Below are 71,692 nucleotides of genomic sequence, written 5' to 3'. Positions count from 1 at the left end.
ATTCAATGCAGGTCTGAGTGTGGGGGAGGGGCTGCTCTTAAAGCCAGCATGCTCCCAGCTTCCCCAAGTCTCACTGAGGGCACGTGCTCCTTAAGTTGAGTCTCTGCTCTTCTGTCTGCTGCTGTAGTTTCGTCATTTTTAGGGAGCACTGGGAGCCAGGCATGGTGGGGTCTCATCCATCATTCTTTCCAACATCAGCCTTCAAAAGCTGCTGTAAAAATGAATTTGAGATTTGAAACTTACCATGTAGGCTACAAACAGACGATTAATTTAAACTAGTGTTGATTTTTTATAGGCTATTAAGAGTGAAATGAGTTTCATATTTACTAACTTAAAAGAACATGAAGTTTGTGGTTTTTAAATCACTGTAAAAAATGATTAGTAGGATTTTCCCCTTATATAAAGCTGAAATGAATAGCACCTTTGACAAGGTAAGCATTCTCAAGCAGGGGTCCACTAGGCCTTCAGATCTCTAAAGCAAGGTGAAAAATGACACATTGAAAGGAGACAGAGTAGGGGCTAATTGCATGTCTTGTCAATCAGCCCAGACACTGACACCACTGGAGGTGTCTGTGTGCCCAGCACTTTCTAGGAGTTTCCAATATGGTCAGATTTGTTAAACCTAGTATGTGGAGTGAGTATTCGTCCATTAAACACCTCTATGTGCCAGAGGCCATGGCAAGTACTGAGTACGCACAGTTCCTCCAAGACCTCTAAGTTTGATGAAGGGAAGCAAAGCAAGGAAAGCCAGGCAGAGGTCACACTGGCACCACGGGGGCAGCCTCAGGCAGCCAGCAGAGCAGTTCTCTGGAGGAACTGTTGTCTGAGCTGGTAAGTAAAGGTTGAGGTGGAACCCCTGGGGAGTGTCAGCCTTCCTCCACAGGCTAGGCAAAGGGCTTAGTGTTCTCACAAAGGAGTACCTGTGGAACTGGGGCTGAAGTACACAGGCAGAGTATGCGAAGGCTCAAGGCACTGTGTAAGCAAAGGCAACCAGGGAAGAAGTCAGACTCAAGGGCCATGTTGGATAGAGGATCCCATACTAAAGGAAGTGATGTGCCCAGGACAGAAGTACGGCTGTCCTCACTGTGGCTGACACACAGAAGGCCCTGTAGTGCCTCAGGCCTTGCTGGGAGGCAGATCTCTACACAGTGTCTCTACAGTGTTCCGATTCTGTGTGTTTTGTGAGCAGAGCACCAACTGTTCCAGGGCAGAGGTGGACGTCTCCCTCTAAAGTAGAAGGTAGGTTTACCTACAGCCTGTTTAAAAATGCAGGCTCCTTAGCTTTGGGATCCTCTCGATAGTTGCCAGAACTCTTCAGAGTTGACTGGATCTATATAATCTTCAGAGGGCTTCTGTTGGGAAGGATCGTGTGGCCTGAGGGAAAAGAGCCCCATGCCGACTGTGCCCACAGGCTGGAAAGTCAGGGAAACCGGTAACTGCCTCGTCTTAAGCTGGAAGCCTCAGGATGAGACAGATACTAATGATGCAGTTCCAGGCTGAAGCTGAGAACCCACGCAACCTAGGGAGCTCCCGGTGCACGACTGCACCCAGAGACTGCAGAAGCTGAGTGTGGTGTGCCCAGGCCACAGCTGAAGAGAACACAGAAGGATGATGGGCAACCAGCAAGAGCTACCTCCCTCCCCTCTACTACTCTGTCCTGTCCAAGTCTCCAGCCTATTGGATGGTGCCACTCACAGTCAGGGTGCCTCCTCCTCAATGACTCACCCAGACATGTGCTCCAACCAATTGTGCAGGCATCTGTGTTGGTCAGCTTTCTGTCACTATAACAAATTCCCTGAGGCAATCAACGTATAAAGCTTATTTGTTTGGGCTCTTGGTCAGTAGTCAGGGATACCCAGCTTTTAGAGCTGCTACTATGTAGCAGCAAGGGATGAGTGGTGGAACAAAACCTCTCACCTCATAGCTAATAAAAGAAAAGAGAAAAAAGAAAGAAAGAAAGAAGAGGCTTAGGGAGTTCCATAGTTACTTTTCAGAACATGCCCCCAACAACCTAAAGACTTACATTAGGACTCATGGCACAGCAGTGACCAGAATATCAGGGACTGTTTCCTGAGCTCCAGCCCCATGACAAGGACTGGCCGAGAGTGTGACAGTTGGCTGTCAACATCACTAGATTGAGGAATACTGTTGAAGCTCAAGTATTGAACGGTCCTCACATACAGACATGCTCACAGTCTGGTCTACAGGGTGGCGGTAGGGAGAGGTGGCTGTGACAGACTGGCCGTGGACTAAGCCATCTGCAAGGGGTCTAGTCGAAGATTGCAGACCCCGAGGAGTTCCTGAAGGTCATGTGCTAAATGCGTTTCTGTTTGAACTCAGTTGATCCTTTCAGAAATCATGAATGTGTTTACTAGCGGCACGTGGTCCCAAGAAAGAAAACAAAGCAGCCTGAAGGCTCACTGTCGGCTTTTGAAACATCACGGGTGTTGGCCATGCAGTCTGAAATTCATCTGCTCAAACAGTCAGGGGAGCATTCTGAACAGGAAAAGAACACAAGGAAAAAAGGCCTTTTCAGAAAAACGTCTCTAGCTCTGGAGTGTTCCGTGGGTTGAGCTGGGAGGAAATCCTGTTAGGAAACAGGCTGGTAAATATTAGGAGGCAGAAGCAAGGTTCAGGGTGGCATTGAAAGATGGGTTAAATGTACCCACAGTGGAATTTCACAAGCTCAAATGTCAGGCCCTGGACAAGACTCCACCACACTGAGGACTCCAGGAAATGGCTTTGATACATGACTTAGCAGTACAGCCCTTGAGAAGGAAGCCAAAGAGCTTTGAGGAGGAGGCAGCTAGGGCAGGGATGGGGGTGGGTGAACAGGGGTGGGGGTGGAGGGTGAGTCAACAGAGGGTGTGTCTACCAAAAGGATCCTTGCTCCTCAGCTTTATAGAATGTGAGTGTTGGGGACTGAGGGGAACAGTGGGGCTCTGGCTAGACTTCCCCAAGCCAACTGTGCTCACATAGCTATTTACTGATCTCTGTCTCCCCCCCCACCCCCGTCTCTGTCTGTCTGTCTGTTTGTCTCTGTCTCCCCCCTCCACCTCCGTCTCTGTCTGTCTGTCTGTCTGTCTCTGTCTCCCCCCCCCCCCCCCCGGCTCTGTCTGTCTGTCTGTCTCTGTCTCGCCCCCCCCGCCCCGTCTCTGTCTGTCTGTTTGTTTGTCTCTGTCTCTCTCTCTGTGTCTTTGTCTCTGTCTCTGTCTCTCTGTCTGTCTCTCTCTCTCTCTCTCTCTCTCTCTCTCTCTCTCTCTCTCTCTCTCTCTCTCTCTCTCTCGTGTGCCAGCCTCTGTGTCACCACTGTATATGCACACTTTGCTGTGAAGCCCACAGCAAACCTGTGGGGCTACACAGGCCTCTTGTTTTACAAGCAAGAAAAGCAAGGCTCAGAGAATCTTGCCTAAGCTCCTCTAGGTAGCAAGACGCAAAGCTGGGATACAAACCCAGTCTCCCATCACTGGGAAGGTCATGTCCCTAAGCAATATGCTAGCCTCTGTGTCCTGGAGGAAGCTGATAAAAATGAAACAAGTTTAGGGGAAACATACAAAGTAGCCAGGAGGCAAGACAGGTGTGTGTGTGTGTGTGTGTGTGTGTGTGTGTGTGTGTGTGTGTGTGTGTGTGTGTGTGTGTGTACGCGCGCGCGCGCGCGCGTGTGCGTGTATAGGTAGGGGTGTTGAGATCCTAAGCATGCAAGCTGTCCACACAAAACCCACAAACACAACTGTGTGGCTCTTTGAGGACCAAAAAAGTAGTTAGAATCTCTGTCAGTAGGACAGCTCCCATTTGTTTGCATGGAAAACCCCAGTTGTCCTTTGGCAACAAGCCCATAGCCCTCCCCAACAATTCTTTTCTGACTGTATGGGTGCACCTCCTCTGTGCACCTACACTGCCTGGCTGTTTCATCCATCCCCTGAGTCTACCCACAAGGGCTAAGGCTATACTCAACACCTCAGAGACCCATGTGGATAAAAAAAACACCACTAAATAAGAAAGTAAGTCATGTTCCTCAAAGACATGGCCGTGATGAAAACCCAGAAGAGATCTATGAGGATGCTGGGGGGAAAAAAGAATATGAAAGAAAGGTTTGCACAGGTACATTCTGGGCCACAGAGCTCCTCTGGTTGATTGGGCAGCTGCTGCAGTGACAGGCCTGGGCAGACAAGGGACAGGAGGAAACAACCTACCTTGGGCAGTTAATTGTTTGATGTCTTAACATGCTGCTTTTCCCAGAGTCACTCTGATGAGAAATACAAAACAGGTGTCCAAGGAAAAATCCACTGTTTCTCAGATTCTCTCTCTCTCTCTCTCTCTCTCTCTCTCTCTCTCTCTCTCTCTCTCTCTCTCTCTCTCTCTCCCTCCCTCCCTCTCTCCCTCCCTCCCTTCCCCCCTCACTCTGCCCCCCTCCCTCCCTCTCTCCCTCCCTCCCTCCCCCCTCTCTCTTTCTCTCCCTCCCCTCTCTCCCTCCCTCCTTCCCTCCCTCCCTCCCCCCTCTCTCTATGGTAACTCCAAGAACACAAAGGTAAGGAGGATTTGGGGATACCTTCTAGAGGGCTAAGGAGCTACCTGAGCTCTTCCTGATGGTCCAGTTCTCTGGAAGATAAGCCTTTTCTGACTCCCCGTACTCCGCATTTCAGCCTCTTTTCACTCCTGCATCCTTGACTGCCTGTGCCAAGCTTGCTGCATTTCCAGCCTGCACCCGTGTTTGGGGACACCTCTTAAGGTATAACATTTTATGTTGAGGATGACATGGAACTCGCTTGCAACCTGCACCTCTGCCCACCTGAAGCAGGAATATGAGAGGAAGTGCGGACAGGAACAGTGGTCTGTACCCAGACTAGCCCATAGGCTCTCAGCTTCCTGAGTTGGGAACGTGTTAGGCCGTTGAGCTCTCTGCAAACCTCAGGAATGCAACGCTTCTTAATAATTCTGCCATTCTGAGCAGAAAACTTTATACCTAAAGACATGTTCCCAAACCCAAAAGTGGGCTGGACATGCTACAAGCTTGGCACAGGCTCTCAGGGACATGGGATTAAGCAGAGGCTGAGTCTATGGCTTCCAGGGTGTTTCTTTCTTTCTTTCCTTCCTTCTTTCTTTCTTTCTTCCTTCTTTTCTTTTTCTTCCTTCCTTCCCTCCTTCCTTCCTTCATTTTCTTTCTTTCTTTCCATTAATTCATTTATTCATTCATTTTCCATTCTGATCACAGCCTCCCTCCCTTCTCTCCTCCCAGTCCCACCCTCATTCCCTCTCCCCCCATTTCCCACTCCTCCTCAGAGAAGGGAGCCATGGCCCTTCCCCCCCACACCCCCCACCCCGCTGTGGCTACCAACCCACCCTGGCACATCAAGCTGCAGCAGGACTAAGTGCATCCTCTCCCACTGAGGCCAGACAAGGCAGCCTAGCTAGGGGAAAGGGATCCAAAGTCAGGCAACAGAGTGAGAGAGAACCCCCACTCCAATTGTTAGGGGACCCACATGATGACAAATCTGCACATCTGCTACATGTGTGTAGGCCCAGCTCATGTATGCTCTTTGGTTGGTGGTTCAGTTTCTGTGAGCCACCATGGGCCCATGTTAGTTGACTACGTAGGTCTTTTTGTGGTGTCTGGCTCCCTCAATCCTTCCCACTTTTCTACAAGACTCCTCAAGCTCAGCTTATTGTTTGGGTGCGGGCCTCTGCATCAGTTTCCATCAGCTGCTGGATGAAGCCTCTCAGAAGACAGCTATGCTAGGCTCCTACTTGCGAGCATGGCAGAGCATCACCGATAGTGTCAAGGGTTGGGTCTCTCCCTTGAGGTGAGTTGGGCCAGTCATTGGTTGGCCATTCCCTCAATCTCTATTCCATCTTTATCCCTCCACACCTTGTAGGCAGAACAAGGGGGTTTCTTTTCTAGAGAACTGGGCTACCAGGAAGAGCTCAGTGAGGCTTCCTTAGCCCTCTAGGAGGCATAATGGAATCCTTCATGCGAAGGATCAGGAAGAGAGTACATTTCCCTGGGGTCCTTCAGACTCTTAAGTTTCCCTCTCTCAAAACACTCCAACTGATATCTGCCTACTTGGGCTTTTGTTTGCCTGCAAACTAAAAAGTTGGAGGCCCAAATTCCTCCACTGCTTACTCAAAACTGCCTTGCTATCCAGTGAATGCTGAATGAGTGCATCTGAGGAAAAGATACTGCCAAGGGCACAAGGTCAAGCTAAAAATCCCTACCAGACCTAAGCAAATAGTCCGAGCCCTTGGAGGTTCCCAGTCCCAGGGAGCTAAGTGGGGAATGAAGGTCTGGATTGGCCCTCAGTTTCTCCCTAACACCAAGCATGAGAAAGGGAACAGTCTAGGTCAGTCAGCCACCCCTGAGGAGAGCAAGTGAGGGATCACAGCACTGTGTACTGTCACTGAGGGGCTTGAGGGAGGGAAGGGAGGATCTCAGACACTTATTCCTCATGAAAGTGAACCTTGAACCTTCTAATTAAAATTCTCTGTGACCTCAGAGGCCATGGTCACTGCCTTGTCCAGCCACCCCCCCCATCCTGCTGTCTGCCTCTCCCTTTGACAGTGGGAACTAGATGGGCCTTTCATGGAAGACCTGGCTTTTTCTGCTAAGGGTGCAGGTGGGGGCGATCTGGTTTCCTGGACTTTATAGCTCCACACCCTGTAACTCAGACCCCAATTTATGGCTTGCATAGGGGAGCCAGGAGGGGTAATTACTGTTCTTGGAGCTTTGAAGGTCAGTTTGCTCTGTGGCAATAGAGGTGTCAGGTGTGGTGGTTACCATTAATAAATAATTCTTATTAGCAGCAGGGCTTTGCTCTTTTGAAAGCAAAGCAGCCCTGCAGTGATTTCCCAACTGCCAAGGTTCCCTCCAATGTTCGGTTTTATTCTTAAAAAGGGCAACACCATGGCGGGATGCAGTGACACTGGGAGTGGAGCCATGAGTCTCCTATAAAGATCATAGGTCACTCCTGGTCACAGACGAAGGAAAGGCACTGGCAATGCTCACTGGGAATAAGACACTTGAAAATTCCTCCAGGAATCTGGTCCTGCCTCTTTTCCCTGAGCTTTCCTCCCCCTAATCCTCTGCACCAGGGCACACTGGGCCTCATGTGCTCCTTTCAGGGTGCTTTTTCCAACCCTGGGCATGTAGAGTTGACATCAGACTCTAGAGGGCTTCTCTACCCCAGCTAGTTCCCAAGTAATCGAGACAGAGACCTTTAGAATTATAAACGCTTTCAGGTACCATAACTGGGCAGGTATCAACTCTCTAAGCTATTTTGCTATTTCCCAGCTAGTTGCCATAGCTGTTCCTGACTGGGCTGCTTCTGTTCCATCACGCCAGCCCTCATGGCCACATGTTCATGGTCCATACTGCCCCAGGGTGACTTCCTTCTCTCCAGCTTCCTCTCTATCTGCTACATCTTCTGCTTCCTCTCTCATGCCTCATGGTCTCCACCTGACCCCAAGCCTGGAAACCTAAGCTCCACCTAGCTCTCTCTTTTTCCCAGCTATAGGCTGTCAGGCACTTTATTTAATCAGTCAGAGAATATTGGTGAGCCAAGTTTACATAACATCACTTAGTATACATGAAGAATACATTCCTCTGGGCAGCAACCAGACCGTGGGGGAGCCAGCAATTAGCATTAGAATACATAGCACCAGGCCAACCCCTACCAGTACTCTATCCACCCAGAAGGCTTTCTTCCACTGATATTTCCTCCAGTCAGGCATCAGGCATCATCACATTGGTCTCATATGTGCTGCTGGGTGCTCCAGACTTGCTGTGCAGTGCAGATATTTGTCCACCCTCTGCTGTGCTGGGAAGTTGCTGGGCATTGTTGAAAGTTTATACACTCCCTTCTCCAACTTCATTTGATGGGATGAATAAGTGACCAGACTTAAATTGAAGAACAGATGGACAAGATTCCCCACTGGTACAACCTTCCTCTGGAGACCTGCCTGCAGGCCCGGTTGCATCTCCAGAATTAGAACTGGTTGGGGATCTGAATTATTCTGGCTCTTTTATTGTTTAAAGTCCTTTGTGGGAACATCCATGACTCTGAGTGTTTTCTCCTCCTTTTAGACACAGTTAGACATCGGAGATCCAAGGCAAGCCAGTAGGTAATTCCCATCCCTGGCGCACAGGGATTCATCCAAAGCATGCATGTGACCCCCAGGCCAAGTACAGAGTAGCCTTGGGCCTTTGCTACCTGATCTGTAGGAATAGAGTCCTCCTTCACTCATCACAGGTGGTGACAATGGGAAGCTATAATGTATGTACATTACATCGACTCTTCTATTACATGTACCCCAGCCTACAGACTTGAAGAAGGGCCACAGAGCATCGGGAGGCAAGCCTGGGGCACTGACAACCAATCGTACTGCATGCCCTGGGCAGGCAGCTCATGAGCAGTGTGCGGACTTAAATGAAAAGGGTCCCCACAGGCTCTGATGGTTGTATGTTTGATTTTACAGTTAATGGAACTGAGTAGGAAGGATCAGGAGGATTTGTTTCAGAACTCCATGCCAGGCCAGTCTCACTCTCTCTGCCAACTGCCTGAAGGTCAGGATGTGGGTTCTGGTACTGTTCTTGTACCAGGCCTGTCTGGCCTGCCATGCTACCCACCCACCATGATGGTCATGGACAGACCCTCTGAAACTCTGAGCAAGCCCCAGACTCAATGCTTTCTTTTGTAAGTTTCCGTGGTCACGGTATCTCATCACAGCAATAAAATAACAATGACGGGGACATCAGAGAAGAATCTAAATAGACAAGAAGTAAAAGTGACCAGAGGTACAGTGGTGACAGTGTTGGACACATGGAGCGAGCCACCTGTGAGGCGGGGTCCATTCGAGCCCTTCTTACCATGTATTTGAGCTTAAGCTAGATTGTCTTTGCATTTCTTTGACTTGAACTTACGGATCACCAAGAAATAACAATATCACTTATTTCATTCATGCCACCAGGACCCACAAAGGATTTAATGTAAATACTTTTCAATGATCTTACTCTCTGATATATTACAAGGTAATCTTCCAACATAGTACCTTCAGTGAGGCAAAGTAAGTAAAATTCACCCATTTTAGAGACAGTAAAACTGAGGCTCCAAGAAACACTGAGACTTGGGTCCCACAGCTATCACAGAGTAGCAGATCTTAAGCTAGAGTCCCCATGCCATTGTCTTTCTTCATGCTAACAAGTCATGGCTACGTTAGCTGAAAACAAGACACTTGGTCTAGTTGGCTGCCTGAGATTTCCTCCACTTCTTGCTGTGGGTCACAAAGCCCTTCTAAGAAGCACATCATGTCACTTTTCCCACTGCTGTGACAAAATGCCTGATAAGAACAAACTTAAAAGAGGAAGGGTTTATCTTGGCCCACAGTTGGAGGGCATAGTCCATCACATTAGGTAGGAGAGTATGGTGGCAGGAGCACCGGGCAACTGGCAACACTACACCTGCAGTACGGACGCAGAGAAACGCTGGTGCTCAGCTGCTTTCTCCCGAGTCCAGGCTGTGGTGCTGCCACCTTAGCTAACCCAGCCTAGAACACCAGGAACATGACCAGAGGTCTGTCTCCTAGTTGATCCTGTAAAAATCAGACCGTCATGTACATCCCAGATCCCGACTTGCTTCTAGGGAAGGTAGAGTGTGTTACCTTTCCAGTTACACACAGTGGTCTCTCTGGATCTCCTTGAAGAAAATCTAACCCTGCCGCACACTGCTTGGCCTCAGCAGCTTCCAGGAACCTTGGTGTGAGTGTCTTTACTACTGGGACACTTAGTGTGGTGGCTTAAGTATGAACGGCCCTGTGGGCTCATATATGTGAATGCTTGGTCATCAGGGAGTGGCACTGCTTGACAGGGATTAGGAGGTGTGGCCTTGTTGGAGTGGGTGTGGCTTCACTGGAGGAAGTGCATCACTGGGGGTGAGCTCTGAGGCTTCAAAAGCCCAAGCCAGGCCCAGTGTCTGTCTCTTCCTGCTGCTTGTGGGTCTGGATGTAGAACTCTCAGCTACTTTCCAGCACGATGCCTGCCTGTGTGCCACCATGCTCCCTGCCATGATGGCAACAGACTAAGCCTCTGAAATCGTAAGCCAGGCCCAATTAAACACTTTCTCAGAGTTGCCATAGTCAGGGTGTTTCTTCACAGCAACAGAACACTTCCTGAGACACTTGGGAAAGAAGAGGCATAAGCAGAGAGAGAGGAAGCTGCAAAAAGGTTCTGCCTTCATTGGCACAGATGTAGATGGAAAATGCCAAGTTAGATAAGCCATTCAAACCAGTCTTAAGTGGGATCTGGAGGTGATGAGGGAGGGGGCTGCAATCGGGATGTAAAGATTTCAAACTGCAGGATAAGCAGGTAACTTATATTGCTATTCCCATTACATGGGAACAGCGCTGAGACCGAGACATGAGTGTCTAGGCATAGACAAGGCTTCATGTTGGCCACAGAATCCCTGTGACTTATTATTAGATACCATTCTTCATATGGCATGAATGAAGGTTTACAGATGTCTTTTTTCTGCTCATACAAAGAGCAGATAACCAGCCTCAATTGTTCTGTGCATCCCGCACACCTCATACATTTATAACTTTAGGACTGTATAATGCTTCTGAGAAATTATATTTTCAGAACAAAAGAACCGGACACTGATGTCGGCGCCGCACCGTCCAGCGGAAATAAGACACCGACAACCAGACTTCTTCTCTAGATCTTTACCCAGGATTTTGCTAAGCAGGAATGGCCCCGAAGAAGGGAAGGACAGAGCTTAAGTAACAACCAAGTACCAATCAGCTTTTGCCAGGTGCTAACTCCTCATAGGTCAAAGTCAGAGCAAGGCCGCTCGTCACAAGATCATCCGTTACCCCTGCACAGCCCTTCACCATATGAGGACTTGTTTATCCTGGAGAGCACTCGCCAGCGGGAAGGCGGAAGGCAGAAACTGACGCCATGTCAGGGCACGGCACTTCGCAGCTCTCCACAGCTCCCCTTGTTTTAATTTATAAGAAATGAGCAAAGGGAAAGGAAGTCAGTCCGATCAAGGCTGGATCATTTATTATGGCCCATCCGATCGAGGACCAATATGGGGTTAACACTCAATGCCATCCCGCGTGCAATGGGTTGAGTCCCTGCGGAGTGCAATGGCCATTGAGCGTTTTGGGTGAAGCGTGCCTTCCGACGTGCAATGGCAACAAGGCTCAGTTGGGTGCAAAGGCCAAGCAAGGGAAGGGTAGAGGGAAGCTCATTATCTTAGGTTTCTTCATCAGGACTTAAAGGCTGCCAGCCAAGCCTGAGGGGACTGTCCGGCCTCTATGGCATAAAAGGCTTGTGCAATAAGGGCACGGTCTCTATTATGGGATATGACCAAGCATCGGAGGAACACAAGGCAGAGAAAGCTGACAATCAAAAGGGCCATAGCAAGGGCTCCGATGCCAGCCCATTCTTTAAGGTGGTGCACGGCCTGTTGAATCCAGGAAGCGAGGCCCTCTGCGGTGGAAATGTCCACTCGAGTGGAGTTCACAGTAACAATAGCAGTACGCAGCTCTGTCATCAACGAATCAAAGGTCCGGGACCAATTTCCTGTAAGATAGCTAGACAACTGTAGAGATAACTTTGTCGCTTTGGTGAAATTATAATATTGCACAGAAGTTATGCATAGCCCAGAAACTTCCATTCACAGCCCAGTTGAGCTAATTGCCACAGGGTATCATTCTGTTCTTGGATCAGGTCCACTCTCTGATTAAGGATCATGATACCCCCTCTTAGATTATTGTTAATGCTGGACTGAGTATCCAAAGCCGTGGCTACAGCGGCTGACAGATTGTTCAGCGTTTGGGCAGTCTGGATTGAGGTGGTCAAAGAGACAGCTGCGGCCGTGGCTTCGACTGCCGCCAGGGAAGTGGCCGCAATTATGGCAGCGGTAATACCAAAATCACGCCTGGGGCGATACAAGGAGAGGGAGGAGGGAGCCTCTACAGGGACCGGAATCTATCGCGGCAATCGAGTGACCACGGCTAAAGGGAAGCGAGCCCCATCCCAACATTGACTATGATAGCAGGATTGATTGGAACAAGACAAGAAGGAGGAATTGTAAGAGGAGCCATTATACACAAGCCAAACAAAAGGTGGCCACAGGCATACAGGTGTGGGAGCAAAACTAATATTTCGGCCGTGTGCAACAATTTTGGTGACATTTTCAAAAGTCTCTCCTTCCAATTTAAAGATGCATTACATGCCATGCCCCCTCCAAGCATCACAAATGGAGAAAGATCAGAGCAACTTCCATTGATGCCACAAAGTAACCAGACATCAAACGGTCGAGCTTGGTTAGGACTCTGCCAGGTAAAATTGTATCCTGCCCACGTAGTGTTGTAAATGGCTGAAATGCGAGAAGAAAAGGTAAAAAAGGACTTTACGGCCCAACCAGCTCTATGGTTTTGGCACCCTGTCCAAGGGAAGAAGTATCTTTTTGTATCAATGCCTCTGCAAAAAGGGGGCCCACCGAGGCTGAGGTGGAATGGTGGCATTATCATCTTCCATACTAGGCCACCGTCCCCCTATCCAAGTGGCATTACTACTATTGAAGTTAAAGGATTTTCTATCAAAACCAACCGGCTGTCTGATCGTTAATTTTGATACAGCCAGGAGAAAGGGAAATATTAGAAACCTTGAAAAAGCAGAGGGTACCAATTAGAGGAATAAGCAACTTCTCATCAGCAATAGCTGTCTCCAAATCTTGGGGGAGGTAAGGGAGTTCCAGACTCTTATTGGTACTAAAAAAATCTGAGAAAAACTTGTGCGTCATGACGCACTGGCATCGGTTTCGGGAACACCGACAGGATCCCCCATCTTGGTTCCGTCATCGCAGGATTCATCATCAGGAGGAGGAGCAGGAGGATCACTGGAGTTACACTTCCATACCAGCCATTCCGGGACCCAGATCGGTTCATTCTGGTTCTGTGGGAAAACACAAACAGATCCTCTTGCCCAGGCCAGCACAGGGTCAGGGCCAACCCATTCTCCTGTAAGGATATTCTTCCATTTTACTTGACCTTTAGAGGTTGGACTCCAATTTGTATGGTGCTCCGCCGCAGAGCGACCATCATTGTCTAGTGTCAAAAAATTTAGGGTAAATAGGGCAAGAGAGATACGATCCTTGAGGGTGCGGCCAGACCCAAGTCCCCCTTTTTGTTTTAAAAGACATTCCTTAAGGGTGTGGTGAGCTCTTTCTACTATGCCTTGTCCCTGAGGATTATAGGGCAAGCCATGTTTTAAGGCCACTTGCATTTGGGCACAAAATGCATTGAAGGATGCAGCGGTGTAACCTGGGCCATTATCTGTTTTTAACAGGACGGGCTTTCCCCAGGTTGCCCATGCATCTAGGCAATGGGTGATAACATTACGAGCTTTCTCACCAGAAAGGGGAGAGGCAAAGATTATACCAGAACAGGTATCCACAGAAACATGTACATATTTTAGTTTTCCAAATTCTGGAATATGAGTTACATCCATTTGCCATATTTTTAGTGGTAGCAAATCTTTAGGATTCACTCCCACACTCATTGGGTGAAGGTGAATGCTGCAATCTGGACAGTGAGTAACAATATGTCGTGCGGCCTCTCTAGAGATGCCGAATTTAAGTTGTAAGGTTCTAGAATTAACATGGTACAAGGAATGAAAGCTTTGGGCCATTTTTATTGGGGGTCGAAATAGCGATGACAGGATCAATTCTCTACGAGTAGCTATATCAACCTCATTATTGGCATGGCTCATCGGACCTGGTAGTCCTGAATGAGCCCGTATATGTTGAACGAAGAAGGGGCAAGTGCGACTCCAAATCAATGCTTGGAGCCTAGTCAGAAGGGGAAATATAGGGCTAGCGGCTTTGAATTTTCCTGCCACTTCTAAATTAGTGACAAGGTTAACTACATACAGAGAGTCTGATACTAGGTTAAAAGGCATTTTACATTTATCAAAAACTTCTGAGACTATTTTTAACTCAATGATTTGAGGAGAAGCTGGAGGGAATTGAATGACGACCGGGGGAGCCTCATCTATTTTATAGGAACCGCATCCTGTCTTTGAACCATCGGTGTAAATGATTGCGGCACCAACCAATGGGGCACGTTTGGTTAATTTGGGGAACACTACAGGATGCATTTGAAAGAATGGTATCAGAGGGTGTTGAGGATAGTGATTGTCAAGGTCTCCCCAGAAGGTGCATCTTAAAATTGCCCATTCATCTACAACTGCACACAAGGTTTGCACCTGATCTCTAGTATAGGGAATAATTAACAAGGATGGTTGTACACCAAAATGTTGAATGCAATGCTGTATTCCGTCCATAGCCAAATTTGCAACAGCAGTAGGAAAATACTCAACGGTTTTCAGGATGGAAATTTTAGGGTGAACCCATTGTAGAGGCCCCTGTTGCCATAGGACAGCGGTGGGTTGCTGCTTGGTAGAAAAAATTATAAGGGAAATGTACTGATCAGGTGAGTATCGTCGGAGACAGGCCTTAGCCAGCTCACTCTCAACTTTGCCCAGTGCTTCTCGACCTTCTGGAGTCAAGTGCCTGGGGGAATCTAAAGCGGAGTCCCCACAGAGAATGTTATACAAGGGCTGTAGTTGGGAGTTGGGTATCTTTAGGTAGGGTCGCAACCAATTAATGTCCCCCAAAAGTTTTTGAAAATCATTTAGAGTTTGTAAATTATCTTTTCTAATCTCAATTTTTTGAGGGATGACCTCCAAAGGTCCAATCCTTGCACCAAGGTAAGAGACCAGATGATCCTGTTGGACCTTTTCCGGTGCAACGTATAACCTCCGGGCTCGCAAGCACTCAGTTAGCATAGAGAATGCTTCCTGTAGTACTTGCTCATCCTTATGGGATAGGAGGATATCATCCATGTAATGTAAGCATTTCAATGTTGGAAACCGGTTTCTAACAGGCATAATGGCTTCACCAACATATAATTGGCACATAGTAGGGCTATTGGCCATGCCTTGTGGGAGCACCACCCATTCGAACCTCTGGTCAGGTTGCTCTTGATTAATGGCTGGCAGAGTAAATGCAAAGCGTTCTGTATCTTGTCGATGCAGAGGGATAGAGAAAAAGCAGTCTTTAATGTCTATAATTATAATAGGCCATTCCTTGGGTATGGCTGACAACAGGGGAAGGCCATGCTGGATTGGCCCCATGACCTGCATTTGTTTGTTAATAGCCCGCAGGTCATGTAACAGTCGCCATTTTCCAGATTTCTTTTTTATTACAAATATAGGTGTATTCCATGGAGAAACAGACGGCTTTATATGACCCAATTTTAACTGTTCTGAGACTAAGTCTTTAGCAGCCTCCAATTTTTCTGAGGACAGAGGCCACTGAGGAACCCACACTGGGTCCTCAGTTTTCCAAGTAATGGGTATACCATCCTCAGCGGCCCCTAGGAAAAAGCCCAGACCCTGTCGGGAGGACCTGGGATGTGGCTGTAGGGGGCTCCTTCTGCCTTGTAGTGTCTTTCCAAGGCCTGTGGAAGGATGCCATCCCATGTCTGCCATCATCTTTTTGGATTGGGCTGAATAATGACCTTCATTAGTTAGTTTGAGGTCTAGTTCCTTTAAAAGATCCCTACCCCATAGACTAACAGGCAGTTCCAGAACATAAGGTTGGATAGTCCCTTTATGTCCCTCATTGTCTTGCCAGGGCAACTCTCTAGCGCTCATGTCTGGTGAACACGCATATCCCAGGCCTTGAAGGGTCTGGGATGAAGCCTGCAAGGGCCAATCTCCAGGCCAATCTTTACGAGCTATGATACTACGATCGGCGTCTGTATCTAACAGACCGAGTATGCCTTTTCCATTGATCTTTAACTCTAACAGTGGCCTTTTGTCCATGTCTAATGACAAATACATGGCTTGCCCTCTAGAGGAGCCAAAACCTTGATCACCTCTATAGTCATCTTTAGCCAGAAAATTTTTGTGGAGACTGGGCAGCAACACTAGCTGTGCAATGCGGTCGCCAGGGGAGATGGCAACTATGCCCCTAGGGGACGACACAAGAATTTTAACTTCTCCAGTGAAATCACTGTCAATGACCCCAGAGTGAACTATCAAACCTCTGAGTGTGGAAGAAGAGCGGCCTATTAAAAGGCCCATGGAATTCTCTGGTAGTGGGCCTCTAAAGTCAGTGCCCACTGGCTGCACCCCCATTTGTGGAGTTAATACGAGTCGGGTGGTGCAGCAGAGGTCCAATCCTGCAGACCCCGCCGTGGCTCTCCTGGGTTGTTTGGAGGCCTGAAATTGGGCATAGGGGTTTGCTGGCTGTTCTCCATGACCCCATACATTTGAGGGCCCTGGGGTCAAGGGCCCCTCTGCCCGTTTTTTGGCCGGGCGTCACCAGATCCTGGAGTTAGGGGTTGACCGTTAATGTCCTTGACCGATCTGCACTCATTAGCCCAATGGTTCCCCTTTTTGCACCTAGGACATAGCCCCGGTCCTGTACGGGGCTCCCTTTTCTGACCTTTCTCTGGACATTGGCGTTTCAAATGGCCAGGCTTTCCGCACCGAAAGCATGCTCCTGGCGTACTACCTTTTCCTCTAGTCATCTGCATCACTGCTGCGGCAAGGCCGGCATTAGTAAGGGGACCTCCCAGCTCTCTACAGGCCTTTAACCAGGCCTGTATTCCTTTAGCTTTCCAAGGGGTAATTGCAGTACGACATTCTTTAGTGCACTGCTCAAAGATAAGCTGCTCTACCAGAGGCATGGCAGTGTCTGGATCGCCAAAAATTCTGCCCGCAGCCTCCATCATTCTTGCGACAAAATCAGAAAATGGTTCTGAGGTGCCTTGTATGATTTTTGTTAAGTTCCCCCGGACCTGGCCACGGTTGGGCAGGGACTTCCAGGCCTTAATGGCCAAAGTGTTAATTTGTGCATAAACCTCTGAAGGATAACCTGTTTGAGCATTAGCAAATCTCCCTTGACCCATAAGCATATCCATATCCCAAGCTGCATTCCCAGCCCTTTGATTTTGTGCAGCTTGCTGTTGAGCTAGATCCTGATAAAAAGATTTAAAATCCAAGTATTGGCCCATGGACATGCAGGCTTTTACCGTGCTGAACCAATCAACAGGGGTCATAGCCTTATTGGCAAGGCACTCCAGCTGAGCATGTGTGAAGGAGGCCTGAAGGCCATAAGTTTGAACAGATTCAGCCAGACTCTTGAGCTCCTTAAAATCTAGTGGTTCATGGTAACGCTGATTATTGGCATCCACAAAAATGGGAAAAGTAGCACTAGCCTGTTTCCATACTTCTGGGCACAAAGAATGTGATGACTGTAGCGGTGACGTGTCCGCATAAGGCAGAGGCGCGGACAGAGAGACGCGCCAAGATGGCGAGTCCTCGCTCTTGGGTGCGGCTACTTCCACTTTCTTGTTCCTTCCCCCTCCTTTGTGTTGCCTCTTGGCTAATGCCTACATCTTGGCCATGAGGTTCTCAAGCTCCTTCTCCATTTCCTCCATTTTTCCTTCCTCTTCTGAACTACTCTTTGAGGAGGACTCTCCATCTGTCATGAGGCCATGGAGGTCGTGGTAGAGGCACCCTCCCTCTGGTGTTTTCTTGTCCTTCTCACTGGAAGCCCCTTCGGACCTACTCTCTTGTAGCTGTTCTAATGCTTCGGAGGATTTCTCAACTGCCTGACAGCACTTCTCGTCCTCCAGACAGCTACGGACAAGCCTCCATATGGGGCGGACTCCTCCTTTTAAGCTCCCCTGCTCCCAGGCGAAATCTAATTCTCTGCCCAATTTATCCCAACAGTTCACATTCAGGTGCCCAGAGACCGCAAACCAGGGGGCAATTATATCTACTTCTTTCAGAAAGGTTACAATGACTTCCTCTTTCATTTTTAAGCCTTTGGATTTCAATAGCTCTTTTAAGGCTGCTTTGATTGGACATGATGACGAATTCCCCATGACTACAGAGTCGTCAGCTGATCCCCGCTTTACCGCGGACTGTAATCTGTCTCGACCTGAGAACTTAACCTTTTGGGTCTGACAATCCCGGACACTTACCGATCGATCACCCTGTAGATCCGGAGTTCTGAAATCTGGCGCAACGGGAACTTTAATGTCCCCGTATGGGCCACCACTTGTCGGCGCCGCACCGTACAGCGGAAATAAGACACCGACAACCAGACTTCTTCTCTAGATCTTTACTCAGGATTTTGCTAAGCAGGAATGGCCCTGAAGAAGGGAAGGACAGAGCTTAAGTAACAACCAAGTACCAATCAGCTTTTGCCAGGTGCTAACTCCTCATAGGTCAAAGTCAGAGCAAGGCCACTCGTCACAAGATCGTCCGTTACCCCTGCACAGCCCTTCACCATATGAGGACTTGTTTATCCTGGAGAGCACTCGCCAGTGGGAAGGCGGAAGGCGGAAACCGACGCCATGTCAGGGCACGGCACTTCGCAGCTCTCCACACACTGACACCGGATCAGACCTGACAGGATTCATTCTTCTTAGCATGCTGGAGGCTGACATTCTGCATCCTTCATGTTCCAGCCCCAAGTACTTCAGTTGCTTTTCCCCATCAGAACAGGACAGCTCCAAGGATGGTTTCAAAGAAAGCTTCTGAGAGCAATTGGTCCAGCATTTCAGATTATCTCACATGGGACTTCTATTAAGCCTAGAATCTCTCAACATTTAGAAACTGCACCACAAATGCTATTCCTGGCTTGTTTAACCATTTCCCCCAATTTTACTTGGGCTCCAAAAAGGTATTATTTGCCCAAATCAGCAGAAAGAAACCTTAAGAGAACAATGCCCCATTTCCTTTAAAGGGGGTCAGGTACGTTTTTGTTTGCTCTCTTGGGCTACAGATGTTTATTTTCATTGGGAGTTAGTTATAACTTATTATTATTGGTCTTATTCAGAGACAAAACAAGGTTAGACTCAAGGATGTATCTCTTTTGCTTTATCTTTCTTCCACCGGTATAGAGATGGGGGTTGAAAAGAAAGAAGGGGGAATATAGAAAGATAGAGGGATGATAGGACAAAAAGTAGATTATTGAATCTACTCCTCAATCTAAGGCCTTAATTGTTACTCACAAATAAGGTTATTTTTAACTCAGTGGTATAGAATTTTGTATATTGATGCAAAATAAGTTTAATACATTGATACATTGGTATAAAATTCAAACTTAAGATTATTCTTCATCTAATATGAGGTATTGTACCCATACAACTCAACTAAAATTCAAGGTTTACTTCCAATACCTTGAAAGTGCTATTGCAGGCTGTTTAGAATAATTAAGTAATACAAGTTAATTGTTAGTTGATCAAATCATGGTCATGTCAATTACTAGTCTACTTTTATCACAAGAATATACACCTTAAGTTTAAGAGATAGATAATGACTCTATAGATATGTAAGTCAAATAGATAAGGTCTTCAAAAGCCTCAGAGACCTACAGAATATGGCATTAAAGATGTTTTTATTATTTTAAAGATTCTTTTACAACAAGACAGGTTAACTCCTGACAACACCTAGCCTACCTCAAAGAAGATGATGAGCATCCAAGAACCTCCTTATGGAGATGGCTTCAAATGTGGCAAACCAGCCACTGGGAAAATTTCTTCGTTTCTGCCACAGACAGAATTCTGCCTAAAAATGGGCAAGCTTAGATGCAGGAAGAGTTGACAGCCAAACTCTGCCATGACAGGGTAAGGAAGTCCTCAGTAGTTCTTGTCTCTCAAATATATCTGTCAGATACATTGAGCCAGAAAGCTGAAGTTGATGCTCCACCATCACAAAAAGTTTTGGGTGACTGTTCAGGCAACAAACTGCCTCTGTCATTTTTCATTTTTGGAAGTTGCTAACCTACATTTCTGTTTTACTCAGGTAAATTAGTTTTATTCGTTCTCAAGTCTCTGATAGGGCTGAAGACCAGATAGTTTAATCTTACAATTAAGCTTATTTTTTTAGGGGTTAAGATGTGTTTATATCTAGATAAATGTTTTAAGTAGATAGAGATGAGATATGATAGATATTGATTTACATTCAGAATTTTAGACTCACCAAGATAAGAAAGTTGTTTTCTTCAAGATTGCCAAATACAAATAGCTAAATCACTATGAATGTAACATTTGCATAGTTCCTGATTGTTTATGGTTTTTATGGTTATTCTTGCCGTATGTAGTTTATTTTATTTATGAGTAATAATATAAATGTATATGTAAAAAAGAAAAATAACAGTCTTAAAGCTGGACCAGCTGCTAATTGACATGTTGGGAAAGTCACTACATCTCTTATTTCTCTATGAAATCATCTGTGAAGTAAAGTTAATACTGCCTTGAAAATGTGGTCTGTGTATGTGTTTTATATCTGTGTGTGTGTATTGTGTGCATGTGTGTGTGTGTGTGTGTGTTATGGTGTATGTATACGTGTATATATATGTATTATGTATGCATTGGTTATATATGTGTGTGTTGTGTGTGTATGTATATCTGTATGCTTATGTATGTGTGTTTGTGGTGTGTGTGTATGTCTTTTATGTGTGTATGTATGTGTGTGTATATATGTGTTTGTGGTGTGTTTTTCGGTTGTGGTATGTGTGAGTGTGTATGTTTGTGTTTGTGATACGTGTGTTGGTGTGTGTGAATGTATATACATATGTTGTGTATATGTATGTGTATATATATTTGTGGTGTCTGTATGTGTTGTGTGTATGTATATGTTTGTGGTTTGTGTATATATATGTGTGTGTGTTTGTGACATGTGTATGTGTGTGTGTGTAAGCTCTCAAGGGTGCATATGGTAGTTGCCCAGTAAATCCTTCTTCCCTTTCCTTCTCTTTGCTTCATAGGAATCAACATGTTTTGTTCTCCCAATGGAAATCCAGGAGGAAAGAGCCAGGTGTCCCAAAGCTGGCAAGTAAACACTGTACTTCCCAGGAGTACCAATCATCTTCTCAGCCCTCATACTCCTCCCCGCCTCTGCTGTTGCCGTTACTTCTCATCCTTCATCCAAATACCACACTCCCAACTCTGTCCACAGAATATTTACATGGTTGATTAATTTACACCTAGGCTTGGCCTGAAAGAATGTCTAACAACATCCTTTCCACAGAGAGTACTGTCTTTTCTAGAAGAGAAAATGGAAGGAAGCCAAAAAGGAGGCTAGGGTCTTGAGGGTGGAAAAAAATTGGAGAAAATATAAAAGACTTATTCTTTCAAGGGCTTTCCCCAAGAAATATACAATAGCCACAGGAAACGACTGGTGCACACCAGACATTGTATTAGCTAGTCACTGCACCCACGTTCTCTATTTTGACCATCTTGCCGTCGCATATATTTTCTCGTCTGATCAAAATAGCCTTCAAGGCTCAGCTCAAGAGACTTTTGACATGTGTTTGACCGATGCCAACACTGGGTGCTGTGAGTACAGTGCTAAGCAGGGAAGATGCCTAAAAAGCTTCTTAGAGGGCTGTCAGGGATCCTTACTCCCCTTTGAATTATTTATGTATTTGTTTTTGGTTTCTTACAATCTTGGCATGTACCAAGCCTTTGTTTGAAGCCCAGGCTAGTCTTGAACTTATGGCAATTCTTCTCCCTCAGCCTCCCAAGTACCAAGATACTTGTGTGTGCCATCAGGCTCATGTTTGTTTGACTGTTTATTTGCTTGCTTGTTTATAGCACTGGTCGACCCCTGGACTTTGTACATGCTAGGCAAGTACTGTACCACTGAGCTACATGCCCAGGTCTGGGATTCTCCTTAAAGATGACATTTGTCTCCTCCCGCTGCTCCCATAACTGTTACTACTGCTGCCACAATTACTTTTATGTCTTTCTTACTTTTTTAACATGCCTGTAAATCAGGGGCGGTTGAGATGGCTCAGTGGTTAAGTGTACTGGCTACTCTTGCACAAGACCTGGGTTCAATTCCCAGCACCCACATGGTGGCTCACAACCATCCTTAACTCCAGTTCCAGGGGATCTGCTGTGCTTATGTTGGGAAGTCTGTGCAAAAGATTTTAAAACTACATGTTTACCCATGTTTTAGGTAGAGATTTCTATCTAGAGACTTGTTTGATATGCTCATCAAGTAATAAAATTCATCATCACCACCACCCCCATCTTGCTCTTTCCAGCACTTGCTAAACCTCTAGCAACTGTGACATTTTAAACAACAATTGCATATATGTGGGTATGAGGGTATCAGTCCAATTCTATTAATACCCTTAAACATTCCTGGTTATTAAGGATCTTCTACAATCCTAGTTGTACTAGAAACCTCTGTAAATGGAGCTTAGTGGTACAGAACTTGCCTAGCATCTGCAAGACCATGGGTTAAATAAAAAACTCCCCTCCAAGTATAAACAAACAAACACAGTATTTGTAGCTTCCACCAACTGGCTGTGTTTTTTCTAACTAGAGACACAGAAAGCCAAACCCAGACTCATATAGCTGGTAGCCCTCAAGCATTGAAGAATGTTTACATACCTTTCCTCTTGCCCTTCTCAGATGTTCTAAGAGTTCATTCCGTTTTGGCCAGGGTAATAAGATTTTGGGATCTTGGCCACTGCCCTCTAAATCTGTCTCACTTTACCTCCCTTGTAAAGTGCCTGATCTGAACAGTAGTGTAGAGCTAATCCTCCACCCTCTTGTTTCTAGAGCAAATTATATTGCTGGTGAGCATGTGCGTGTGTGTGTGTGTGTGTGTGTCTGTGTGTGCGTGCATGTGTGTGCGTGTGTACAAGTGGAGAAAAGAGAAGCAGACTGCAGAGGGGGCAGGCAATATGAAGGCAGGGAGTGTTTTAACTGACCTTTCTCATTGCCATGACAAAAGCAACATAAGAAAGAGAGAATTTCTTTCTTTCTTTCTTTCTTTTTTTCAGTTTAAGAAAAGATATAGTCCATCAAGGTAGGAAAGGCACGGCAGCGAGAGTGTGAGCCATCTGTAGTAAGAGAGCAGAGAGCAATGGGTGTTCACAGACAGCAGCCCACAGGACGGCACCACAGGAACATGGGTCTTCTTCCTTTAGTCAAAGCTCTGCAGAAACACTCTCAGAGAGACCCATGGGTGTGCTTCCACGTGGTTCCAAACGCAGTCAAGCTGGAAGAGAAGATGACCTACTGTGGGACGATACTATGTAACGATGGAGGCAGAAATTAATGTGCACAAAATGCTGAGGGCTGACAAGGAACCCCAGCAACCCCCACAACCTCGTCAGGACAAGGACACCTTCTCCCCTGCAACGTTCAGAGAGGTTGACTGTGTGTACACCGTGACTTCAGGCTTTTAGACCATGAGAACCAACTTGGTGGTTTTAAGTCACCTGGTTGTGGCTACTTGTTATAACCTGTCCTAGAGCCATACAAGAATACCACATCTTTTAATTTTCCTCTTTTACACTCATCCCAAAAAGATGCTATGAGATTATTGAGGAAATAGTCAACAAAATTAGGAGACATGACTTCAAAAAAAATCACTTTACTACTCTCTGGTTGTATGGCATAAAAAAGTAACCTAGGTTTTCAGATTCTCAGTTTTATCATTAGAAAAACTAGAAACTCTAATACGTGGCACACATGATTAGTTCAGTGACGGAGGGCGGTAAGGAGCAGGTGGTTTACAAACTTCTCAGATACCAGGAATCTGATGCTCCCCACACCCTCAGTGTTGTTGAGCAAGTCTTCTAAAGGGTTCTAGTTTGTTTGTTTGTTTTCTGAACCTATGCATTCTCTATGAAATCTATAATTTTATTGGTTTTCTAACTAATTTCTTGAGTCGTGTACATTACATTTTGTTCTTGTTTTCCTGTTTGTCTTAGTTTTATTTTGCATCTCATTTTCTAAATTCCGTGGTCAGATATTTAACTGCTTACTTTTCATTCACTCTAATTTTCAGTGCAGACACAAAGCCCATGGGTTGACTGGTAACTATGACTGTAGCTGTGTTCTGTTCTTATACCTGGTGCTCCCATTTCCAGGTTATTAAATGGTTTACAATTGCATATTTTTAAATTTTTTCTCTTTTGAGTTACTAAGATGTACCTTGGCCTCACTGAGATAGGAACTTGCTATCATTATGCAGAAGGTGTAAACATTAAATTTTTCTACAAAGAGCTTTCTCTATGGCATCTTTTAGGTAAAGAACATCATGTCTTATAAAGGATATATAAATATATATATGTGTGTGTATGTGTATATATATGTTTATTTTCTTGTCCTGAAAGCAGCAATCCCAGAAGGTCAGCAGCTTTGGGGATTCAGATATTTTTTAAATGGGTACATTACTAAAATGTTTGAATATATTATACTCAAATAAAAAACCCTATAATTGCGCCCATATCCATGTTATCAGCAGTGCCCAATAACACTGGCCTTGCTTTTGAATTATGATCCAAGGATTACAGAGTAAGCATCAGTCTTTCGTAAGGTTGACCTCTGCTGTGGTTTGAACAAGAATGGGACCCACAGCCTCATGTGTTTGAATGCATAGCCCATGGGAGTGGCACTGTTAGGAGGTGTGGCCTTGTTGGAGGAAGTGTGTCACTGTGGGGGCGGGCTTTGAGGTCTTAGATGCTCAGGCAAGGTCTGGTGGCGCAGTCTTTTTACTTGCTGCTATATGCAGATCAGGATGTGGAACTCAGCTCCTTCTCCAGCGCCATGTCTGCCTGCATGCCACTATGCTTCTCGCCATGACAATAAGGGACTAAACCTCTGGGACTGTGAGCCAGATCCAATTAAATGTTTTCCTTTATAAGAGTTGGAATGGTTATGGTGTCTCTTCAGAGCGATAGAAACCCTAACCGAGACAGATATAAAGCTCCCTTCTCTGTAAAGGGTTCACAGACCACGTTTTTTCATATCATGTGCTTTGCCTACAAGTTTAGACAGACTTCACCTCTGGCTGCGAAGGCATACTGTAATGCAGTGGGAGTTAAGGCCCTGCCTCTCACACTTCTCTCCACACCTTCAAACAGCCTCAGGCTTCTCCCCATTTTAATAACGTAACAAACAGCAAGTGCTATGAGTGTTTGGCGCCACTTTTTACAGGACACCTACGAATGTGTCCTCCGAAATATAAGTTTAAGATTTCAAAGCCAGGAGCCTGGGAATGGGAAGGTACAAGCCAAGGGATAACAATCGGGATATAATCTGAATAAACTATAATTATTTTTTTTTAAAAAAACTTTAAAGCTGGAAAGTGGCAGAATCAAATGAAACTGTCAAAGGTTAAAGTCAATACCTGAGATGCATGATTTGAAGAGAAGGACCATCCCAAAAATTTAAGACATATGCATTTGGACCACATGAAGCCTACAACACCCACAGCTCTTGTTCCGGGAAGATGGCAGTTGCACATCTGATTTACTTTCCAATTGCGGTGGCAGCAGCAACTTGAAGGAAGGAATGGTTTCCTCTGGGTCACGGTAGGAGAAAGAATTCGGTCTGTCACAGCTAGGATGCGAGGCAGCGAGTCACTCTGCTCTCCAGGGAAGATTCAGAGAGCAGACAGGAAGTGGGGCCAGGCTATGCGCCCTCAAGGCTCACCCCTGTGACTTCCTACTCCAACAAGCCTCTGCCTCTTCAGTTCCATGACCTTTCTGAACAGCACCAGCTGGGGACCAAGTGCCAACCCAGGAGCCAATAAGGGACATTTCTCTTTAAATCCTAGCAGTGGTGATGACCATTGGCTCCGAGAGGATTCTAAGGACAATCGCTGCTGCCAACACAGCACGCCCTCTGCGCATGTGCACTGACGCCCACCGCAAACCTGTGAAGAAGACAAGCAGAGACCATTGTCTGCATTTCGGGAAAACAGGTGTTTAGGGTTAAAAAAAAAAAAAAAAGCACTCTTTCCACGGTCATAAAACCAGCAGACGGTTGACGTAGAAGCAAGCCAAGATCTGTGTCCTGCCCTCACCCTCTGGTCTTTAGGCTTCAGTGACTCCAAAGTGACTTAGGAACTCTCCACGATGCACTTGGTCTCCAGCTTGAATGAGCAGCTTGCCACCCGTGGAATTCCCTTTGGATAGACATGTCCTTGCACTCAAGAAGCCTGCAGACTCGCCACGCGGTAGCAGCGGTGCACGAGACCGACCCTATCCGCTCTGAGTGCTATGACAGAGCTGAGGTAGAGACTAAGGAAATTCGGCAGCATCCACTAAGCATTTGCTGTGCCCTGTCCCAAACTCTTTGCTATGCGCTAAGCAGCATGACCCACCACACTGCTTAGCTCACAGCCACTAGCCTTTAAGGACTGGAAGACATTTTGATTGTCTTTAAAAATAAATAAATAAATAAATTCAGGGGTTTTCTCACCTGGAGAAAAGGGGGAAACGGTTTACATTGAAATTCCCCAGCATAACACTGAGAAGCAACTAGTCCCCTGAGAAATGAACTGTGAAGAGGAGATGAGTAAACAAGCAATCCCAGCCCGGTGGGGCACATTTTAGCATCTCGGAGCATTTGAAAAGACGCAAGGCCTGAGCAGCACTGCAGGGAGCCGTAAGGAGGACAAACACCATTTTAGGAAGGCCAGAGACTGAGTACAAAGGGATGGCCTACAGCTAGAGCGCCTGCCCAGACAGGCTGAGCTCTCCCCAGGCTTGACCCGGCTCCAAGGGAGGCACAGATGGCCAAGGCTATTTGTTTGTAGGTTACATTTTTCCTGAACAGGGTCCAAATCCTAGTTTTTAAAGAAAAGAAAAAACAGACTTGTTGGGCCAAAGGCTTTCCCTGAGAAATGTCCTTGTGGCTACGAGCCAGCACAGGATTCCCCCACCCCCACCCCCATAGCTCAGACCAGCAGACGGCAGGCTGGAGCCTTCTTCAGAGCCTTCAATAAGGCGGGGATTAAAAGTCATTCCCTGGGAGATTTTCAACAGTGTCATGTGCCCAGCAGCTCTGGCCTGGTATTTAAGCCCGCCCAGCTTTGGCATGCATCCTGGTGACGGGCTAAGTGCCTCCCAGGCCCGCCCTCCCCTTTCCTGTTTGGCATGGCCCAGTGCTTCCTGCCAGGCCCTATCTCCTCTCAGTGTTCCCTGAGGTAGGGTGCTCCCAACCCTTGACCCAACAACCAGGGTAGGTTTGTGGCTTCCACTTCAGTGCTGGACAGAACCCTGGAAAAGACTCTGCTAGCAGCCATCCCACTGCTGTGTGTGCTCCCATGGCCCAGCGCTCCCTGCAGACCTCCTGTCTGTGATCCAACCACAAACCAAGGGTGGGAGGAGAGAAACGGTCCAACGAGGTATAAATGGTAAGAAGACCTAGGGGCATTGTCTGTTGCAAACTGTGAAAATAAAACAAAACTCAATGTGTCTTTTTTTTTTTTACTTATCACACACAGGGAACTCTGCTGTGCCACAGGAAGTGTGGTGTGTGTGTGTGTGTGTGTGTGTGTGTGTGAATATTTTATTCCTGACATGTTGTTAGGGAAGAATAAGAGCTTCTAAGCCTCTTTCTCAAGTGCCTGCTCTGCTGGCTACCTCTTGTGCAGCTTTGAGCGAAATGCTTCCGGCTCTGACCACTGCAAGCTCAGGTGTTGGGGATGAGGGCTCAGCGGGAGAGGCAGCATTTGGTACCTATTAGCATCTATCAGCGGCTTGAGGGGTGAGCTCCACTGCGGCCCACTGCTTCTGCCACCCGCTTCCCCCCTGGGGTCTGCAGGCCCCAGTGCTGGAGCTCTGGTCTGTTTTACCTCACAGGCTGTTTGTCACAGTGAAGCTGAGTCACCCTGAGTTCTTCCTGCCCCGAGGCCAGGCTCTCCTGAAAAGGATGTGTGGCTGCACCAGCCCCAGGTCCCGAGAGAGGACATGCCGTTCTGGGAACCCTGTAAAAGCCTACAGGGGTGTGAGATTGCCCACACGGGCCTGGCCTCAGTGGCCCTCAGTGCTTTCTTGTGCTAGGGCATTTCCAGTGGGAATGCAGACAGGTGAGCTCACGTGCTGCTGGAAAGAGTAGAAGTGCTCAAGAGAAACAACATGCATGCATGCATGGTACCCAGCACCCTGGTAGGCACCCAAAGAAATCGCAGGGGCCTTCTAAGGGAGAAGAGACAGACTAAGACACAAAGAAGGCAGTACGACCATACCCTTCCCTCAGGACTTCATAGGACACCTCTCATCCTGCTTTCCCTGTTTGGAAGGGCAAGCTTATCTCCACTTCCAGATGAAAAGCAAAAGCTTCAGTGAAGTGACAGAATCTCCTCAAGTCAGCCTGCTTAGCTGTGGTCTGGTGTGGCTTTGTCACCTGCATTCATGTGGCTCACATAGCACACAGTGCAAGTGTCCAGTGTCCTAGAAGCTGGGAGCACAACCCAAGGAGAGAGGGAGGCGGGGCAAGTGTGAACCTCTGCCTCACAGCCAGAGAGGTGGAATGCAGAGAGGACAAAGGTGATTTAAGGGGAGGGCCCAGCATCCTCTCTGGCAGAGGGGGATGGGTAAGCAGTTATTTATCCTCAGCAGGGTTGCCAAACACCTCCCAGTGGCCTGCCATAAACGCCAGCCCCCTCCAGTCACCCTGGCTCCTCCCTACTAGTGCCACCACCAAATCTTCACATTAAAACACGGTTCTCACTCGCCCTGATGCTGCGAGGTGGAATCCCAGCACTTAGGAGACAGTGTTGCAGGTGCAGCCAGCCTGGGCTATGTAATGAAGTACACAGGAAAAAGGAAGAATCTGAGGGAGGGATGGAGGGAGGGAAGAGAAAGGAAGGGGGAGGAGCAAGAAAAACAGGGAGGGTCACGTGACCAAAGACCATTCAACCAGTTGAAGTGATTCATCAATTGGGGTTTGGAAGGTGAAGGTGGGAAAGTTAAGAGTTCGAGGTCATCCTTGGCTGTTAAATTGAGTTCAAGGCCAGTCTGGGCTATAAGAGATTCTGTCAGACAAAAGCACATCAGCCTGACCTACATACTGAGTTCCTCTGGTGCTAGTCTAGACTACAGACTGAGACTCCTCTTTCAAAACCAAGGAAAGAGGAGGGAAGGAGGGAGACAGAGGGAAGGAGGGAGGAAGGGAGGGGGTGTGCAAACCTCTCACTCCGGTCTACTTCGCCAACAAAAAGCAAACAGCTCTGCCTCCATCATAGCTTCTCTTGGTTGTCGTGTGAGACAGGGTCTCACTGTATAGGCCAGTCTGACTTTGAACCCCGATCCTGTTTCCTCAGCTTCTGCTCTGCTCACTCTCTAGGTGTAAGCATCTGGCTTATCACGTCTTACAAAAACCCGGTTTTTATGTTCTCCTCCCTCCCAGGCTCTAGCCTGAAGTCCCCCACCTCCTCTGAACATGGATCTGGAATGTTCCACACCACGACCCTGTAAGGGTTAAGCAAGCAAAGCAGAATAACATATGAACCAGGAATAGCATGTGCGCATTGTCTGGTCATGATTGGCGTGGATCCTGAAAAACAGTTCTCGTGGTCACTGCTTCAGGCATGAGGAAAGTGTCAGAGTCCCACAGAGACAAGACAAAGTGAGGAGAAATCTGGAGACTCTTCGGAGTTCTAGGAGAGACACAAGGCTCAGAGCAGTGAAGTAACACAGGGAAGCCTGTCTAGCTTTACAGAGGTATTCAAAACGAGAGAAAGAACGTTAGGCCGGGCCCTCTGGCTTCACACTGCTAGCCTGCCCTTGTGGGGGCATATCTATCCTCCCTCAAAAGCATGAGGTAACAAGCCTCTAGAGGCCAAGCCCCTGACTGCCTTCTTCCTGTTCTTCTGGAGGGCCCCATACCCATGATAGTTAGTTACTGACATGCCACAATCAGAAACACCAGTTTCCAAAGTATCCCCTTAATTGGGCTGAGCCTTTCTGATGTCATGCTCCACCCAGGTTTCAGTGGGATTTTTTAAAAAATACACGTTGTAGCTCTTCTTCTAATTACAGGTGTGTGTGTGTGTGTGTGTGTGTGTGTGTGTGTGTGTGTGTGTGTGTGTGTCTGGAGTGGGGTATGTGTGCCATAGTGCTTGTGTGGAGATCAGAGGACAGCTTTTAGGAGTTGGCTCTCTCCTTCCTTCATGTGGAACCTGCAGGTGGAGCTCAGGCTAATAGGCCTGGTAACAAGCACCTTTACCTGCCGAAGAGCCACCCCGCTGGCCCTGTGGTTCTTTTTGTTGCTTGGGATGGAGGCCACTTTGGGGCATCTTCAGCAGCCAGTGCCTGCTCTGTTCTTGAAGACCAGCACTTGGCTCATCTCCCTGAGCCTGTAGTGGGCAACTTACTCCAAGGTGGTACCATGCTCAGATGTCCATAGCAGGACCTCTGTGTGTAACTCCCCAAGTTACAATGGAAAGTGTTAGTGACCGTTTCTGCCCCTGCCTATGCAGTTGCTTCAGCCATCCTGCTGCTGTTCCTGTCACGTGCCCAGGGTGTTCTCAATTCGTGGCCTTTACACTTGCTGTCCCTCTCTTCCAAATGCACTTTCTCCTAATCTTCAACGCCTGTGCCCCTGCCCCCCACCACACAACTGCGCCACTTTCACCATCTAAATGACCCCTCACACTACCCATCTTGTTGTTGTCTTGTTGACAATATGTGTTATTTAGTCCTTAGTCATCAATTGTGCCTCTCCTCCAGGAAAAAGTAAGTTTTACAAAAGACGACACTTGGTCCGCCTGCTTCACTGCTAACTGGCTGAAAAGATGGCATCCCCTTTTGTTAACAAAGAAGGAAGGAAGAAGACATACTTTCTTTTGCCTCTTACTTATGAAATAAAACCTCTCTGGAGAAGGCTTACAAGGACAAATGCTTGGAGCCTGGGAGATCTGCACTTACTGAGCAACGCTCAGCCTCAAAAGCCAGCAATAATTCTTTATTGCTCCGACAAAGGACAGTGGCCCCTAAGAAGATATAGCCTGGGTGAAGACTAAAACCATGAAAAAAAAAAAAAAACAAAAAACACAAAAAACCTGGTTTTGTGTCGTGGCCCACGCTGGAGGCTGAAGCAGAAGGGAGTCAAGTTTTGAGGGCACCAGGAGCTACACAGCAAGTCTGAGGCGCGGCCAGCAACTACATGGTAAGGCCCTATCTCCACAAAACAAGAAATGAAGAAGCAAAATCAATAATACGGCAGGGGCAGTGTTGTGGAAGTGCGTAGGCGCGTGGGGCGTATGGAAGTGTGTGACGTATGTGATGTGTAGGGTTGTGTGAGTATAGTGCATGCGTGTGGCACTGGGGGACGTGGGGATGTGGGGGACACAGAGTACGTGTAGTCGGGGACCGTGTGATGCTGCACGGGCTCCGGGGGAAGTTAGAGGGAATGACGTGTGTGCATGTTGAGATAGCTATGGAGGTCATGGGCAATTAGGAGAGATTTGTAAACAGCATTTAAAGTGTTAGCACGTTAGAGACGGTCCTACACTAACAAAAGGATCAGTCCCCTTCATTTGGATATAGACCCAGGAAGAGTTTTCTGATGAATCCAGCTGACCAAGAGACCTGGGTGAGGAGGAAGAGGAGGCAAGCCAAGCAGGGGAGCAAATTATGCAAAGGCATGGGAGAGTGACAAACTCTGGGGTATAGAGGTGACAGAGTCAGATTCCTGCGTGGTCCCTGTGCTAGTAAGGCATAACAGTGACCAGCTGAGATGTGTACAGATGTTGTGGCAAAGGCGCCCCAGGTGGTGTTGGACAAACCAAGTTCAAGAACTACTGTGTCACCAATGGCATCGTCTCTGGGTTTTACCTCCTAAGAAGCTCAGGACAGGGAGGAAGATGGAGGGCGGCGCCCCCTCTCTCGGGATGCTATTGACAAGGATGGAGGATGTCACCGGGAAGCTGTGAGGAGGCTTGTGTTAAAGAGAAAATCAGCACAACCGCTGCATCTCTGCTTCGGCTTTCCTTGAATCATGACATTTACTTGGAGTGTGAGACTCATTAGAAGCCACGGTGAGGTGTTTATCTACTGTAGCTTCGGCTATTGAGAGACTGGAAATCCTTCCCTTCTGAACCTTCAGTGGGGCAGAGGCCTACAACACAGGAAGCCCAGGTAGATGCTGTCAGACTTGCAATGTGCTGTCGGTCCCCACCCAGCTCAGACTTTGCCATTTAGTCTATGTGCAAGGTAGAGAAAGTCTTAGGACATGTGGAGCGTCGGGTGCCTCCTTCATAACACACTGGTGTCACAGGCTTATGGGTTTATTTCAAGTAAGCAAGCGCCAGACACATAACAGGTCCCAGCCACGTATAAAGTCCTGCACAAAGCTGGGCAGGGCTCCTCTTGGTAGCCTCGCCATAAGGTCCTCCTGAATGCTTTCCATGGGCTGGCATCCCCCCTCCAACCATTTGGTCACGTCCACAAGGAGTTATGAATGAGGTTCCTCAGAATGCAGCCTCAATGAATGGTGGGGACCTGGCGTATGCTGCTTGGAGAATCCTGAAAATCTTATCCACTGTGTTTTAATGTCCATCCATTCTGCTTTCCCCGCCCTGACTTCCTGCATCTAACTGGAAACTTCAGATGCAAAAGCCGAGCTTGAAAGAATCAGAACGTTTATGCAACAAACATTGAGGAGTGCTTCTGCTTGCACCACCGGACAACCCGCTCTGGCCACAAGAATCAGAACAGGACTCCAAAGAGGAAGGGGCAGAAAGAGAGGTCTCTGGCCCTTTGATGTCAGCATAGGCTGGGGAATAATTATGTGAAAAAGAAAAAAAAAAAAAAACCTCAATGGATTGCCCTTAGTGCTGGGACTCAACAGTGTGGGTAGACTGGAGGCAGTCAGTATGAAAGACCTGAACCTGACCATGTGCCAGTTCATTTTATAGGAGTTCACTAGGCAGCAGCAATAAAGAACTCAGGTTTGGGCAACTCCACAAGACAGAGAGCCTAGCACCACTGAGTACCTACTGTGTGCAAGGCGCCTTATGTAGAGTATGTCACAGTGTGAGGCATACTGAAAACTAAGAAGAGAGAAGCCCCTGTGCTTGCTGAGGAGGTGCCCCCCCACCCTTCCCCTACCCCCAGCCCCTCACCATGGCACTGCTGGCTGTGCCTTTGTCTGCTTACACAGCTCCTCACAGCCTGCGGACACTAGGATCCCTTACTTTGTAGTTAGATGGCCTTTACCCAAGTCACGTGACCTCTCCATGACTCAACTTCCCCCCTAGTGAAATAGACCGTTATTAAGATCTCTCTCATATGGTCAGTGTAGAATGAAATGAGTCGGTTGGTGGAAAGACCTAAGACAGTGATGGCCAATGGTTTCCATCCTTGGCACACAGCTTGTGCACCTGCCAGATGCTAGAGCGCATCTTACCCTTACTTCCACCCAGCGTATAAAGAAAGTGCACCTGGCAGGGTCATCCGGTTCTTAATTGGCCCGAGAGTCCTACTTAGACCTGCCTAACAATAACAAGTGAAACAGAACACTTGATTAATTAATTGTTTTTTAAATGTCCCAGGCTTTATAGATATGTATGCATTCAGCTTTCAAAACAATTATATGAGGTAAATGTTGCTGAGCCCCAATTTAAGGATACAGAAACTAAGACTGAGGAAAATTAAGTCATGCTCTCAATACCATAGAGCTGGTGACTGTCCTACAGAGGCTAAAGAGCCGACAGGTCCTATCTTACTCCCTGGGACTGGGGACAGGACTGTTACTCTGGGCTTCACTGTATTTAGCCAGCCCCGAGCAATGACACACACACACTCACATGCTACACCAAGGAGGGCTAAGAGGAGGAAGCTGGTAGGTTCCAGCACAGGGATCTTTCTAGAGAGAGGCTTTTGCGCAATAGCTTAGCCCATATGACCTAGCATCAGTTGCCCTGGTCGCTCAGAGCCCCACCTCCATACTCAGAGTACCTGAGAAGTGAGTCTGACATCTCAGAGCTCCTTTCACTCTGCCCTCCTCTCCGTGGATGTGTCCCAGGCCTCGGTTTGGGCAGCTGTGCACAGGGCATTGAGTGTATTTATGGAGCCAAGGAGGAAAGGAGCGTGCAGAAACTGTCAGGATTTTCTTTGCTGTCTCCTACTTTCAGCTAAAATATTCTGAGTTTTCTAGTCTTCTTCATTACTATTTTAATAAGAATGTGTATTTGTAACTGGAGGACTAAACAGACTGTCACACAGGAGGACCGGCAAGTGGCTTATACTGTGCCTGAATCCTCATTCGACACACCCACGGGAGCTCAGCAGACCCATCTCTTTTTCTTTTCTTTTTTTTTAAACCCAGACTTTCTGCCCCAGGTTAGTACTTTTGCAGTGTCATTGATAACACACAGAGTGGAAGAACGGATTGAGCTCCGTAATCACACATATTCAGTTAACATTTCTCATTCCGGCATTTGGGACCGGTGGGAACTTGGTAGCAGTACAGGATCCAGGGTCACAAACCCAGACTCTGCCTCTCTACCTCCAGCGTGTCTGACGCAGAGAGCCAGACCTGTGGGGACCTGCAGCTGAAAGCCCGGGCTTTATTTACATACAGAGCTAAGGGTGGAAGCTGGCCTTGTATGGATGAAACGCTGGAGGGCCGCTGGGGGAGGCAAAGAGAAGCAGCCGGATAAGATCTGCGAGTGAGTACGTGAAAGAATGCACTGAAACTCCCTCCCAGGATCACAGAAACCCGACCGAAATTCGACCTTAGGGACCCGCCCGCATGCCCCATCCTGCTGGCTAGACAAGCAACCCAGGGCTAAAATGGTTCTTGAACTGTCTCCAGGCCAGGCCACCTGCCTCTCAGTAGCTTCCGTGCTAGCTCTGCCTGTGGGCGCTACTGTAGGGCATGAGGGCGATAGCTTGGTACAAGAGAACTTCGCTTTATTGAGCACCTACTAGTATTGTCTGATGCTATGTTGTTATCTCGTTAATTCATTTGGTTCATTCGGTTCTTCATCTGTGAAAGCGCCAGATAGGTTAGGAATACAAAAGCCAGGTCAATGGAGTAGCTTGGGTCCAAACTTAATGCTGTCTTCACCTTTCCCCACCCAATCAATGTCTATACCCGGAGAGGCGCCAGAGACGACATTCGCCCGGACAATGTCTCTGGGCGCGCACGCCGTCCACTTCGCCCCCGCCCCTACATACACACCCCACGGCAGGATCATTCACCTGCGCATCCACTGGCCCCACCCGCTCCCCCGATTTAGCAACCGGAAGTTGCGGCCCAGTGATTGCTGACCCGGAGAAGCTGGCCCTACCCTACCCCTGGCGAGTGTCATTCAGAAGGACTTACAGGTGTGCTCCTGGGCTCAATTCTGTGGTCTCCGCCCGGATCTCAGCCCTGCATCCGGTCCGGAAGCAAAGGAAACTGGTCCTGCTACAGAGTTCCCAGCAGGGCCCAGCCCCCGCCCACCCCCAGCCCCCCTCCCCCGCCCACCCTTCTGCTGCCCCAAACAGGTTGCTTCACTTTCCCCGTGCCGTGCCTACTCTTGCCCCAGGCAGGGAAAGGAAGCTGATTACTCAATGTGCCTGAGGAGTGTTCTGCTTCTCAGGACTAGCCACCAGCCAATCAGCCAGCTGGACCCTAATGAAGCGGCTGCAGGTGCTGGAGCTCCGGTTCCTAAGACCGCGCAGCAAATCTTGGCGGGTCGGTCCAGATGTGACTTCCGGTGGCTTCTGTGCTCTAGAAAGTGGGCTGGATGTAAGGGACACAGCAGTGGGTGGGATCCACCAGGGTGAAAAGCGTACCAGAGCCCAATATTCGCTTAACAAGGCAACCTGTCACTGGACTGGCATTAGTCACCAGCCAACTACACCAGGAGAGCACATTTTTCTGGAAGCTGCGGCTCTTATGTTTCAGTGGGATTAGGCTGAAGAAAACCCAAGCAAATGGAGGAATGCACTTATTCCTGACTATTTGAGACACAGCTGTAGGCACCAGGGGTTCCAGCTTGACTCAAACATATCCTTGCCCTCAGAAGTCCCAGCCTAAAGAGTCTGAGAGGTTGCTGGTCATTTTCATAGGCAATGATGTACACAGACACCTAGGTGGCCTCAAGTGTGAGTCACAAACACTACTTAGTACTGTCTTATCTATTATAACGTCTACCATTGTGATGTTAGCAGGTTCCAAGAAGTGAAGGGTTTTGCCCAACTTTCTATCCAGGTCTCTTAATTCCAAGTCACTCTCTACCTTAAAAAACCAGCAGCTCCTGCCAGAATCGACTGACCACAGCTCTGAGGCCAATGCCCCTGGGTGTACACTCAAGACAGCCAGAGCCCCCTCTGGTGAGATGCAAATAGCACTCTGGCAACTTCCAAGGGTCCTCTGGGCTTGACTCTGAAGCTAAGCAGATGGCGTTATTCCCTGGCCACTCCTCTTCCTTTGAGTCCCAGCATCCAGCCTAGGAAAGAGCAAGGCACGTGAGACCATCCCTGTTCTGTCCAATGACCACCTTCCCTCCCTCCCCCTAGAGAGTCAGACAAGTAGAGACAGAGCCTCCATCCACAGAGGTCTCAACAAACAAAACAGTTTGGCAATTGCACATACCCTTTGCTGGAGCTCTCACAATCTTCTTGGGTTCCAAGGGACTGCTACCCACTCTAGGGTCTCCACAAAGAGCTGCCTAAAGGCACTCACACTGATGCACTTACCTAAGCAGTATTTCAGTCCCCATGGTGTGAATGTCATTGAACTCTGAGCTACTGATGCTCGCTCTCTCTCTCTCTCTCTCTCTCTCTCTCTCTCTCTCTCTCTCTCTCTCTCTTTCTCCCTCCCTCTCCCTCCCCCCTCCCTCCCTCCCTCTCCCCCTCCCTCCCTCTCTCTCTTCCCCCCAACCTCCCCCCACCTAGAGCCTTGAAACTTCTTTATCTGCCTGGGATGAAGAGATCCCTTGGAACGATGTAACCCTAACCTGGAAGTCCCACAAGGGCAGGCTCCACCACACAGTACCTGTTGTGCAGGGTGGGCCTCACTAAAAGTGTTATGTTGGTTAGATTTTGTTAACTTGACACTAGAGTCTCTTGGGAAGGTGGATCAGATTGTTGCTTGAGGAATAAGGCCTCATCAGCCTGGCCTGTGGGCGTGCTTGTGAGGACATTTTCTTGAGGAAAGAAGCCAGTAAGGAATGCTCCTCCATTGGTCTTTGCTTCAGTTCCTGCCTTGAGTTTGTTCGTGCTCTGACTTCCTGTGATAATGGGTTGTAGCCCCTCAGTGAAATAAACCCTCCCCTCCCTGTTGGTTTTGCTCAGTGTTTATGACAGTAACTAGGACACATGTCCAATGCATGATATCTAAATATCAAATAAGCCACTCATTTTTCTTCAGATTGTTTCAGGTCCTCCAATCAGACAAAAGAGCCATGAATTTAAGAGTTAGAAGAGACAATCTAGGATTTAAAAAAAAAAGGCCTTCTCTTCTGCGACTTCTTTCTGTACAGAGGGAGATCCAGGCCTGGCAGAGGCTGGAGTCGACTCTGGGCCACCGCTTCTGCCTACATGCTGTCCTGAATTGGGCCTTGCCCCTAAGCCACACACAGCAGGCTCTGAGCACAAGGAGCGGGGAGGTAACTCTACTGTCAGATGGTTAAAGAAAAAGCGCTCTGCGTTTACAGACTTAGGGACCTCTGGGCAGGTCTGTGCTGCAGAGCGTTGGTATTACTCCCTGCTTTCCCAGCCACTCCTCACACGCCCACAGCCGTCCTCACAATGCAAGCAAGGACGCTCCCTTTGCCCTTGTTCATGCCGATGCACTCCTGGGACATAAGCAGTCCTGTACATCAGATAAACATTTTTTTAAATGATTCTCAGAAAACTTTTAAAACCCCCTAGAAAATCACTTTACCCAACAGGCCTTCTCTCCTTTTTATTTTAATATGCGGGTCCAGTGATGTCACTTCCCTTGCGAGGTCTTTCTGTGGTCCCCAGTGCGACCTGAATGGGATACAGCACCCTCTTTTGACAGATCCCCTTCCCACCGATTTGTTTGGGACTCACAAGGGCCAGGCCCACCCCCACCCCCACCCCTTTTCCTGTTCCTTCGTCCTCCACAGCACTCTTCTGCTTTTCGGCCTGGCCGGTTCCTATTCTCTCAGTCTTGAAGCTGAGGGGGAGACTCTATCTCCTCCAAGAAGCTGCCTGGCACCTCCGACCTGCTCTCTTCACTCCTCTTCCTGGGTTGCAGCCCCACCTGATCAGCTCCCAGGGCTTCAGCATCTACCTGTACCACGGCCCCTCTGCGCTACGCTGGCGGGCATGTTTTTCTGTTCCTCTCACGGGCCCATGAATTCTTTGAGGGCAGAGATTGCACTTCATCTTTTCTGCTTCCCAGCAGGGCCTATGTGCATTTATCCTCACCAAAATGTGCTGAATAATCTCTGTATGCAAGGCCATGAGGGTTCGCTCCACTCATGTTCGGAACACTGATCGCTAAGCTGTGCCTCTCCCATTCTCAGGCGAGAAATGCCTGGATGGCACTGGGCTAAGTTAAGCAATGTGACCAGGTCCTGAGCCCCAGTCCTTCTGGAGGGGACCTAATTTGGAAGTGGGGTCTTTGCAGAAGCAATTAAGCATTTCAAGATGAAACTGATCATTTGGCGTTCAGGATGAACTTGTTCTTATCAGAGAAAGGAGAGGGTGATTTGGGATACAGAGAGACACAATGAAGACAGTTTGGAGTTGTGCTGTTTCAAGTCGTGATTCCCCAAAAGAAAGAGGCCCCCAAGGGGTTGCAGCCCTGCCAAGACCTTAGTTTCAGAGGTTCTGGCATTAGAACGGTGAGAAGATAGGGTTTTGTTTTGTTTTGTTTTGTTTTTTACTGTTTAAGCTACCAAGCTTATAGTTATTCATTCTAGGAGCCAAGGGGCACAAAGGCCAGCAGGCACTGCGCTTTTCATAGTCTTGGTTCTACCACGCAGCCCTGAACACCCTGGACACACATGGAGCTTCCACAGAAGCCCTTGTGAGGCGCTGACTTTGTAAGGCCTTGCCGGAAGCCATCTGCTCATTGAGCCATGCAGGCCTTGAACTGCCTAAAGCATCCTGTAGGCTCCTCCCTACCATTTCATAAATGGTCCTACATATTCAAACCATGGTACGTTTCGCTTGAGTACCCTATGTGTCACGATCTGCGGGAGGCACGCACAACCTGGTTTTGTAAGTCCACAAGCTGCCTAAGGGAGAGGGACATTAAAAATGAGTGAATCACACGGGCTCGGCGTGTGTGAGGCTTCAGTCCCCACCACAGAAAACAAAAACAAACAAAAAGAATGAATGAACGAATGAATGGCTGAATGGTTATCATTTACAGGTGAGAAGAAGGAAAACAAAATGGAGGCAACTAGGAGTGACTGGTGTTATTTTACATAAGCCATGGAGGGCTTTCTAAGGAGGCAGCCTGTGAGCCTGAGGATGTAAAGAATACCAGTCAGCAGATCCTCAGAAGAGAGAACTACAGATGTAAAGCTCCAAACCAAAAAAGTGCTAGAAATTTCCAGTCGCAGCCAGGATCCCTTGGTGGCTCACTCAGCACTGGGGATGCTATGAGAGGCACAGATTTGAATCTGTATCTATGTCCTTATGTCTTATAGCAGGAACTGGACATGGGAACCGTGACTAGGAATAGAAATAGTGGTGGTCTATTAAGAAAAAGAGAGGCCAGGTGGTGGTGGGACACACGTTTAGTCTCAGCACTTGGAAGGCAGTGGCAGGTAAATCTCTGTGAGTTCAAGGCTAGCCTGGGCTACAAAGCAAGTTCCAGGACAGCTAGGCCTATACAGAAAAACCCTGTCTTGAAAAATAAAAATAGAAAGGAAGGAAGGAGGGAAGGATGGATTTGGAGGTTGGCTAGTCAGCTGGGAAAAAAAGAGGCATATGCTACAAAAGAGTTGGCATGCACAGTACAGCTCTACTACAGAGCACCTAAACGCCTCATCCATGTTTGTATACCAGGCACATGTATGTAAACATATTTCTTGAGCATGTTCCATTTGTTGTATGAAGCCCAGGTACAGCAGTATGTTCAGTCTTTTCCTGTTGGCTGACTCCTTTCATGTGTTAATTTAGATGTAGCCTTTTAAGTCTCTACTATTCTGCCATAGTAAGGTCAGAGAGTTTTCCAGAATGCTCACACAGCCAACAGGCTGGTGCTGAGGCAGTAGCCTGTGCCGGAAGCAGCCCTGGGTGAGGAGGTCTGCTCAGGGTTGTGGAGGAGGTGGGGGTGGTGAAGGAGGCAAGGCTAGTGAGAGAGCTGCTTAGAATCCAGGGACAGGTGTCAGCCCAGACAGAGAGGGACTTAGTCATAGCCGACTTGACAGAGAGAGGAAGTCCGGGAAGTGTAGGAAAGGAAGGCAGGGAATGGGAATGGGGGATGGGGATAGGGGACAGAGCAAAGAACAAAATGTGTGCTTTACAGACCAAGTGGAAATTCAACTGTCTGTTGTCGAACATTACAGACTAGGATGGAGACTAGGCTTTGGGAGAACCAAGTTTTGGCAGCCACCTCCCATATGCTGTCACCCAAGCCTTTGTATGTCCCGCCTTATCACACGGCAATCATTCCAAGGAAGAAGAATAACACACCTCTGTTATATAGGTACAGAATCTGAGGCTCAAAACCACGAGGTAACTTCTCCAATGGGGGACTACTGGATTGAGAATGGAAGCACTATCTCAAGTCCAAAGGCTGCACAACCCAAACCTCATTCTGCATGAGGAAACAGTCCGTAAACATAGTCCCTGCCCTCGGAAGCCTCCTATCCTGTAAGAGTACCATTAGGTCAGAACTGTTATTATCCCTATTTTTAGAAATGAGAAAATCAGAGCCCAGAGAGAGTAAGTGACTTGTCCAAGGTATAGCAGTCAAAAGGTGGAGCCAAGATGCAGACTCTGGTCTGTCCCCAAACACCTTTATGTCCCTATATCATTACATAATGTAGTCGTCCTAACATTTAGTAGAACATAACTTAAACCTCATTCATAGAAGGATGGCGAGTGTGTTATCTTTCTGCTGTTGTAAGAAGGGTGGTGGCAGGACAGTTTGAAGCGGGGCTCACAGCTTTGAGGGTTCCAGCCTGGGACTAATTGGCTCTTGCTCTGAGCCTGTGTTAGCACAAAACTTTATGGCAGGAGTGCGTACCAAAAGAGACCCACTCACCTAAATGACAAGACAAAAGGAGAAAGGGACCGTGTCCCAAGGGACCTGCTAGAGCACACCCTGCAATACTCCACCTACTAAAGGATCTTCCAGATGCTGCCGCGAGTAGCGTCAAGTTGAGGGCCAAGCCTTTAACACATGGCTTTCAGGGGACATTCAAGTCCAAACTCTGGCAGGAGGAATGATAGGAACCAGGCCATGTACCCACCACTACCCTAAGAGTTCTGGAAGAACAGACACACACACACACACACACACACACACACACACACACACACACACACACACACATACCCCTCATTGACATATATGCCCACACCCATAAAGTACATGAATGCACAGCATTCCAAAGCCAATGACTTCCTAAATTATCCTCTGCTTTCTGTGGAAGTTAAGTCATTTACTCAATTACGTTGAATTGCCAAGGCCACCTGTCTCTTCTCAACAAGTATGCAGAGTAGTCTTCAAATTATCTCTTAACATATCAACTAGAAAATACTGACTTAGATCTGACTTAATTTGCACTTAATACACTTACAAGTAACTTCCCTGGCAGCCTCAGGAAAGAAGGTAGAGAGAGCAGTTGAGATCTCAAGCAGCCATCTTTTAGGGAAGGAGAATGCCACAAAAGGCACTTCCTGGTGCCTTCCATGACCCTGCCAACACACACTCAGCTCCACTTGAGGAATGTCCTGGTGAGGGGTGCTATGGCATTGGCACTAAGTGTGTCCTCTGGCCGTTCCTAGTTCCAAGCCTGTGCCCTCCCTCCACTAGCTCTCCGACCCCAAACAGCTGGCCAGGTTCTCTCAAACAGAAAGATGATAACAGAGTATCCACTTCTAGAGAATCATGGGATTGTAGCAGATGCTTCAGAAACCTCCATCTTCCTTCTCTGCCTCCAGTAAAGAGACTGATGAAGAGCAAAGTTCACAGTCTTGACCTTTCCCCTACAAGGCAGAGACCAACTGGTTTCCAACCAGTCCAACCTATAATTACTGTCTTTGGCCATCACAGGAAGGAGTTGGGAAAAAAAAAAAAAAAAAAAAGCCAGGTGTTTTCAGCAGAAAGGCAGGCCCAGGCGTCATTACCGTGTTGCTAGGCATTGTTAAGCCACCCACTCAGCCTCAGAGTGGGCAGCAATTAATGTAATTAGCACAGTGATGAGTGTCCTCCACAATGATAAACAGCTCAACCCTGCAGAACTTGATGGACCTGTTGCTCTCACGAGGCTCCTGACCCTAAGCATCCACGTGGGGAGTGGTGGAGTGCAGTTGAGTGGGAAGAGACCTGCCTTGGAGTCACGTGGTGGAAGCAGATGGAAACCCTGGCTTTGCTAAGTCCTACCTGTGTGGCAGAGGAAGTTACCTCACATCTCTGAGGCTTATGTCTCCTTATCTGTAACATGGGGGTAATATTCTCCTAGGACTATTATTTTTATCATTATCATTATCATTAAGACCAACATCACCACCACCATTGCCACCTCCTCCACCACCAGCACCCTTATCCCAGTCTAAACCAGGCTGCTGTTGAACTTCAATGGGACAAGAGCTAGGGCAGCCCAGTCTCTTTCTCTGGCTGGGTGAGGATCAGGGTGCTGATATGTTCAGCTTTAAGAAAACTTCTGGAGTTCTAAATTCAGAAGATGTACTCTTTGATCTGAGTAAGCTACTGTATATAAGTAACAGTCCTGGGTATTCCTACTGACACAAACCTAAGCGCCGCAGTTGGGGGTGGTAAGAGTGTGACACCTGCTTAGAACCTAGGCTAATAAAGCCAGGTTGAGAATGAGGAGTCTCACAAACGACATCAGATTGTCTGAAGTCAGTGTGGATGAGAGAGAGATTACTGACAAGCACTGTCTTCAGATCCACACAGCCAAGAAGGTGAGTGAGGAAGACCTTTAGAGTGAGACAAGGCAGGGACAACTGGGGCTCACTGAAGTGAAAGCTCTGAGGTCTGTAAGAGGAATGGGAGCCAATGGGAGGAAGAACAACAGTCTACCCAGCAACACTGAAAAGCTAACCCTCTGTCTGACCAGGGCTGGGGCATATAGACTCTACGAAGCCTGGATTCTGGACAGTGGTAAATGACAAGACACAGAGAAAAACTGTCTTGGGATCCTGAGACCTCAAAGCCAGAAAGGACCACAGAGAACAGTGTTTTTTAGTTTAGGATCCTTTCCACAAAGACTCCAAGACAGCAAGACCAAGGTGGCCTGTGACTCAGCAGAAAAACTATAATAAAATCACCAGCTGATAGCTGTCCTCTTACCCTTTTCTCGACCATCATAGAGTGAAACTGAAACAATTGTTATTAAAAGATAACCTTGAACCCACTCTAATTTGTTTAATAAGATAGAGTTTAGAAGTCTACCCTGGTGGTGAAGAGCGGTGATCTGGCCAAGGCCCCATAGTGAAAAAGCTGAGATCCAAACTGGTCTTGCTACCTGGGATACGCGTCTACAAACAAAAAGGCAAAGGGGATGAGGTACCCAAGGTTACCCACACTTTAACGATCTGACACCACACACTAATTTAGACTTAGGGATAGGGACCATAGTACTTAGGAATCATTGTTCATTACATTTCTTTGGTTGGCTCAGATATGATAAACACAACAAATAAGGCACTAACGCCGCTACAACCAACACCAACAAGAATAAAAAATCTAATAGCTCAGTGGATTTAGTGACAGAGTATGGGGGAGTGGCGGAAGGGGTCCTAAAAATGTCTTGTGTCCAGTTCTGAGTCTTCCAGATATGGAAAGGGCCAGTGCCTATGCAGCAATGTCTAATAAAATCCAACAGGGCCTACATTCAGTGGCATTTGAACTGGTAGTCAGGAACAAAGTTTCTTTAACAGTATTAGCCAAGTGTAGACTCCGTTGGGAAAAGTGCTCAACATCTGGTCACTGATAGGGTCTTGTTCTTGCCTAAGATTGTCACTATCTAACCCCTGGCTCACACCCCTCTTGCCAGTTTGTTTTATTCATTATATTGTAACTCTTCCTTGATGCCTTCCCTTAAGATTCATTGTTCATCTTCAGGACTAGATGAGTATTTAGAAATCTTCTAGAACTACAGGTGCAATTACTCCCAGCTCCCATCAGATACCGACTACATATTCAGATAAGTCAAGAATCATCTCATAAGTACTTCCAGGTCAGAGGTCAGAGGCCAGAGGCAGTTCCTGCCCAGTTCTTTCTAGTAACCTCCTAGCATTTATGGAGTATTTTTATTTATGTTAATTGGTTGATTTTTTTTTTTCTAGACAGTATAGCACTAGAAAATACACTTCATATTTATAAGGTATTTTCTATTTCAGGTACTATTATACGGACATAGAAATTCATTAAATATTCACAATCTGAAATACAGACTACCATGAGCCCTGTTGTATAGTTGAGGGATTGAGGCACAGAGAGGCACTGGGTTAAGCCGAGTAAAGAAAACAGGCAGAAGTTAATTCTCAGCAGCCTGAAGACAAAAGCTAAGCACACAAACCACAGGCGTGTGGAAGCAGCATGCCTCCTGCAGACCACTCCTTCCTTGGGACCTTGTCAAAGCACTGTCACGGGACAGGGCTCAGTGGACAGTGGTTGGAGGTAAAGAGAAAGGTACAGAAAGACAGAGGGAGGAGGAAAGGATGGGGAGGCAGGTGTGCATTTGACTCTCCTGGATGAAGAAGGATGGAGACCCAGGGGCCCATCTTGCCACACTTGGCAGCAACAGGAGCACAGTCCACAGAGTTGAGTCATACATTGTCCCTGAGAGAGCCTCCAGTCCCCAGCCTGTGCTGCCTGCCGGTGGATTCTGGAGCTAAGTCGGGATCCAGAGGTTTGCCTCGGCTACTAGTAGAAGTTCAACCGCAATGCAGCAGTTCTGTACCAGGGACCCTACGCTGAGCCCTTAGAGCACAAAGATGAACATCAGGAACCGTCCTCAAGGAGCTCACAGGCCAGAAAAGAAGAGGAACCCTAAATAAAGCCGAGGAGAGGACAGAGCCTGACCAGCCTATGAAAGGAAGGAGGGACACGGGCACAGATCCATCTCTTACTGAATAACCACCTCTGGGATTGATTGCTTATCCTGATAATGAAACCCAGAAATTCATGGAGGCCTGCAACATGTCAGTTGCCGGTGTAGCCCACACTGCTCTAATGAACAATACTATAAGCCACATCCCAGCCAGGCGGGGCTGCTCAAAGTCCAGTGAGCAGTGGGAAGGCAGCAGCGTAAGGTTTTTCTCCTGAGATGATCAATGCTGGAAAAGCTTGCTGTATACTGCCCCTTGGCTTTGAGCATGCTCTCTCGCTCCACTCAACAGCCTCATCCTTTCTAGGCTTCGGTCAAGCAGCCTTTGCCAGCTTCAAAGTAAAGTCCTCTATTAGCTGCTCATGTAAGTGCGGTGTACGTCCTCAGTCACAGGCAACAGGTCTCTGTTGTTCTTTCAGTTTTATCTCAGCATTGTGGCCATGGTATTCTAGCAGGTTGTATGGTCTGTCCCAAAGAAAAGACCAGTTGGTTTTTTATTTTTGCAAAGGACCAGTTGGGTTTTTTGTTGTTTGTTTGTGTTCAACTCTTCAGAACTGCTATTTGAGGAATACACATATAAACACATATATGCTACATAACATATATATGTGAACACAGAAATGTCATCAGCTCAGCAGTGACTTTTCCAGTAAGTGTTGTGGCAGCCCCATTTAAATTCTCTGAGGTAAATATCACCATAATCATTTTTCACACAAGGAAACTGAGGCTTAGAGTTATTAAGTGACTTATCTGATGGTGATGAACCAGGCCTTGCGTCTGTGTTTCCAACGCCATCGACTCAGTCTGCATTTTACCAACAGCACTTGGTATAGCTCTAGTACATGGTCAGTAATGGAGTAATAAACTATTCTAGAAAAAATTAACACTATCACTATCTTCTATCATACAATACAGTTCATAAATACTGTCTGAAAATAAAGCAAAAAAAAACAAAACAAAAACAAAAACAAAAACCACATCGCAAGAAAGAAGGAAATTAAGTTGTTAAGTTCCTACTACTAGCTAGGAATGTCACTGATATTTTTTGAACACCCACAGGTGTGAGGTCGCTTTTATTATGCAGTTTTACATATGCAAACTGGTGCTCAGCCACTGAAGAAAATTATCAAAGATTAAATAAATTACTGGGAGGGAAACACATTAATAATTTTTAATTAATTATTTTTAGAACTTCGCACAGGGGTGAATCTACATCATCTCCACCTCCCTCTCTCCATCAAAGTCTTCCCATGTCACCTTCTCCCATCCTCCTCAATTCGTGATCTCTTCTTTAATTATTATCTTTGTACGCACCCCACTGAGCCCACTCGCACTGTTTGTATGTAGGTACATGTGTTTAGGGATGACCACTTGAGACCAGAGCTTTAGTTTGAACCTAAGTCACCCTGATTCCAAATATCATAATGTTCTACCCTACAAACGGAAGGTCTCTAGCACTTTTATAGTAAGAGACAATGTTCACTCATACAGAAAAAAATAAAATCTACTTAATGGCTTTGTATTTACATTTACACTTGCCTAAGGGCTTGAGCAGTTCCCAACACTACCCAGTAACATCTACTCGTCATCTCCCCTAGGCAGCTTTGAGTTTTCAAAAGGTAAGACATGTAAAGAGAAGAAAGAAATGGATGTAGATATGTTACGTGGACACATAACATGGAAAGGCTGATGGGTGAGTGACTGGAATTGAGGAATGTGACTCTTAATCCTAACAAGTCACTGACGGAGACATTTATTTGCGTGAGGAGTGTATGATTGATTCTCATGAGCTATATTGGGCCGAACTTTCTAAATTACTTGGAAGAGTATGGAAATCAGAACATGCCGAATTTCCTGGCCAACATTTTAAGGAAATTAATCTCTCTCTCTCTCTCTCTCTCTCTCTCTCTCTCTCTCTCTCTCTCTCTCTCTCTCTCTCTCTCTCCCCTCCTCTCTTCTCTCTCTCTCTTTCCCCTCCTCTTCCTCCTCCTCCTCTCTTCTCCTCTTCTTGCCCTCCCCTCCCCTCTCTCTCCTCCCTCCCTCTCTTCCTCCACCTCCCCTCAGATTTTGTCCACATGTATGTCTGACAACCACAGGCATATCTGCTGCCTTTGGAGGTCAGAAGATGGTGTCAGACCCCTGGAACTGAAGTTACAGGTGGGTGTGAGCTGCTATGGGTGTGAGCTGCTATGGGTGTGAGGTGCTATGGGTGTGAGCTGCTATGGGTGTGAGGTGCTATGGGTCTGCTGGGAACCAAACCTGGGTCCTTTGCAAGAGCAGCAGGAGTTCTTAACTGCTGAGTCATCTCTCTGGCTCGTTAATGATCTGGATCACTGGGTGTGTTGATTCTGGGCTCCCACGTGGCTGCTCTAAGAAGCACTTCGTTCTCCTTAGGTTGAGGACGTAACAGAAGATGACACTGCAGTTTTAGAACAGCTTTTCAGAGCCTTAGTGAATATTCCCAACTGGCCCATATACTTGATGGCTGAGTTATGCAAATAAGCAAAGGCTATGTCTGGTCCACCCATGATACTTGGCTTTCCACTCCATTTTTGGCCACTGAGTTATTGTGTCACTCACTTAACTCACACCTGGGGATTTCAACGTCAAATCATTTTTTAGAAGTGTAGACAAACCCTGCCCAGAATGACCATTTTAGCAAAAAGCAAGTTCTCTGTAAGTTAGGAAACACCTGTTTGTTATAGGCACCTGAGCCTTCCAATTCTGAAAGTGTGGGACTTTATGGCAAGTAGCAATAATATAAGCAGATGCCCATCGTGAAATAGCCTCTGGCTTTTGCTTACTATTAGTTCACACCAGAGCTGCATAAGCCAAGCTGATATAAACTTTTTACTTGCCGTGCCAGGCAATGAGTACTCTGGTTGAATGTCCAGTGTGTTCCCTGTAATAATAGATTTTTTTTTAAATGCATAGTACAACTTAGGAAGATGTTGAACATGAACTCCTTGGTAAGTATTCTTTCACCTTGATTTATTGTTTTTGTTTCATGTTTACTGTGGTGGATTACTATTCAGAAAATACTCCTTCGCCCCTTATACAACCTCCATGACTTGTCAGGTCCACTGACATGAAACTTGGCCCCATGACACGTTTCAGATGATGACAACACACCAGATCTAACTCTTGGCCCTGAAAGGCTTAGTGTGTGCCCACCTGCCATGCTCTGTGCCCTGAAAGTGTATCCCCCCCGCCCCCACAGGCTGCGTCTCTAGCAGAGTTCCAGAATGGACATATGAGCAAGAGCTGAGTTTGACCCAAAGTCCAGCTTCTCCCGCTTGCACATTTTATATATATATACACACACACACATACACACACATACACACGCATACACATGCATACATGTGACACTACATCAAAGCAGCAATTCCACGAAAAGTCGTCATGACTTAGAAAACCACAGGGGTGGCTGGGTGGCATAGTGGACAGCAGAGAAGACTGAATGGGGTTCTGGGGAAAGCTGAGCCACTTCATCTGACTATAGGCCAAGGAGCAGAAAACAAAGAGCTCAGTGCTGGATGAAGCTTAGATTTTGTGGTGTTTCCTGGTAATTGCTGGTTAGTTCATTCATTTTGCACAACACAAACTTTTAAAAAATCATCTCAGTTTAAAAAAAAAAATCCCCAGGCCCAACCCTGCTTAGCTCCTGAGATCAAACAAGGTTGGGCACATTCAGCGTGGCTGAGATGCAAAGTATCCTCCCCTCCAATTAAAGTGGCAACTAACCGTCTAGTGCAAGCTGTTTCTTTCTCTTTTTCCCCCCAGGATTAAATGAGCAAATATATGCTAAAACCAAAAACACAAAACGCCTAATATAATGCTGTCCATCAGAAGTAAGTACTCATGAGACATTTTTGTTAATAATCTCATACCAGTACACGCATAGACTTTCAGGTTGGTTTGGTTTAGTTTCTGTTTTTGTTTTGTTTTGTTTTGTTTTTTGAGACACTTTGAATTTCCAAGTGTAGACCAGGCAGGCCTCAAACTTGTAGCAATCCTTCTGTCTCAGCCTCCTGAGTGCTGGGATTTACAGCTGTAAACCAGTATGCCTGGATTATAGCTTTTTCAGTTTGTCCCAAAATAAAGCCGTGCTTACATAGCTGCATTTATGCCCTTATAGCTTGCTTTGCTCACTTAAAAACCACCAATGGGCTCCCCCAGGTCATCTCAAAATTTTCAAGACAATTCATTTTCCAAAGTGGTTACATAATATCCATGGTTTGAATTATAATATTCAAACAAACTATATGGTTTTACCTATCTTCATTTTCTAATAGAAATCTGAGATTCATACTGGTAAATAACATGTGGCCTGTCTATCATATCCCACACTCTTTTTCTGTATCAGGCTCATCTTTGTGACATGCTTTACATGGACAATGAACAGCAGTGACCTCTGGGCATAATTTTAAAGAGTCGCTCAGTGGTATAACTTCTATCTCTTCTGTGGCACACACTAGCAGAGTCTCAGGCAGGGCTCTTCCAGGCTGGGTCTCAAGAGTAAACATTTTGGCCTGAATGAAGTTCATAGTGAAGAAAGTAGAAACTACACAGATATCACACCTGTCTGCCTCCTGATGGCTATGGCATATCTGCTCCTAGAGAAACAGACACTTTACATATGACACTTGACCACATTGCAAAGCCTACGAAGGCATCGAAGCCGTGTGAGTGTCTCTCTCTCTCTCTCTCTCTCTCTCTCTCTCTCTCTCTCTCTCTCTGTGTGTGTGTGTGTGTGTGTGTGTGTGTGTGTGTGTGTGTGTGTCCCAAGTCTCTCCTGCCCATCCCCCTTTTACAGGTCCAGATATGCCCTGGTCCCTAACATCTAAGCCTTCTTGAGCATACTCTCTCTCCCTAGAATACACTCTTTCTGAGGCCTCCTCCCTCTTCTTCTGGCCATTTCCACCTACTTTGGAAGATTCTGCTTATTAACCAGTTTCTCCAAAGTATGTTCTTCAATCTGTATCCCTAACAGAGGCGCTTCCACCCAGGAATCCTGTGACTCGGAGCGCTATCACGCTGGCCTCATTTCACCTTAACCCCTTACCCGTTTTCCTTGCTGTACCTCAACCAGTGGGCGGAGCCCGAAGCTGCTGTTTAGCAATGATTAACAGTGGCTAGAATACAACAAACATGCAAAAATACTGAATAGATTAATAAAATACTTAACAATATGTGCTACTTGTATTCTGGCCCCACCCCCTGCCAAGCATCCAGCAATTCAATACATGCCTACTCAAAGATTAAATACAGAAAGAGACAAAGACATACTAGCATGCCTCAGGAAGCTTCTAAACTCAATGCGAACATAAGAGAATATGATTGGGTACCATCTTCTTTCTTTTCAAGCTGGGAAAGTCAGAACGAAGGCCTCAGCTTCAATCCAGCATTTCTTTTCCTGGAGCTCATTGGATAGCACCAACTGGAATGAGAAACGGTCATCTGTGTGCGCGTGCGGTCCAGCATGACTACGTCTGGTCAGCGAGTGTCCTTCCATAGGACCATTCAGAGACCAAGGCTCCTGTATGTGACTCTGTTCTCCAGCATGTCCTTGAAGCCCCTTGCATTGCCAGGACATATGAAGAGATGACTTCCTGATGTAAGCCAATAAATCACTAGGCATCACACCCACCCTCTTTGAATGGACTAAAACCCATGCACACCTGTTCACAAAGGAGCCCAGGACCACAGACAGGTGGAAAAGGGAGAAGCCCCAGTGCATACCAGGAGGCTTTCTTGAGATGGTTCACTGCAGGGACACTAAATACAGGTAGCTTTGGCTTGTGAATACTGAAAGTAGTTGCTTTGGTATAGTGTCCATCTAACATGAACCACAAATGTTGGTGAGCAGTACTGGACAGACTCTAAACAAGACTTATGTGAGAGGCCTTCGGAGAACTGTGGCAAAGAGTGGTGGCTCACAGAGACCATAAAGGAGTCTGGCAGTGCCCCTGGGACACGAGCGGCTAGTGTGCCTAGTGGCAGAACATCACTTCCACGTGTGTGGCAACTAATAAGCCACTCAGAAAGCTCTTGCTTGAACACAGCAGAGGCTCCACTAACTTCTAGCCACTACACCAGCTTCGATGTAAACAATCAAGAATAAGTTGGTTCTCCCACATGACCACTGTCCCTCTGTCTGAACACCCTTCTAAGGGCTCAATCTTTCCCACTTCCCTCCAACCTAAATAGGCCAGTTTCTTCCATCCTTCTCCTTGGAACACGGCTTTGGGCCCCTCGACAAACGCGAATCTTTGCCTCTGAGCGCTACTGGTCAGCCATATGGCTTCTAACTTTCCCGCCCATGACTTCTGCTTAGCGGCACTTGCGTAGTACATCCCTGCTCCCAGCTCTGGGTGTCACGTCCTACACTTCAAGACCAAAGGCATTTAAGCATGAGGATGCTGCCTGTGCTAGGAGGTCTTGGATTTGGACTACCTAGTGGGTATGTGATTTTGTGGATATTCTGTGTGGACTGTCATCATCACAACGGCAATAGTGACTACCAGTCATACAGACCTTCTTGCCCCAAACCAAGTAGATCTGCAAGACATTGTAGGGACACTGATGAATTACCAACATTTATTTTGTACTCTTTATGCCCAGCACCATGCTAGCTGTTCAGCATACTACAGACACCAAGGACACTGTTTCTCCCTGCTGGGTTAGGTTAACTATCTCGAGAGAAAAATTAGAAATACAAAATTATACAAAGAAATGCTGAATAACAAATTACATTGCTGAGAGAAAAATCACCATCATCCTGGCCTCAGCTTTCTACTAGAGCACACCTGGTAGGGGTCTGTTTTGTCACCTCTCAATGCATACTCACTCCCCATGGGCTTGAGAGTGAGCTACCAAAATGGCTGAGAGCAGAAAGACCCAACCATACCTATCTCAGGAGCTTATTTTCCCTTCCAATGCAGTTCGTGCAGGGCTAGCCTGTCCCTGAGGGAACACTGTGTACCTACCCACCCAGTCCCAAGTCAGTGCTAAAGCAACAAGAAACCTGATGTGCCTCTGTGCCTGACATGCCCTCCTGCTGGGATCTATCTCTAGTCCTCTCTGATTTCTGGGTCTCAGTTTCATCTGGCTCTGTACCCCAAACACAAGGAAAGGAGGGGAAATTACAGGGACTTTTGAAGAGTATGCAAAGTCAAGGAAGATCTGAGGATAGTTTAGGTGGGAAGCGAGCATATTAGGGAAGGCACCGAATGCTTGGTCATCTTAACAAATAGCCAAAGGAAAAGAGAAATCAATGGAGGAGCAGGAAATCGGAGGGGAGGTGGTGTCTGGTATCATATAAAGAGTCTTAGGGGAACAAACGGCGTGTCCCATTTGGGGAACCCAAGGCCAGTGTGGGAGTCATTATGACTCGTCACCAAACGTCGCCAACTCTTAGCTCTCCTGTCTCCCTGTGGCTCAGTGGGCTCAGAGGCTGGTTTCAGCCAACAAACCTGTGAGAGGTGGCATGTAACATTTTAAAGCAAAGGCATGTCATTGTTCAGACAAGAGGCTTCAAAGCTCTCTTTCCCTCTACCAAGGGGGTATTTTAGCTCTTAGGAGAGGCCTATGTACCAGCTTTGGGTCCTCTGAGGAAATCAATATTATTAAGACCCTGCCAACCTTGATAGACATGAAGCAAGAATCAAGAAATTAGCCTTTTGTTGAAGTCACTCAAGTTTAGAAACTGGCTCTTAACCATAGTGTGACTGATACAGCAGTAGCCAGTGTGATTGGAGAAAAAAACAGATTTAGGGAAAAGGTATGAGGATGGTTGGAGGGAGGAGAGAGTGTAGCAGTAGAGAGAGAGCCTGGGAAAGAGTGGAGGGGAGGGACGAGGGACGTTAACTAGGCAAATACAAGGAGGCACAGGAAGAGAGGCCAGGCTTGCCAGTCCAGACTGGGAGTTTGCCATGATCCAGTATTATCAATTAAGTCTAGGTAGCATTTCTGCTTCACTATTGAGACACCCCATAACTCCACATGCAAAGGCTACTGTTGAAAAAGCCATCAGCAATCTTTGACCAAGCATCCTTCATCCTTCCATGTGCCGGGTACCTATTAAGCACTAGAGATGTGAAATACAAATGACATCATTCCTGGGCTTTGAGGCAGCGATTGAGGAAGACAGTCAAGAATAGCAGGCGTTCTCTCCTCCAGGTGCATGCCCACTGTGGTGGGTGACAAAGAACATAAAACTATTTGAGAGTGAGGTGACAGGTTGGTAAGGAAAGTTTGCCCGAGAGTGATTATTTAACCTGCGTCTTGAAGAACAAACAGTTCACATAAAATCACATTGATTATTATTATTATTTTACTCTGTGTGAGGAAGTCAGATGACAACTTGAAGGAGTCAGCTCTCTCCCTCGGCCGTTTGGTTCCGGTGATTGCACTCAGGTTATCAGGCTTGGTGGCGAGTGCCTGTGGCCACTGAGCCATCTCTCAAGAGAGTTTAATTTTTTGATTAAGAATAAAAATATGTGAAAGGAGGGATATAAAGTGTTGGAGAGGATGAGGGTCTGAGGAGTGGATGGAATGTGGGTGTGGGTGTGGCGGGCTGCCTCTCCATTTACAAATGCTTCCTTCCCCTCCTCCTGACGTCAGGCATGGCCACGTGCACTGCTCTCATTAGACGCTTTAATATCTGTGTGTTCTTTGTTCTCAGCAATGTTTAAAATGAAGATGCTGTTGGCCAGGGTCCCAGAGCAAACATGCGTGTACAAGTCCAGACAGAGCTGACTTCTGTAGACACGTACCATGAGTGGGAAATAGCTCTGAGGCTATACCCCAGGAAGATTTGTGGCCTCCGCAGCACTAACCTCACCTAGACAGTACTGGGCCCTTCAAGGTCTTGACTTCCAGGCATACAGTGGGACTGCATGTCCCTGTACCCTTTAAGTCGTAAGTCATGTGACTCATATCAGCCACTAATCTATGGATTCAATAATGTGCATCACGCCTGGAAAAAGCTCTTAAAGTAGATAGAATTCACAATGGTTTCTTTCCCCACCAAGGTGATTACGATGATTCTGGAAGCACAATTCAAGATAAAACCGCCTCTAGACTAGGTAAACACATTAAGCAGAGCCCTTCTGACCCTGAGAATATACAATGAGCAAGAAGTAAACTTCTCTATAAGCTACTGAGATGTTTAGGGTTATTTGTTATAGCAGTGGAACTGCACTTGGCCTGACTCATTTACAACATGGCACGGTGTAACACAATAAAACCAGTAAACACAAAGGCCAAACATTCATCTGGACTGGACAACAGCAAAGAATACAGGCTGAAAGGATAGTGATATATTTGGCAAACCTCACCTCTCAAGGATTAGGAGACAGATGGCGAACTTGTCACAAGAACCCCCCACTCCTACCACCCTGAGTGGCAGGTAGGGTGGTTGTGATGGGAGGGACTAAGCAGCATCGACCTCCAGTTCTAAGGTCCTACCAACAAATCAACGTTTGATTCTACCCAACTTCACAGGGAACAGCAATGAGTTCATTAGGCTTCCTTATAGAACATGAGCAGGAGTTACAGGCAGGAACGTGGGTGACTCTTAAAACAACTAAGCTGCAAGGTCTGCACCCAGCACATATGACAGCTCCCCTACGGATGTAAAGATGGAAACTCTTTCCCCAAATCTTCCCCAATCTATATAATCTATCCACACCCTGAGACCCCAGGCCACATGCAATTAAGGAAGAACTGCATACACGTGGTAGGAAGGAATGGCTGTATACTCCAGTGAGGGTCCGGTGACACTTTCCAGCACTCCTCTGAAGTAGAAAATGTCAACAGTCCCCACACCCGACTGTAATGATCTTTCTCAAGTAGGTACAACTGATCTTATGAAGATGGATAGCACCTTACAATGGAACCCAAAGAGAGAAAAGCAAGAGATTATAACATCAGGTCAGGAACATTTGAGGATGGCTACAGAAAGGAGCTCGAGGAAGATGTGACCACATTGTATGTGGGAACAGAAGGGAGTAGAAAATCCAAAAATTAGGGGGTTTGCAGGTTGAACAGAGGCAATTCCAGTGAAAATAAGATAAACGAAGGAAGACCCTGGAATAGGATCAGTTCCAGAATAAGAACCTGTTGTTTAAAATCTCCAGATGCATCGAGTGTGATGGCATACACCTATAATCTTAGCATTCTGAGGGGAAAAGCAGGGGAATCTATGTGAGTTCGAGGCCAGGCTGGTCTACAAAGTGAGTCTACAAAGGATGGCGAAGGCTACACAGAGAAATCCTGTCTCAAAAGAAAAAACAAACAAACAAACAAATAAATCTCAAGATACAGAGAGCATGATGGTGAACACTGTAGTCCCAATGCTTGGGAGGTTTGAGTCAGGTGTTGCTTTCAAGGCCAGTCTAAGCTGTATAACAAGACCCTGTCTCAAATTGACCAAACCAACCCCTCAGGATACATTATGATGGTACCTAGCCTAGTGTGTTCTTTCAGCTCTGGAGAGGAAAAGAAAGAGACAACTTTCCACATACTAAGCCTAACACATTCAAAACCAAACAAAAGCAAAAGGGAAGAGATGACAGAACAGGAGGCAGAAACATAAGAAGGCAAAGAAATGGGACAAGCCGCTGGACTGGGACCAGAAAAGAACCCTTGCTGTGGCTGCTGCTGCGTGATGTGCCGGGGATCACTCAGGAGACCGCCCTGTGTGGGAATTATAACCAACCTGCATCATAAAAGCTCATCTCCAAGACTTGAACACTGGGCTCCGTACATTTATTAAAGCCCAAAGCCTTTGTTAAGTCTTTGGAGGGCTGAGGGCAAATCCTGGGTCACAGAAAGCAGAACCCAGCCCTAACTGCAGAAGTGGATGGGAAGGGGTCCCGAAATCACTAAGGGGTTCACATCTCCTGGGACCTCTGCCTCTTTCCTTCCCAAGTAGAGCCTCTGCCTCTATGGAATTGTAGAGACCGAATGGGTGCAAGGTAGCTAGCTCTCCCTCAGAGGAAGACACAACTCTGGGCCTAAGATGATCTCCATACACTACCTCTCAAAGCCTGGATGTGAACTTCATGATGTAACTGAAGGGTCTTTGGAGCTGAAGAAGGAAAGAAGGCAGGAAGGAGCCCTTTCAGACCTTTAGGCTCAGGCGTGGCCACGTGGTTGGTTTTGGCCAATGGCATATGAGATACAAGGAGAGCTCCACTGTGTCCTGTCCCGCCCCACCCCCTTTCAGTCAAAGCCAGTGAGAAGCAGGACAGTGGACAGAACTCTCTGCACAGCTACAGTGGGCAAGTAATGGGGGGGGGGAGGAAGAGGGGGAGAGAGGGAGGGAGGGAGGGAAGGAGAGAGAGAGACAGAAGAGAGAGGGAGAGAGAGAAAGAGGGAGAGAGAAAGAGAGCATAAGAGAGAGAGAGCATGAGAGAGAGAGAGAGAGAGAGAGAGAGAGAGAGAGAGAGAGAGAGAGAGAGAGAGAGAGCGACATCCATTGAAGTCAGCCTCTTGGGATGTTGGGTTCTTCTTTAGGGTAGCATAGAGTAGCCCAGCCGTTCCCAACTGAGCTTCCAGCAAGAAGAGGCAGAAGAGACCAGTGGCTGGATGGTAAAAGCCCCTTCTCGCAGGCAAAGAGGAAGTTGATGATGGCTTCCTAGCACAGGTATTAGCAAGAGCAGAGGGCTATTTCTTAATCTAAGTAGAGAAGCAGTCTAGTAAGCCAGAAGATGCACAGAGCCCTTGGGTAAGAGATACACAGTTACACAAAGCCCTAGGTCTGAGAGCTTCTAAACATGAGCACAAGAGAACAACGTCTACGCTGTCAGCACCACTGCCCAAGCAGATAACCAAGACTTTGAGGGAAAGTTTGCTAGAGTGGAGAAAATACAAAAGACGTAACATGGATGTTCTAAGACTATTTGTTCCCATGTAAAGTCTGGGTGATAAAGGTGTGTCTCTCACGACAGCCGCGGGAAGAGAACAGCACACTTAAGCTGCTTGGAGTAACTGGCAGATAGTGCGTGTTGAGTGGACAAAACTTACTTTTATTACTGTTATCATAAATCATGTAGAATATGAGCTCCCTAACCAAAAAAACAAAAACAAAAACAAAACAAAACAGAAAAGGTTAGGGCTGCGGACAGAGGAACTCATTCTCTCTTTGGGGGAAGTAAATGGATCTCGACTTCACAGAAACCTTGCCCTGCCCTGCCCCCACCAAGGTCAGCGCTTGCCTGGCAGCAGCCAGTTAGTTACCCTCTGCAGCCTGACTGAAACCTGAAAGCAAACTGAGCATCGGGGTGAAAAAGAGCTGGCGGGTTTCCCACCGATACCAGCTGCTACCGGGTTCTCAATACCCAAAGGCAAAATATCTTAAGGCTCTAGAGTACAAACCCCGTGCTGAGTTCCGAGGCAGCAAAGTCCGAATTAGAAGCTAGGAACTTAAGGTCCAGATTCAAACTTCAAGTCCTAGGCTGAAAGAAGGCTCAGGGAAAGAGCTGGCTCCCAGCCTTTCCTACTTCGTTTAAGAAAGTACACAGGCTTCTGCCAAATCACACCCCTGTAGCCTCCAAGTCACCCTCCATTAGGCCCAGGCTGCGAAGCTGGCAGGGAAGGGGGTGGCCCGTTGACCACCTTCTAGTCCAGGAGTCAAGGGAAGGGAACACTAATAATGCCTGGCAGCCTGGTGTGGTGGGCCTCATCAGCTCTACCTGCAGATAACCCGCCCCCCGGGGGGGACTCAAAGAAGTCCTGAAATTTGTACTTATGCGTGTTATAACTGAGCTGGCCACCTCTTCGTCCTAAGGGGTGGGAGGAGGAGGGAGGTTCGCAGAACCTTAGGAAAGAAACCACTTACATGGGTCTAGCGCTTCCTAGAGGCCGCGAAGGCTGTGAATCCACCAGCAGGCGGGGAGGGGAGATTGCAGCCTCTTTCAACCAGGGACGACTCCTGCTCAAGCACCGTGACTTCGGGCGAGTCCGCAGCTCTCAAGACTTGTTTTCCCAGAAGCAAATCAGGGAGGGAGGAAGGGCGCGCGCAAGCCGAGTGTGCGCGGGGCTGTGTGTGTGTGTGTGTGTCTGTGTCTGTGTGTGCGCGCGCGCTAACGCAACCGATCGCTGGAGTTCCCCGGGCTTCGAACTGTTGGTTTCGACCCCCCTCCCCAAGGACGCTGGGGTCGCACCTTTATTTCACAACTAGAAAGGACGTCCTTAGGAGGCAAAGCGAGCCCCTACCCACCCGTCCCCAGAGAATGAAGTGTCGTGCCCGGGACCCTAGTGTGTCTCTGGCTTCCAAATACAGCACATAGCGGCGCAGATCCTCCTGCTGCGGAACTTAAGAGACAAACTTCTACGCGTACTCGGCGGGGGACGGCCACTCTCAAGCCTGCTCAACTTCAGGCTCACTTTCGCGCTCCCGCACCCTGGGCGCCCACAACCATCTGAACCCGCGCTGCTCTGCCTCCCGGAAGTGCGGGGGTGCGGTGCGAAGCCAGCTTCAGCCGCCCAGGTCGCTCAGCCCGTGTGTGTGTGTGTGTGTGTGTGTGTGTGTGTGTGTGTGTGTGTGTGTGTGTGTGTGTGTGTGTGTGTGTGTGTGGTTTGTGCGCGCCACCTCCACTGTGTGTGTGTGTGTGAGCGTGTGTGTGGTTTGTGCGCGCCACCTCCACTCTGTGTATGTGTGTGTGTGTGCGTGTGTGTGGTTTGTGTGCGCCATCCACACTCCCTACCCAGGCCCTCTGCTGCAGGCCACTAGCGCGCCTCCCCAGCTTTCTGGATCCCCGCGTCTTAGTCCGGGTGCCCAGCCCTGAACTTGAGTCCGCCTCCGACAGACGCCGCAAGGGTCCAGCCGACCCGGCAGCCTCCGTCACTAGACAGCCAAACCAAGACGTCAGCCCACAATGCACCGGGCGGGCCGGGAAAGACGCGCCGGGGAGGGAACCCGGGAACACAAGCCCGAGCGGCGCAAGGGAGGGGGAAGGGGGGGGAGGAGAAAGAAGGGCCCAACTGTAGGAGCGCAGCGGAGCATTACCTCATCCCGTGAGCCTTCGCGGGCCCAGAGAAGAATCTTCTAGGGTGAGGTCTCCATGGCGACGGGCGGGCCCGCCCCCCTGAGAGCGACGCAGGCCAATGGGAAGGCCTTGGGGTGACATCATGGGCTATTTTTAGGGGTTGACTGGTAGCAGATAAGTGTTGAGCTCAGGCTGGATAAGGACTCAGAGTTGCACGGAGTGTGGCGGAGACGTCCTGGCAGGAACGCGCTCAGGCAGACAGACAGACGGACGGACTCGGCCAACCTACTCGGCCGCGGACTCCGGGCTACTCATCTGTTTGTCTTCGTTTTCTCACCAACTGCCTGTATCCAGCGCCCGCGGCTCCTGCACCGCTGTTTTGGGGGAGCGCTTCGAGAGCCCCCTTCTCCCGGAGAAGAAGCTCACAAGTCCGAGTGCTGCTGACAGCACCGAGAGCGGCGTCTGATCGCGCGAGGAAATAAGCGAGCGGCTGCTGGCCAGCTACTTTCCTGACCCAGAGAACCGGGAACGAACAAGTGGCCCGGAGCGAACTTTTGCAAACCTTTTCTGCGCCTCGGTCTGCCGCCGAGACCGTAAAGAAAAGGGAGAAGAGGAACCTACACTCAGCCCGGCTCCGCGTCGGCGGCTGAAGTTGGGCGAGCGCTAGCCAGCGGCTGTCGAGCGGCCCCCTCCCCCTCACAGCGGAGGAGGGGACAGTTTTGCGGGAGTCCGGGCGGCGGAGCCCGATCGCGGGCTTCCACCGAGAGTTCCGTGAGGACTGGTCAGCGCCGCCGGAGAACCGCTGTCGGTGGAGCTGGTCCGCGGGCTCCGAGGAATCGCTGCTCCCCCGAGAGCGTTCCGTGAGTGACCGCGACTTTTCAAAGCCGGGCAGAGCGCGGGAGCCAACCAACGTGAGTGCCGGCGGTGTCTTAACCCTGCGCTCCCTGGAGCGAGCTGGGGAGGAGGGCGCAACCGGGAGCACTGCCTTCAGGAGCGCGCGCTCTTAGTCAAACTTTACTTGTCACTGGAGCAGGGACGAGCGGGCGTCCCCCCCACCCACCCGCTTCCCAGCGCGCTGTTGCGGCCCCAGAACTTCTGCGCACAGCCCAGGCTAACCCTGCGTGAAGTGACCGACCGTTCTATGACTGCAAAGATGGAAACGACCTTCTACGACGATGCCCTCAACGCCTCGTTCCTCCAGTCCGAGAGCGGCGCCTATGGCTACAGTAACCCTAAGATGCTGAAGCAGAGCATGACCTTGAACCTGGCCGACCCGGTGGGCAATCTGAAGCCGCACCTCCGCGCCAAGAACTCGGACCTCCTCACGTCGCCAGACGTTGGGTTGCTCAAGCTTGCCTCACCCGAGCTGGAGCGCCTGATCATCCAGTCCAGCAACGGGCACATTACCACCACGCCGACACCCACCCAGTTCTTGTGCCCCAAGAACGTGACCGACGAGCAGGAGGGCTTCGCCGAGGGCTTCGTGCGCGCCCTGGCCGAACTGCATAGCCAGAACACTCTGCCCAGCGTCACGTCCGCGGCGCAACCGGTCAGCGGGGCGGGCATGGTGGCTCCCGCGGTGGCCTCAGTAGCGGGCGCCGGCGGCGGCTACAGCGCCAGCCTGCACAGCGAGCCTCCCGTCTACGCCAACCTCAGCAACTTCAACCCGGGTGCGCTGACCAGCGGCGGCGGGGCGCCCTCCTATGGCGCTCCCGGGCTGGCCTTTCCATCGCAGCCCCAGCAGCAGCAGCCCCAGCAGCAGCCGCCTCAGCCGCCCCACCACTTGCCCCAACAGATCCCGGTGCAGCACCCGAGGCTGCAGGCCCTGAAGGAAGAGCCGCAGACGGTGCCCGAGATGCCGGGAGAGACGCCGCCCTTGTCCCCCATCGACATGGAGTCTCAAGAGCGGATCAAGGCTGAGAGGAAGCGCATGAGGAACCGCATCGCTGCCTCCAAGTGCCGGAAAAGGAAGCTGGAAAGGATCGCCCGACTAGAGGAAAAAGTGAAAACCTTGAAAGCGCAAAACTCGGAGCTGGCGTCCACGGCCAACATGCTCAGGGAACAGGTGGCACAGCTTAAACAGAAAGTCATGAACCACGTTAACAGTGGGTGCCAACTCATGCTAACGCAGCAGTTGCAAACGTTTTGAGGACAGACTGTCAGAGCTGAGGGGCAATGGAGGAAAAAAAAAATAACACAGAGACAGACTTGAGAATTTGACTGGTTGCGACAGAGGAAAAAAAAAGTGCCCGAGTACCGAAGCCAAGGGTACACACGATGGACTGGGTTGCGTCCTGACGGCGCCCCCAGTGTGCTGGAGTGGGAAGGACGTGGCGCGCCTTGCCTTGGCGTGGAGCCAGAGAGCGGCGGCCTGTTGGCTGCCAGGCTTTGCGAACGGGCTGTGCCCGCGCGACCAGAACGATGGACTTTTCGTTAACATTGACCAAGAACTGCATGGACCTAACATTCGATCTCATTCAGTATTAAAGGGGGGCGGGGGGCTTACAAACTGCAATAGAGACTGTAGATTGCTTCTTAGTACTCCTTAAGAACACAAAGCGGGGAGGGCTGGGGAGGGAGGGAGGCTGTGAACGCCAGGCTAGAGTGCAGATGAACTCCCTGACCTGCCTCCCTCAATTGTGCATGTACATATATATCTTTTTTAATTTGATGAAAGCTGATTACTGTCAATAAACAGCTTCCTGCCTTTGTAAGTTATTCCATGTTTGTTTGTTTGGGTGTCCTACCCAGTGTTGTTTGTAAATAAGAGATTTGAAGCGTTCTGAGTTTACCATTTGTAATAAAGTATATAATTTTTTTATGTTTTGTTTCTGAAAATTTCCAGAAAGGATATTTAAGAAAATACAATAAACTATTGAAAAGTAGCTCCCAACCTCTTTGCTGCATTATCCGTAGACAATGAGAGCGAGCTGCAGTAGCAACCTAGTGTCAAGCTCTCTAGTATGAAAGCTGCGTTCTCTGTTTGCATGCTATCATTGGGTCAGACTCTCTCCCCCAGCACCCCACAAGAGAAGATGGCATGGTGTTCCCTAAGGCTGGAAGAAGGGGGTGTTGCAAGGGGAGAGCCCTCTGGGAAAGCAGACACTTCAGTTAGGAGCTGTATCAAGTGGCATGTGCCGTGGTCACTTATATAGCAGAGACTTCGCAATAGATGCTTGTCCTCCAAGCAGGAAGTCATGGAAGCTTTTACAAAAGGTGTCTCCTTCCAACGTGGGATCTGACAGTTCCCGGAGAAAGATGGCCTTTGCTTGTGCATATTTATAACAGCATTCTTGTCACAATAAATGTATTCAAATAATGGTTTTTAAAAATCTTGAATTCCTTTCCCTTTGCTACCGTTTTCTTCCTAAACCATATACTGAAGGTTCTCTAGGTTTCTGGGGTTAGTGTTACTGCATTCTAAACTTGGTAATCTAAAAGCAAAGAATTTAGGAAGAGTCACAGTAGAAGTTGGGGCCTGGGTGAACTCTTCTCCTAACTCTCCCCTTTCCCCTCCCCCTCTCCCCCCACCTCATCTCTCCCCAGTACCAAGGAAGGGAGAGACCCATCGATGTGTCAAGTACACATTTATTTCTTAATTTGTTTCAAAATAACCAATCTGGCCTAACTAATTTTAGGGCCAGTCTAGGAAGATGCTATTACAAATACTATGGGGCAGATTACGAGAAATGGGCCCAACACTGATTATATAATACATCTGTAATTTAAACCTCAGCTCTAGGGAGACTTAAAAACTTGATCGTGTCTACGGGTACAGTGAGCTTATCAACAAGTTTGTATTTTAACAGGGGAACAATTTTTGCCTGGTTCCTTCTCATCCCCATGAGCAGCTGTGATTACCAAGCAGCAAAAGCAATCTGATACCCAGAAACACTTCACAAACCACTAATTGGAGTCTGGCTGTTGACTCATTAGCCATGGTGCTCCAGCACTCCACAGGTCTAGCAGTGCCTGTGGTGGCAGATCCAAACACACAGTTTCTCAGGAGTGCATCTAGGTTTACAGGGGCCTAGACGGGCTTGTTGCGTACTGGACATATTCTGTAGTAATAATACTTTTTGACCAAAGTGTTACTGGGAGCTGGGCCACTTTGGCCAAATAGTGAATTTGCCGATGTCAGCACCCCAGAAGGTGAGGTGATTTTGACCATAGGTAGTAATGGCAGAGGGGCAATAAAGCACCGTAGGGTGGGGCTCTGTGGGAGTTAAGCAAGTGCAAAGTAGAACAAGCACACAGGCTGGGGAACTGATAACCTGCAAGGCTAGACTGAGCCCGGACAACAGCGGAGTAGAGAAAGGCAGCACTCCTCATCTGCCTGAAAAGAAAGAAAAAGAAGGTCCAAAGGTCAAGCTCATCCCCACATTTGTTTCCTTTCAAATAATATTTTAAGTTATGTTCCTGAAATTCTGACTATTCTAACTTAAAGAGGCAGAAAAAATAATGGCAAAAAGAGAAATTTCAATAATGGTATCCTGTAAACTTTAAAAAGCAGAAAATCAGCTAATTACCGTGGACACAATGACTAACTCTATTATGGACTTTCAGAGTGATATACTTTAGGTAGCATTCAGCCAATGGCATATAAAGTCACTAATCCTTTTTAAATTATTTGCATAAGTATATGTACCTATGTGTAATTAATTCATAGATTATTAAGTCTCCACTGGGGCAGAGGGTTTATCTAATCAATAGAAATGTCCACATGGAAACATTGTTATCTTTTGTTTTACCTTCCAAGAGCTCTGAGACAGAAGAACATGAATCAGATGCTACATGTTCATAATCAGAAGCATCTTTCAACCCTCCAAGCTTCTGCTTGTATTATTTTACTCTTTCCTGTGGCTAGAACTTCATTCTTGTTCAAATGATCACTTTCACCTGTTCTCGAAGTTTACTTGGTGTCCCGGTCTGAATTCATGCTTTGATTTCTTTCAACAATGGATTGCACCCTGAAAGTGTGAACCAAAAAAAAAAAAAAAAAAAAAAATCCCTTCCCTCCCTAGGTTGTGTACTGTGTATGGCCAGAGTGCTTTAATAGCAACAGCAGAGTACCTAGAACACCTGGCTTAAGTAGTGCCTTCTTGGAAAATTTTTCCTTGGTTCCATGTTCATGTGGAATGAATAATCCCCATTGGAGCATCATCACGCCTACCAAAATGTGAACTATGTGAGCATCGGTGTCTGTGTGTCAGGGATAAAAACTCTATCCTGTTCATCAGAGGACCCTAGCACAACACCTGGCACACAGTGGATGTTTATAAAATAACATTTTGATAACTGGGCAGACAAGTTACATTAAAAAAACTCCCTTCAACCTAATTCCAGATCTTAATTTCTTCTAGTGGGATATATATTTCATCCGTGCCCCAGTGGATAATACAAGGTAGATAGATCAAAGATAGCCCCTAAAAGGTTAAACAGCCTACAACAAAGTTCTGAAGCCCTTTTCTCAGTTAGTGTTCCTTAAAGAATTACACTGTTAGCTTAGTCATGCCCCCAGCCACACACAGCGTCCCTTTCACCTTCATTAATGGAACTTGTCATCTTACGTAAAAGGGGTCTACCTGAGACTTTAGCCTTGGCAGTAGAGGTGGAAAAGGGCTGAACAAGCACAGAAAGTCCTTCCAGAGGCAACTGACTTCACTGGTAATGACAAAGGGGAGTTTCTGTAGTGGGGTGCACTGGTCTGGAAGTCAACAGGGGAGTTTCTGTAGTGGGATGCATTGGTGGGGTCTGGAAGTCAAGATTCAGTCTTTGCTTGCTGAGACAGGAGTCACACTGATTGTGCAGCACACATGTCCTTTGTTGTTAGGATGCTTTCTGAGCCACCCTGCCCCTTACCTCCGTTTTATTTAATTGTTGGTGGCTCAGTTAGTCCTCTGGGGGACAAGAGGATTAGAGGCTGAGAAGTGAAAGCACTCCTTTTTACCTTTGGAAAACAGATTCCTTTATTTGGTTATCTGGGGAGACTGAAAACTTGATCATGTCTACAGGTACAGTGAGCTTATCAACAAGTTTGTATTTAACAGGGGAACAATTTTTGCCTGGTTCCTTCTCATCCCCACGAGCAGCTGTGATTACCAAGCAGCAAAAGCAATCTGATACCCAGAAACACTTCACAAACCACTAATTGGAGTCTGGCTGTTGACTCATTAGCCATGGTGCTCCAGCACTCCACAGGTCTAGCAGTGCCTGTGGTGGCAGATCCAAACACACAGTTTCTCAGGAGTGCAACTAGGTCCACAGGGGCCATTCAGACATCCTATATAAGGCTCTATCAGGCTATGGGGAGAAAAATGTTGACTAGCTTATCATCCGTATTCTCAAGGAACTCACTCTAGAAAGGGGGCACAGGAGAGGAGGCAGGGACTACTCCAGTGCTATGAGACGCATGCTATAAGCAAGCAATGCCACGTGAGGGGAGGAGAAGCCATTATAAAGAAAAGTTTCACAGACCTGACCCTTGATGTGCAGGAAAGCAGCGTGAGAAAGCAGTGGGGGTGGGGGGATCTGTTGGAAGAGTCTGGAAAGGAAATTGTGCAAAGAAAAGAAGCAGGTGAAATGGGCGTGAGTTAAGGGTCAAATGACAGGGGCATCACTGTGTTTTGAATAATGGGAAAACGTAGAGGGATTTGAACACGAGCACGGATGTGGTCAGCGTTGGAAATAGCTATACTCCAATGGCACTGAGTGGGGGAAGAGGTAAAGGAAATAACAACAAAAAGGTGTTGTTTAGAATGTCTGTGCTGTTTCAAGTAGTCCTAGAGTTGGGGAAGAAATGGGAGGAAGGTGGCTTGGTGCAAGCAACATCACACAGCTTTTTTGTTCTTCGGTCACCCGATGGGTTAAACCTAAAAGGTGCTGTCAAGAGGATCTTCCTCCTTGTTGCTCTCCTCCACTTGTTTTCCTCTCCAGTGCCAATCCAACCTCTTGAAGGAAAGCCGTTTTGCAAAATGCTCAAAGAAATGGAGTCGCAATGCCTAGGCCAGGCCACTAGGGTGAGAACTGAGTGGGTCCTCACAAAGGCAGCAGGACACAGCCTGACTTAGGAGAGCCACAGGGAACTGACCAAAACTGTACAAACTCTTGGCAGTATTAGCAAAGAGGCCAACAATTTTATTAGGTGTCCTGGGAACTGAATGTCTCACGTTCACGTAATGCTTATTTTCCACAAGTAATACTGCATGCTTGCTCTGTATGAGGCACTGAGAACAGGGTGGGGAGGGAGATTGATAAGGAGCCCCCTTTCTGGGGTTTACAATATGGTAAGAGAGATCAGAATAAAGAGATCAGGCAAGTAAGTGCATGGCTGTACATAGACCAACTCAGTGAAGAACTGGGCACCAGTGACTAGAAATCCAAACTGTGTGGGGAGCCAAGAAGGCCTCCACGGGATAAGCACACATGCCAAGGATATTAAATGACTATGAGCTGCGCAGATGGAGAACAGGTAGGTAGAGTTAAGGAAGTCCACAGAGAGGGCCGGCCTGAGAGAAAGCTATGGAAGTACAGCAGCACTCTGTGGATGCTCTGATAGAGCCTGGGTCCCTGGAGTGAAGTGAGCCAAGGGGAGAATTGAGAACAATAGTATTTATACCTGGTGACCCCAAACACTTCCATCTCAGTGTGTTCCTCCCACTTTTCTAACAGTAGTTCTAGTTCATGAGACTAGAAGCCAAAGCTTCCAGTGAACTGAGTGCTGCTGTCAGGGCCACGTGCCCAATCACAAGTCGTGGCATGATTCTATTGTGAAGCATCAACAACCATATTCCCTCCCTCTTTTGTTCTGGGAATCAGACGCCCCATTGACCTTGACTCCTTCACTGAGTACACATGCTTACTTCTCCATGTAGGACCCCGAGGAGCTGAATAAGTATCACAAGGTTCTTTGATGTGCTTAGCATCTGAGCAAAGGTAACCAGATAGCCTCCTGAGAGATCCTGCCTGTGTCTCAGCAGTGTCTAATGAACTTCTCCTGCCCTGCTGCAAACCCTCCCTTCCTGGAGGGAACCAAACCCTCAGTGCTGAGAAGCCCTGGTGGTTTCTTGCTATGTAAACTTCCTTCATGTATGCACAGTAAAGTCTTTGCCGGAGAGCTGACTCATTGTTGCTTCAGAAAATTGGGTTATCAGATCATCGATTGAGTTACTGCCTTCACAGGCTGTATTATGTGCTTGCGAGCCACCTGGATAGAATTTGGATATTCCTCAAATCTCAGTCTATCAGCTCCTGCAAATGGCTAATGTCCTCCAGAGTGAATCAACTCACTTTAGGAGGAACTTCGGCTGCCTTATCTCAAGTCTTGCACGAAGGTGGACACGCAGTTGGGCTGTGATAGAAATTCCTCTTTAGCCTCACTGGCTGCTCATGGACATCAGAACAGAAGACAAAATTTAAATTAGAGACCCAAACATGAAACTGGCCCAGGAATGGCAAACACAGTAGCTTAGCGATACCATGGCCCAACTATCTTCGACTGCTTTAGTTTACTGTTCTTGGTGTAGCAGCGAAGTTTCTTGCATGAGGTCAGCTTCCCGGTGGCACTTCCTAGCTCACAGGTAAACGCAAGCATCACCAACAGCACACAATCTTCAGTTTCGTGTTTCTCTTCTCTGCGGCGCTTTTCACCTGAAGTAGGTTTTTTCCCCCTCAGAGAAGAAGAAATCTTATTGCCTTTGACCAAAAGCAAATCATGTGTCTACAGACTCACCCTCAGACAAGGGAATGAGCCCACCATTGCCCTTCCACATCCTATCACTTTGAACTAGGTGGAAAGCATTCTGAATTGTGTTAGCCAGTCAGTTGAAGTCATAGTGACGTTATACATGCTATCCAAGGAGAGCTTTAACAACGAACATGAGAGCCAACATGTTCCTTCTTGCTGTGTTTTAGAAACTGTGCAAACAGAGAAATGGGGTAACCATCAACAGAGATCCCTAACTAATGCTGATACTGATCAGAGTCTTCACAGATATGGAGTAACCATCAACGGAGATCCCTAGTTAATACTGATAGCTATCAGAGTCTTCCAAACTCCTTGAATGTACTTATGGTGTGTATCTATTAACTGCACAAGCAAGAAGACAGAACTTGTTAGTTTTGAATGCGGATGTTTGAGGGGCTGTTTGTACAGTACCATTACTAATCCTATTCTGGCTTCATTGAGAACCAAACTTCTTGAGCAGCAACCTCCAGTAGGAACCAAAAGTATCTGTCACAATACTTTATAATAGAAACCGACATCCATATACTGTTCACAGTAGATACTGTTTTACAAAGTTCTACTTAGCAGCGGACACCATGCTATGACTTACCAGGAGCATGCTAGGGCTTCATCTTATGAATGACAAAAGGAAGAGCCACACCTTGATCAATTTTATGAAATAAGCAATAGGTAGAAACTAGAGCTGAATCTAAGTTGACCCCAAAGAACTGACTCTGTCCACATGTGACCTTGCCCCAGAGTGCTCTTACCATGGAAATGTCTATCTCAGTTGACCTCGTGACTTCTTTGCCACACAGATACTTTGCCATTCCATTTTGTATATTAAGATTCAGAGAAGAAACAAACTTGCTGAGCGTCAGGGAGCTAGGGCAACATTAGAAACCCCAGCCCTCTCGTGGCTCCTGACTGCTCTGTTGGGCACACTAGACTTGAAGCATGGTGACACAGAAGAGCAGACAGAGGCAGAGCTGGCAGTAAGCAGTTAAGTGCTCCTGGGTTAGGTCTCTCTGCTGCTTGTGGCTGACGGGTATGGAGCTAGTTCTTTCATCTTGACAGGCTCCAGTTTCTTCTTTTGTAAAAAGGAAACCAACCAAAGCCCCCCACAAAAGGCTCTTTGGAGGATCATTTAAGAAAACACCTACCTATAGCAGGCAAGTGACCATTAACCATTTTTCACTGTGAGCTTGATAACCTAGCAAGAAATAATCATGAACACACACACACACACACACACACACACACACACACACACAAACACACACACACAGGGATAGCTGAGTTGGAGCCATTTCCTATTAAAATCCAATGAGGTCTCCAAGGGCCTGTTCCTTGGTCATACAAGGGCTGGCAGGTCCTCTCCGCAGGCTGGAGAGTTTTGTTTTGCCAGCTGTGCTCAAAGGGGAATATTCTCCGGGCATAGCATTGTGAACCTGTTTGGTTTGGCTCACAGGCATGTCAGCACATTTAGGAAGTGAAGTCAGAAGGAGGCAGGGTTTCCAAACATAACTGACTGCATATGAACGCCCAAGCAATAAATTGCCTAGCCCAAGCAGGATGCCTATCATCCCAGGTTGCCCCTCCCCCACCCCCACCCCGGCCCCAACTACCCGGATGTTGTAAGAGAAGCCTTCCCCCCTCCCCGCCCCCGTCCCCCGAGGATGGCTGGCTGAGTGCCTGAAAATAAAGAATTGTTAGCACCCGGGCAAGGTTTGCGCGTGCTGTCCAGGATGGCACAGTGGTCATCATAGCTAGCCCCCTGCCTCCACCGGAATGGCTAACTCTGAGTGCGCTTAATGGGTGGAGGTACTAATGTCTATTCCTTGGATTCCTGAAGTCAAGTGTAGGAGCAGAGAGGAAGGAGATAATGGATTACGTGTGCTAAGCAGGGAAAGAAGGGAGCGAAGACATGCACTTTTGCGCCAGGGACATGATGCCGTGACACCCATGATGCCGTGACAGCCATGATGCTGTGACACCCATGATGCCGTGACACCCATGATGCCGTGACACCCATGCCTAGAGAACAGTACAGAGGTTGGAGCTGCATTTTCATACAAAACACTAGCTGGGAGCGGGAAAACATTGAGCTTCTCTGAGCTCTGATTGTTTCAGTTATGATATGAAGTTAGTAATACCTACTCCTCTTGGGTTATTATACGGAATAAGAAACCTAACGTGTGGAAAGGGGCCAAGCCTAACACTGGCTAACATAGATGTATTCACTAGAACATTCTGGCTCTAAAGGCAGAAAATTCAGTTTCAGCAGAGGAATTTCACTGAAAAGCCATTGGTGGAGGTAGCTGTACATCTGGCTATACACAGGGCTCCACTGACACCATTAGGCTTTGGTATCTCGCCATACTCCCCTTCCTATAGGAAAGATCACCTTCCTCCGCACATCTCCAGGCAGCAACACCTTGCAGTCCAGCTTCCAGTCCACACAAATGAGATGGATGCTACACTTCTTCATGGGCCCAGGATTGTGTCTCATCGGTCTTATTAGGTCTCATGTCCAGCTGCCTTAAACATAGGCCAACCACCCACCTCTGAAGCCAAGATACAGAGTCTCCAAAAGCTATCTGGCCACATAGGGAGGCTGGAGGAGATCTTCAAAGAAAATCAAGATCTAGGAGGGAATAGACTGGGAATTGATCTGGAGGTCGTATTAAGTGATATAACATGCATGACATTTTCATTAACAAGAGTTGAATTTGTTTGATGTGATGGTTACTTTTAATTGTCATTTTTAGAATGATATAGAATCAGCTGTGAAGAGAGTGTGAATGAGGAATTGTCTAGATCGGGTTGGCCTGTGGACTTGTCTGTGGCACATCATCTTGATTATGTTAATTGGGGTGGGAATGCTTGCCTACTCTGGGTGACACCATTCCCTAGGAAGAGGGGTCTGAGCTGTATGAGTTGAGAAAGCAAGCTGAACACCAGCATTCATGCATTAATTGCCCCACTTTGTGATTTTAGTTATGAAGACAATGTGACTAGCTGTCCCCATGTTCCTGCTGCCTTCACGTCCCACAATGATAGACGTGGAATTGCAGTTCTCTCTTGAGTTGCATTTGAACAGGGTATTTTATCACAGCAGTGGGTAATAGAAGGAGGAGAGTTGCTGCTTACTCTTAAAAAAGTAGATTAATTTAGACAAATGAAGGCAAAGTGTTGAATGTTCTTTAGACAATATTCTGAAAGCCTACTCTGGGTTTGTGTTTTCCTCTATTTGTCTGCTTGTCTCATGGCACCACTATCAATGTCTCCACAATCCAATGCCTGAAGCAGTATAAAAGCAGGAGAGAGAAGGAGACCAACTTATCATGATGAATTAAGAGGAGACACTACAGTCCAATGATTTTCTCCTCCTCAGAATGAATCAGAGCTCATGGCACACCAGGATGTGAGAGAAGTACCTGAAATTTCCTAGTAATAAAAATTGGCTTTGAGTATATGTGAATGCAACTATGAAAACACCATAGTAGATTGGTCTCTATTGTGTGTCTTGAGACAATGCTAGGCTAAAATAGAGTGAGTAATTTGTGGCACATATGGACTTACAATCTTTTCATGTTAGGATGCTGTGATATTTAATTTTCATTGTCAACGTGACTACATTTGAAAACACTTAGAAGACACACGTCCGGGTATGTCTTTTGAAGGTGTTTCCAAAGAGGGTTAGGTGAGGGGGAGGGAAGATCCACTCTGAGTATTAGTTAGCTGCATCATCCCGTGGGCCAAAGTCCCAAGACAATGAGGAAAAGCATGAAGCCACATGACAACATCCCTAAGTCGCCCAACTATGGACACGATGTGACCAAGCAACTTACACTACTGCCGCTATGCCTAGTGACCCCTACACTGTACTATATCTCT

At 47.5% G+C, this 71,692-nt stretch overlaps 1 protein-coding gene and 1 long non-coding RNA gene across 2 annotated transcripts; one reads left to right on the top strand and one right to left on the bottom strand.

Moving 5' to 3' along the window:
• Positions 1-23,058: 23,058 nt before the first annotated feature.
• LOC127205150 (uncharacterized) lies at positions 23,059-58,081 on the bottom strand. The gene is made up of 3 exons (XR_007832594.1): positions 57,918-58,081; positions 25,238-25,765; positions 23,059-23,098 (listed from the first exon to the last, which is right to left on the bottom strand). It is a non-coding gene; the product is annotated as an uncharacterized LOC127205150 (long non-coding RNA).
• Positions 58,082-60,062: 1,981 nt separating this feature from the next.
• On the top strand, positions 60,063-61,297 carry Jun (Jun proto-oncogene, AP-1 transcription factor subunit). The gene has a single exon (XM_051164333.1). The coding sequence runs from the start codon at positions 60,209-60,211 to the stop codon at positions 61,214-61,216; it is 1,008 nt and encodes a 335-aa protein (XP_051020290.1). The 5' UTR covers positions 60,063-60,208; the 3' UTR covers positions 61,217-61,297.
• Positions 61,298-71,692: the final 10,395 nt, after the last annotated feature.

Source organism: Acomys russatus, chromosome 2 (genome assembly GCF_903995435.1).
Source record: "Acomys russatus chromosome 2, mAcoRus1.1, whole genome shotgun sequence".
In the NCBI taxonomy this organism is placed as follows: Eukaryota; Metazoa; Chordata; class Mammalia; order Rodentia; family Muridae; genus Acomys; species Acomys russatus.
The sequence above is the reverse complement of the archived record's forward strand: the minus strand, read 5'-3'. Positions and strand labels throughout refer to the sequence as shown.

Bases quoted from the DNA above. Each gene is read 5' to 3' on its own strand.
- Jun (XM_051164333.1), top strand. From the start codon at position 60,209: ATGACTGCAAAGATGGAAACGACCTTCTACGACGATGCCCTCAACGCC.